General features: G+C 46.4%; 1 long non-coding RNA gene across 1 annotated transcript; it reads right to left on the reverse strand.

The window, feature by feature from the left end:
• Positions 1 to 2,451: 2,451 nt before the first annotated feature.
• LOC140386000 (uncharacterized) lies at positions 2,452 to 26,584 on the reverse strand. Its single transcript, XR_011933522.1, has 3 exons — positions 26,473 to 26,584; positions 4,331 to 4,539; positions 2,452 to 3,271 (listed from the first exon to the last, which is right to left on the reverse strand). It is a non-coding gene; the product is annotated as an uncharacterized lncRNA (long non-coding RNA).
• Between the last annotated feature and the right edge of the window lie 45,505 nt (positions 26,585 to 72,089).

The raw sequence follows: 72,089 nt of genomic DNA on the forward strand, positions 1-72,089 counted from the left end.
ACCTAAGATAGATTGTTTCACCTCATATGTCCCAGATACCTCTTCCGGTCGTGATGCAAACACTTCAGTTGCCCTACCTATCAGCTTTGTTTGAATCAGTAATACCCACATCTCCTGTGGCCATTTAATTTGTTTAGCTACCTTCTTAAATGAAAAGTTAAAGGCTTCCACCTCCTTCTCATCAAACCTTTGCAATGCTTGGACATATTTAAATAGATTCACACCAAGCCTTCGACTATGATGCTCTTTCTCACTATCCTCATCACTATCATCCAACTGTACGTCTGCCTTTACGTCTGTCAATTTTAACTGACTGTCATGTTTCATGGCCATTTTCTGAAGTTCAAACAATCTCTCTTTATCTTGTTCCCTGATCTGTATCTCCCTTTCCCTTTCTTTTTGTTCTGCTAGGGCTATTCTTTCTTTTCTTCTTTCTTCGCTCTCTCTTTCTTTTTCCTCTCTATCACTTTCGTATTCAAACTGCTTTAATTTTTTCTCATGTTCCATTTGTTTAAGTTGCAACTGAATTTTTGCCATTTCCAATGAGTCAAACTGTATCTCAGGCAACTTTAAATGCTTAGCCACCGCCTTAATTACCTCACCTTTTCGCATTTTGCTAGGTAATGTTAACTGCAAAGGTTTTGCCAAATCTAACAGTCTGCTTTTAGTCTCTGTCCGTAAGGTGCCGCGTGTGACTGTCTCCACCCCCAAAAGCTTCAGAGCCTCTGAAAGAGCCATTGTCCACAACACACTCCCTACTTAAACTAGAATACCACACCTGAAAAGCAACCATAATATGCTCACCCTTCACTGCCTGTAAGTTCACTAAGCCAATCCAATAGGTAGATTTTTATCCGGACGAGACCCCAATTTGTTATGGGCCAGGGTTTAGAGAACCCCAAAGTGTATCATGGAGTTCACCTGACTCACAACTTTTAATAAATTGTGGTATGGGGTGCACATAGCCCACTCTACAGGTGTGGTACAGCAGAAATTGAAAAGTATTTTTAAAAACAAAACAATGTTTATTCTATGAACTTAAGTTAACCTTTTTAAAGCATACAGTGAACATCTTAGCAACCATTAATTCAAATACAACCCCCAAAGAATACAACACTAAGTAATCCTTAATAAATTCCCAAACAACATCCAGAAGACAAAAGAAACACCTTTTAACAGAAGCATATCAGGTTTAAATTCACTACTGAAAACAGTTATAATTCTGAATTCACCAAATTATCAAGTGATAGTGTTTTCATGGCAGAGAGAAGAGCAGTACACCTGCTTTGTCTGGCTGCAGCTCCAACACTGAAAAACAAAAACAAAAAAACACACACACCCAAGCTTTTCTGAAAGTGAAACTAAAAAACAGAGCCAGAGCTCAGCTCCACCCACATTCTGACATCTCTGCAGTAACATGAGCAGCCAAACATTTCTTAAAGCGACATTCTCGTGACAATTCACCAAAGCCGGGGATCGAACCTGGGACCCTGAGCTGTGCAGATACAGTGACACAGTACAGTGCTCCCTTTCCATAATCTTCACTCTTATGCTAATGCCAAGGTCGTCCTCCTTTGTGATTAGCATAGTCTTGTTAAAATTTATTTTCAGTCAATGTTCCATTGTTCTATTATTTACTTTTCAATAGTCTTATGTAATTATTCCTTTTTATATTGCAATTGGCATTATATTACTGGTGTGTTTTAAGTTATTTATTAATTGTGCATTGGTCATGAACCAACTTCTAAAAATATTCACACTGCCCGCTATAATAAATTCATTTTATATGTTGAAAAGATAGATAATATAATAATCCTTTGACTCCCTCCTCTTTGATCCATGACGTATTGTTAACTTATCAATGCTCACTGCTGTTTATCATTCCCTGCAGATTTCCAACAAGTCTTAATCATCATTTCCATCTCTTTGTAGGACATCTATTAATCTTGAATGCTTCACCCTGTCAAATGGCTTCTCATAATCTATGATGCATAGACATACTCCTCTTCATTATTAGTTTGACCTGCTCACCGATCATTCTCAAAGCATTCAGCAAAGTACATGTTGCCTCCAGCTGAGAAAACATCTGAAATGAAATTTTAAAAAATGTCTTGTGTCTTAAAGCAAGCGATTCTGGTAAAAAGATCCATCAGGCCAGAGATTGCAGTTTGTGTACTGTTGCTGCTGGGTTTCTGAGTCTTTTGATGAAAATTTTCACCTGTCCGATAACCCCCATGCTGTTTTTTTCAGCTGCATGTGTAAAATGTGTCCTCTTCCAACACAAAGTGGACTGTAAAATGGTGCACCAGGATCAAATAGGCTGACCCCACTTGGATCCAACAGGCATTTAAACCTTGGGTTTTGCACAAGGGAGAGCAGATCAGAGGTTAGCACAATCATATTCCTGGAAAATGAAAGCTGCTCAAGTAAGAGCCAACTAGGTGCAAGGAATCCTTGTTTGGAATATAAGAATAGGAGTAGGCCATTCAGCCCCTCAAAGTTGTTGCGCTATTCAATTAGATCACAGTAGATCTGCTCTTTTCATTTATCCACCCTCATTGAATGTTCTTTAATAGCCTTGCCAAACAAAAAACCATCAATCATAGTTTTCATTGCAAGTAAGAAAGCCAGAATGATATGGAACAGAAGAATACCTTGCTCAAAAAGTTTTTAATCAAGTGTGGGATCAGATCATGTACAGAATAAATGCTGCTGCAGACTCATTGGCCCTGCAGATAGATTGCTTGCCTTTCTTGGATTCTTTATGGAGTTCTTTCGTGCTCGTGATGATATACACAATGTTGAGGTGAGTCCTAGTAGTTATTACTGCATGTTGTACAAAACGACCATTATATATAAACCTTCATACCTCAGGAAGTATACTTCAGGAAGATAAAAGCAAATTACTATGGATGCTGGAATCTGAAACAGGGGAAGTGTCAGGAGAAGGGAGGAGGGGCTGAAGTAATGTTAATTTCAGGAAGGCCTTGGTGTGCATGGTTTGATTGCCACCATTGTTGTCTGACTGTGACTTAGCGACTAGGTTATTTAAAATCTTGGACACAGATCAATGAATCAATCCATTCCAATGAATTCAAACATCCAACGTAAGTGACAATTTATCTGTTTAATACATAACTGAGAGAATAAAGATGCCTTTGGTGTTCTGTATTTCAGCATATTTTCAAAGGATTTTGAACGGTTCTCTGTTGTTGCCTTTAGCAGTCCATCTGAATCCAACAGAGGTACTAAGCTCAATGGTGGTTCTGTCCTGTAGGAAAGTAAAAGCCATATTTGAAGGATGTTTTGAGAGTTTGGTGCAGGGGAGCACCTTGGCTCAATATTTCAAGGATAATAACTGCTGTAAATATAAGTTTTGCACTTAATATGTTAAATATATTTTTCTGTTGGTTTCTGGCCTGAGACACATTGGGTAGAATTTTCCATGTTTTATCCAAGTGCTGGCTGAGTGGTGCGGCCAACATTTCTCACCATACGTTCCAGCATTTTAATTTTTAAATTATTGGCAGCGTGGAAGAGCCCACCTCGTCAACAACATCAGCCTTCCATAAATCAGGGCACCCTTTAAAAAGGGCGCCCTGATTTCTAGCGCTAAAAATAAAAACAAAGACTGCCCATCATGGACATGGAGGACCCCCCGCCAAGCGCAAGATTAATCCCACCCCCATGCACTTGGGAGCCCACGCACACGCTAAAACCACCCCCATGGACCTCTCCAAAGGAAGCCCACCCTGGCATTGTCCCCTGACACTGTGTCAGGGCAGTGCCAGTGTACTGCACAGGCATGACCCTCTCCCTCCTGGGGCTTGGAGATACCTGTGCGCCCCTGACATGGTCTCTTTGCCTGTTTCCCGTTGCTCCTGAACTGTTGTATACCTCGCTGACGTCACGTCGGTTACGGGGGAAAATCCAAATGCGTGGGATGATACAGTGAGGAAGCCCGCTAATGACATTACAATGTACTTAAATAAGGTTCCCAACTTTCCTGGGCATGAGGCACGTTATGTCACTGGTGTGGGACAGGGACGATTATGAAATCTCGCCGGCGTAAGTCACGTTTTTGGCCTCTGGTGAGATTTTGTGTCCACATGGTCATTCACGGGTGAAATAGCACGGCCAGTATTTTTGATTTATATATATTTGCTGGTCACCAGTTTGAGGAGATTACATAGTGTTGCCACACCCTGGGCTAGCGCATGGTCAATTCCAGTCCCACATGCCCCAGAGTGAATTAACCAATAATTCAAAAATTCTATATTTCTTTGTACATTCATTCAGGGTCCCTGTAATTTAGAAATGCAGTACTCACAGGCAGCAGGCATTTTGGAGCGACACATTATTTCTCAATCAAACTGGGCCTTCAGCTCAAGATTTGCATTCAGGTCTCTATCTTTCAGGAGAGAAATGTTATTTCACATCAAACTTTGCTTCCAGATTGTGGTTTGACTTCATGCCTCTCCATTGCAGACTTGCTGGAGAGAGACTCAGCTCTCACAGTGGACATCTGGAGGGAATAAACTGGTTCATTTTGCAGAGAGTTAGTTAGATATTTTCATCAGGTGCCAAGATTAAAACTAAACTGGAACCTCGCGACACTGAAAAGCTTTCTATTGGAATAATACCTAATCACCACATGTTACCGGGCAGAGCACAGCCCTCTGGGCTCATTCATTGGCCACCGGCCAAATTAATCAAACCGAATGCTCATTGATACCAGCCAGCCTGCAATCATGAGTTCAAACCAGTGCAGCCTTCTGTATTCTTCTGTTTGAATTTAAAGATACAAGATTCTTGCCTTAAAGTGACATGTCCAATAATCATTCATAGATCAAAAATGCAATAGCAAAATAAAAGAAAGGGGAAATAGGGAATAAACAACAAACAAATGGGAAGGACCCTTATATATCTCCTACCCCCCCCCCCCCTCTAAAAGAAGGAAATTTCAGGGCACAAACTTTTTGTTATGAGGTATGCAAGACATAGATCACAAACATCTATCCAACGAAATCATCTCCATTATACAATTTCCCTTCCCAGTCTCTGTGTTGGTGATTAGTCAACTCTTAAATGTGTGTCAAAGCACCCAAAATCATATTATCCTTTCTAGGTTTGTGCACTATTTTAACCTCAAACTGTTGTAATAATAAACTTCAATGAAATAATATTACGTGCCAGGTTTTGAACTTCTCCGTAAGCGCAAGTGGATTATGGTCTGTGTAAACCAAGCTTTGTTTATTGTCATGTCGGACATATATTTCAAAATGCTGAAGGGCTAGTAGCTTCCTTTTCAATGGTGGAATTCTTTCTTTGGCATGGAGTTATGAATATCCCTCTGGCCTCTTCATTCTTTTATAATATTGTTGTCTTGTAGCAGCACTGCCCCTACCCCCAGGTCACTGACTCTATGGCCATTTTAAATGGTCTGGAAAAGTCCAGGGTGGCCAGCACTGTTTTTTTCACTAACATGGCTGTCGATCTCTCAAACCTGACTTGGTATTCTGTGGACTTGAGTGGTTTTGCTTGTTTCTGCAACATGTCTAACATGTCCCTAATTGAACCAGTCTACATGATTTCAGCCGAGACGGATGTGGCTTTACTGGTTCAGAGTCTCTTGTAACCACATCATGTTTACCAGAGTTCCCCTGGTATTTCCCTATAAATTAGTCTGTAGTCTTTTGGTATCTTTATTGCAGGGGCTGGTTTAGCACAGTGGGCTATGACAGCTGGCTTGCAATGCAGAACAAGACCAGCAGCGAGGGTTCAATTCCCGTTCCAGCCTCCCTGAACAGACGCTGGAATGTGGCGACTAGGGGCTTTTCACAGTAACTTCATCGAAGCCTACTTGTGACAATAAGCTATTATTATCATTATATTGGCCTCTGGGCTGCTTCACACGACTGAGATCCTGTGTTCGATCCCGGCACCGGGTCACTGTCTGTGTGGAGTTTGCATATTCTCCCCGCATAAGTGTGGCTCTCATCCCCTCAGCCCAAAGGTGTGCAGGGTAGGTGGATTGGCCATGCTAAATTGCCCCTTAATTGGACATTTTAAATTTAAAAATGATTCATTACATCGGTCTCTTTCTGTTTCTATTGTAATGCGGTCAGTCTTTCCTGATTGTCCATTGAATGTTGAACCAAATTTCAAGATTCTCCTTCAACTAAACTACAAATATTATTGTCAATGCTGAGGAAAACATTTGGTTAATTTTTAACCAACAAACACTCCTCAACCCCTCCAGCTTTACATTCGCTCTTGTCCTGCACATGGTTACTTTCAGTGACAAGTGACAGTCATTGTTTTACAGCTTTTACATCTTCATCGGAGCTTCTGTAATCTTTTCTGTAATTCTGTAATGATTTGTGCTATCCAGATTTAAACTGGTCCTCTTTTTCTTCAGGATCAGAGGATGGCACGTTATTGGCTCTCTGAACTTTCTGATTATTAACAGATGCGCTGGCTGAATCACTGTATGGTTGTCCATCCACCATCCCTTAATTTTCAAAAGGAATTGATTACTGATTACTTCATGGCCTTTGCTATTTGCTTCCTTTACCTTGAAGAGATACTGTGGACCTTTACAAGAATGTCAGTTAACCAGCTATTCGCTTGGTATCACTTCACAACCCTACTGTCCTCGTCCTGAATAACTGAAGCCCTGCTATCACATATATTTTCCTTCAAAGCAGGCATGCTCTGGGAAATATTTGCACCTGAAGTGAATGGCAATGGGTTTACTATAAGAGGTTGCAACAAGTTACTTTTAGAAAAGTCCAAGTCACTTTCTTCTTCAGATGTGTTGTCTTCTTTACTAAGCTTTGGAAGAATTACTTGCCATTTGTTCAAAATTAATTAGTGAAAGGCTATTTAATAACAGCTGTTTACCATTACTTCATAATCAGAACAAAACTCGAATTCATTGAATCATAGAATCCCTACTGTGCAGAAGGAGGCCATTCGGCCCATTGAGTCTGCACCAATCCTACAAAAGAACATTCTCCCCAGGCTTACTCCCCCATCCTAACTTGTAACTCTTTGGACAATATGGATCAATTTATCATGGTTAATCCACCTAATGCGCACATCTTTGGACTCAAAAATCTCTGGATTCATAACTCTTGTCTGACTCTTCATCACTGTCATTACTATTAAATTCAGACTCTTCATTCTTATGGTCACCTTCAGTCATCGTATTCTCAGAATCTAGTTCATGACCACTGTCATTCAATATATGATCAACGTCCGTCAGCATATCTTTCTTTGAATGTTAATGTCCAATGAGTTTTGCTAACTCTCACATTCCCTACCATTGGCATCTCATGTACCACCTGCAGTGATTCTCTCAGGCCCTCTGTAACCATGGATGAAGCTACAACCTTCATTGCCCCCAAGTCAATCCCAAAAAGTTAGTTCTAATCCATCTGGGAATTCTTTAACTAGCCCGACAACTACTGGACCTGACACTAAATTACACTCCAATTGTACTTTAGAGAATGGAACTGGGATACAATCTCCACCTATCTCATTCACTAATACCTTATCTTTCAATGAGCTCCCTGGAGGGAAGACCAAATCCTTCTCCAGTAAGAGAGTTTGAGTAAATCATGTGTCCTTCAAGATAGTTATTGGTTTTGTTGTATCAGTTGATGAAAATGGGGTGACGGTCCACTTCGATAAAACTCCAGCACATCTCTCATCTACCTCATTGCTCACACCTGCCCCTGCAGCAGTGTTCAGCTCAGGTCTCCTACGTTTTAATAATAATCATTATTTGTCACAAGTAGCTTTACATTAACACTGCAATGAAGTTACTGTGAAAAGCCCCTAGTCGCTACACTCCGGTGCCGGTTCGGATACACGGAAGGAGAATTCAGAATGTCCAAATTGCCTCACAGCACGTCTTTCGGGAGTGTGGGAGGAAACCGAAGCACCCAGAGGAAACCAAACACAGACACAGGGAGAACGTGTAGACTCCGCACAGACACTGACCGAAGCCGGGAATCAAACCTGAGAGTCTGGCGCTGTGAAGCAACAGTGCTACCCACCTACTATCGTGCTTTAAGTCGAATTAAAGCTACAGTCTGCCATGTAATGTTCTCCACTTTTGTTCCCTGTTCCTCCTTAGGAACTTCCAAAACTCCCATGGGCTTTCCTTGCAACTTTGAGCATGCTGAACGATTATGTCCCATCTTGTTACAACGGCAACACCTTGTCTTTCAACTCCTCCCTCCACCCTCAGTGCCTTCCTTCCTGGTCTGAGGAGGAGATCTTGGACCAGTCCTAGTGAGCCATTCCTTACCTTGGCTACCTGCCTTCCTTTCACTCTCCCACTTACTATCCTTTTCAAAATTATGGGGGTGATGGAACAAAGGTTTAAATTTATGGACTAGCTCATAATCATTAGCCATAATTGCTGTTTGCTTAGCAGTCACCACCCTTTGGTCTTCAGCATGGGTTCATGTCATAGAAGGTAGGGAATTCTTAAATTCCTCGAAGAGAATTCCTCTAAGGCTCGCTCAGAGCCTCATAAGTAGTTTCAACTGCCATTGCTTGTACCCACCTATTAAAATTGTATTGCTTAACCCTTTCGAATTCTGCTTAGGTCTGCCCCGACTGTCTCCTTAAATTCCAAAACCTTTACCTCTATGCTTTGGGAACCAATTCATATGCATTCAGAAGAGCCTCTTTTTACCTCATCATAATATTATACTTCCTCTCTGACAGGGAAGCATAAACTTCCTGGGCGGGATTCTCCATCCGCCCTCACTCATTTTCTAATGCAGTGCGTCCTCGCTGGCAGCAGGATTTTCCATCCCGGCAGCCAGCCAGTGGGGTTTTCCATTGTGGGCACCCCCACACCGTCGGGAAATCCGCGGCCGTGAGTGTACTGCCGGCAAAACGGAGGATCCCACCGATGGAGAATCCAGTCCACTGTGTCCCCCCGCCAATCTGCATGGGTAATGTCCATTTTGCTCTTGGCCACTCCATTTCTTCACCATCTAGCATTCCAAAGATCCCGGACTCAGGCCCTCAAATTATGTTGTGACGCCCTGGGTAGTACATGGTCAATTGTAGCCCCACATGCCCAGAGGCACAACACAAGTGAATTAACCAATAATTCTTATAAAAATACCTAGTTTCGACCTTGGCCTCCCAATAATTACAGACACCAGGTTTGTAAATGTGAACATGATTATTATTTATTTATAACAAGGACTATAATGAAACATGCAGTAAACGCAACTGGTTAACCAAAAGCTAATATCTACTACCCACTTTAACTGTCCCACCCTCTACTCACACACACACACACAATACAGACAAACAAAGAGGAGTGGAAAGGGGTAAAATAATAAAGGTGAATGTCAAAAGGTAAGTATTTTCTTTAGATGGTGGTTCATTAGTGCACTTTCGTCACAGCAAGCTTGCTGATCAAATTCCCTGGTTAACAGCCAGTAACGGTCTTCTTTGTAGAGTTTTTCCTTCAGGGTCCCTGTAGTTTAGAAAATGCAGCACTCACAGGCAGGTGGCTTTCTGGAGAGACACCTTATTTCTCACCAAACTGGGCCTTCAGCTCCAGGTTCACATTCACGCCTTTACCTTTCTTTGTTTACAGCTCGTGGCTTGACTTCAGGCTTCTGCAGTCTCAAGAGAACAGCACCCAGATTAACCGGAGAGAGAGTTGGCCCTCACAGTGGACATCTGGAGAGAATTAGCTGGTTCATTTTGGAGACCGTTAGTTCGATCTCTTCATCGGGATGCCAGAATCAAAACTGAAACCAAATTGGAACATTGGGACTCTGTGTTGGCTGAAACACGTTTGCCCCCGAATTTATATCAATAAAATTAATAATAGGGGCGGCGTGTGGCGCAGTGGATAGCACTGGGACTGCGGCGCCGAGGACCCGGGTTCGGATCCCGGCCCTGGGTCACTGTCCGTGTGGAGTTTGCACATTCTCCCCATGTCGGCGTGGGTTTCGCCCCCACAACCTAAAGATGTGCAGCCCCTTAATTGTAAAAAAATAATAATTGGGTACTCTAAATTTTTTTTTAAATGTAAATAAGATTAATAATCAAAACCCTCGAACAGTCCTTGAGGATCTCCTGACCACCTGCAGGTCGATATTGTCTGTCCTCTGGCCCACCTTCACCGCTCATGCCTTCAGTGCCGTACCCTTTGGTCGAGACCCTTCTGCAATCCCTGCTGAGCACTTATCAACAATTTACATCACATCATTGTTTTTCCACCTTCCATTTAAGAGGCAACCTACCTTTCCGAAAAAAGCAGGCTACCTGAACTACAAGAGCATCAAACAATGCCACTGGCACCATTTGCTATGTATAAAGCTCACCAACAGTGTTCTGATGAGGAGATTAGTGCCAGAAGCTCAGGAACTTGTGCCACATTCCGTGTAGATCAAATACGTAGACCAATTCTGTGTCTTGCTCACGTCTGTTCATATCAATATGGGCAAGACACAAAATTGGTCTACGTATTCGATCACAAATCACAAATAGTCTAAGCTATCTATGTCAAGAATTGTTTAACCTTCCAGTTCATCATCAGTTGTGTATGTATCTTTCATTGTACACAAAATAATGTAGCACTGGAGGGTAAGCAATGTGAACATAATTATTTTTCCAGATATTTTCAAATCAATGCACCTGGATCATGACTAGTTTAGATAAATAATAACAATATTACTGCTCCTTCACTGTCGCTGGTCAAAATCCTGGTACTCCCTCCCCAACAGCACGGTGGGTGTACCTACACCACATGGACTGCAGCAGTTCAAGAGGCGGCTCACCACCACCTTCTCAAGGGCAATTAGGGATGGGTGATTGGTTAACAAATGCTGGCCTAGCCAGCACTGATAGCATCCGATAAAATAATTAATAATTAAATGATGTGACAAGAATAGTACTTTAATGCACATTCAGATTACGCCAGTGTTACGGTTTGAAAATCTGTAGTCGATCATTTTAGGCAAAATAACTTTGATGGATTGCTGACATTACCTTAATTCTTTCTTCTTATTCAGCTGAGTGTTCAGTGATAACTTGGTGAGCAAAATGGTCCATTGTCAAACAGACTTGCATAATTTTAATCTAGCGCTCAGATTAATGTGGAAGAAATGTTTTTTTTCTGGATTGTAAATAAACAACTGCAGAATTGAAAATAAGACTACAAAACATTCATTTTTGTAGCACTCATCATGCTTTGAGAACATCAGTTTTAGAATTTAATGAAACTTGTGAAATATTAGATATATTTATTTCCACGTCAATGGAGATACTCAGGGGACTTGAGTAATAATTATACAAACTGCAAAGGTATACCAGAGTGCCTTGAAACTGGTAATTCATCATGTGCTGCCAACACTTTCAGTGCAAAGCAGAAAATATCATCTGTTTTGTATTATATTGCAAATTTTAATGCACCATAAAGTTCATGAAAGGTTGGAATGGAGTTTATCAGAAAACACCAGAAGAAAATTTAAACGATTGCGGTTGTGTTATTGTATTTCTACACAACTTAAAGTACCCCTGCTGAAATTTGCACAGCGGCTAAAATTTGAATAAAAAACAGACACTGGAAATAGACAGCAGATCAGCCAGCAACTTGGATAGAGTAACAGAGTTGCTGGGCTGGAGTGCTGGGGGTCTCGGCTGATGGCGAGAGAGCAGGTGGGAAACCCATGTCACCTTAGAATTATCATAGAATTATCATAGAATTATCATAGAATTTACAGTGCAGAAGGAGGCCATTCGGCCCATCGAGTCTGCACCGGCTCTTGGATAGAGCACCCTACCCAAGGTCAACACCTCCACCCTATCCCCATAACCCAGTAACCCCACCCAACACTAAGGGCAATTTTGGACACACTAAGGGCAATTTATCATGGCCAATCCACCTAACCTGCACATCTTTGGACTGCGGGAGGAAACCGGAGCACCCGGAGGAAACCCACGCACACACGGGGAGAACGTGCAGACTCCGCACAGACAGCGACCAAGCCGGAATCGAACATGGGACCCTGGAGCTGTGAAGCAATTGTGCTAACCACAATTCTACCGTGCTACCTCTCTTCAGGAAGACTGCGGATGTTGTGGGGAGGGGGCACAATGGTGGAGGTTGCAGTTGAAGTGTAATGGTAGCAATTCCCTATCCTTCACTCTCCTACCTTATTGAATACCACCAACAACCCCCACCCCTCTTCCTCCACTCCGCCAACCAACTCACCATGAGGGACAAACAGTTCTGGTAAAGGTTAAAGAAATCACAGGCTTTCACCAATTACAAAGGCAGAGGAAGGAAAAAGAATAAAAGGGAAGGTCTCTGATTAGGTAGAAGGCAGGAGCAATGAAATGACAAATGGGTGATGGTGAAACACGAAAGGAGATAGTGTTACGACAAGTACAGAAGGAAAAGATAGGTCTGGTATAGGTGTAAAGAATAAGAGCAGGATCATGCTGTTTGATAAAAATGAGGGAAGACATTACAATCTGAAATAGTTGAACTCATTGTTATGTCCAGAAGAATGTGAAGTAGCTAATTGAAAGATGAGGTGCGGTTCCTCCAACTGATGGTGAAATTCATTGGAACGGTGCGGAAGGCTGCCAACCTACAAAACGGAACGCAACACTAGCTGTTGTATGCAGGCAAGCTCTTAAAGTCTCAAGTCTTTCAGAAATTGTGTGGGTTAGTGAATAGATGAGAGGGGAAATGGATCAGTGGGTGGATGGGTGAAATGATGAATAGAAGAGTTAATGAGTGTGTAGTTTGGGTCATGAAGGTAATCGGGTGAAGGGATGTGGGCAGGTGATCGGTGGGGGAGAGAGTTGGATCATTGGGAGAAGTTGGATCAGGTTGGAGGGGTAGTCAAGGTGGGTAATTTGGTGCGGGTAGTTGGGTGGTCATGGGGTTGTCAGGTGTGGGTTAGTTGGGTAGGGTCAGGGGGCAGTTGGATATGGGATCAGTTGAGTCAGGGAGTGTAGTGGGGTTGGGTTCGTGGGGAAGATAGCGGTGTCGGGGATGTGGTGTTAAGTTTTGATGTGCTGGAAAGCCACTGAGTTGGACAATGCAGTAACCAATGTAACATTTCCTGAGTAAGTATCCAGGTAAGCCCGAAATACCTGGCCCAAATCTCTGACAATGAGCGCAATGTCTGAAACATTTGCGGAGGATCCCAGCAGTGCAAAACAGCCCATCAGAAGGTAGACTTCTTGGGACATCTCAGCAACTGTGCATTTCAAGACTTCCACGGATGCAAATGTCCCAACTTGCATCCAAACCCCAATCATCTAGATACCAGAACATTTGGCTAATATCTTGAAAGCTTTGATCAAATCACGATTCACCTTATAATTTCGAGCGAGTGTAAATTTTTCCCTGTAATTTGATCAAAGGTCACGGAACCAATAGAATGGCCTCGCTGCACCCGAAATGCAGCTCACTGCAATGCAGTGTCGCCGATAGAAGCCAAGAGGCCCTGCTCCCAGGATCTACCCAGTTCGGAATGCCTCGCGAAACATTGCACTGTTACTCCCACCCATCACTTTTTGGCAAATCTGCATATTAAAGTGAGACACTTGGGCTGGATTCTTCCGCCCCGCCCGCCACAAGAGCACCACGGCCAAGACACGGACAATGGGAAAGTCCACTGCCCTCGGGCGTGATTCTCCGGTCGCCGGGTGGGCCTGGCCGGAGAATCCCACCCTTAGTCTCACTTTAATATGCAATTTCCAGAGGCACCTGAAGCTTTGCGATCTATCTTATTTGCCTTGTTAAGTACTGGTCTTGACTAATGGGGAACAGATGGAATGGCACTTGTGGAGGTCTCCCGGAAGCGACGGCTTACCATAAGACCATAAGACATAGGAGCGGAAGTAAGGCCATTCGGCCCATCGAGTCCACTCCACCATTCAATCATGGCTGATTTCAACTCCATTTACCCGCTCTCTCTCCATAGCCCTTAATTCCTTGAGAAATCAAGAATTTATCAACTTCTGTCTTAAAGACACTCAACGTCCCGGCCTCCACCGCCCTCTGTGGCAATGAATTCCACAGACCCACCACTCTCTGGCTGAAGAAATTTCTCCTCATCTCTGTTCTAAAGTGACTCCCTTTTATTCTAAGGCTGTGCCCCCGGGTCCTAGTCTCCCCTGCTAATGGAAACAACTTCCCTGTGTCCACTTCCAAGAATTTAGAAATCTCATCCTTAACAATGGATTCTAGAATCTTGCCAACAACCGAGGTTAGGCTAATTGGCCTATAATTTTCCATCTTTTTCCTTGTTCCCTTCTTGAACAGGGGGGTTACAACAGCGATTTTCCAATCCTCTGGGACTTTCCCTGACTCCAGTGACTTTTGAAAGATCATAACTAATGCCTCCACTATTTCTTCAGCTATCTCCTTTAGAACTCTAGGATGTAGCCCATCTGAGCCTGGAGATTTATCAATTTTTAGACCTCTTAGTTTCTCAAGCACTTTCTCCTTTGTGATGGCTACCATATTCAACTCTGCCCCCTGACTCTCCGGAATTGTTGGGATATTACTTCTACTGTGAAGACTGACGCAAAGTACTTATTCAGTTCCTCAGCTATTTCCTCGTCTCCCATCACAAAATTACCAGTGTCATTTTGGAGCGGCCCAATGTCAACTTTTGCCTCCCGTTTGTTTTTAATGTATTTAAAGAAACTTTTACTATCATTCCTAATGTTACTGGCTAGCCTACCTTCAAATTTGATCCTCTCTTTCCTTATCTCTCTCTTTATCCTCTGTTTGTTTTTGTAGCCTTCCCAATCTTCTGACTTCCCACTACTCTTTGCCAAATTATAGGCTTTCTCTTTTGCTTTGATGCATTCCCTGACTTCCTTTGTCAGCCATGGCTGCCTAATCCCCCCTCTGATAACCTTTCTTTTCTTTGGGATGAACCTCTGTACTGTGTCCTCCATTACTCCCAGAAACTCCTGCCATTGCTGTTTTACTGTCTTTCCTACTAGGCTCTGCTCCCAGTCGATTTTCGTCAGTTCTCCCTCATGCCCCTGTAGTTACCTTTATTTAACTGTAACACCTTTACATCTGATTCTACCTTCTTTCTTTCAAATTGGAGATTGAATTCGACCATATTATGATCACTGCCTCCTAAGTGCTCCCTTACTTTAAGATCTTTAATCAAGTCTGGCTCATTACATAACACTAAGTCCAGAATGGCCTGTTGCCTCGTGGGCTCCATCACAAGCTGTTCCAAAAAGCCCTCCTGTAAACATTCAATGAATTCCCTTTCCTTGGGTCCACTGGCAGTATTATTTACCCAGTCCACCTGCATATTAAAGTCCCCCATTATCACTGTGACCTTGCCTTTCTGACATGCACTTTCTATTTTGTGGTGCATTTTGTGCCCCTGGTCCTGACCACTGTTAGGAGGCCTGTACATAACTCCCATTATGTTTTTTTTGCCTTTGTGGTTCCTCAACTCTACCCACACAGACTCCACATCATCTGACCCTATGTCGTTCAGTGCTATTGATTTAATTTCATTCCTAATTAACAAGGCAACCCCGCCCCCTCTGCCCACCTCCCTGTCTTTTCGATAGGTTGTGACTCCCTGGATGTTTAAATGCCAGTCCTGAACCCCCTGCAACCATGTCTCTGTGATGCCTACCACATCATACCTGCCAGTCACAATGTGGGCTACAAGCTCATCTACCTTGTTCCGTACACTGCGCGCATTTAAATATAGCACCTTTAATTCTCTATTGACCGTCCCTTTTTGTTTTCTTAGTGTGGTGGACCTTGGTTTACTGAGCCTTTCCATACACTGTGTCATATTTTGTGGGATTGGGATAATCGTAACCACTCTTGAGTTTTGTCTGTTCGTGTTTTTTTGTATTCCTAAGCAGCTCCCCGCTGATTACTTCACCTCTTGGTTCCCTGACTTTCCCTTCCCCCCCAGTCTTTAGTTTAAAGTTCTATTGACCACCCTATTTATTCTTTTCGCCAGAACACTGGTCCCAGCTCGGTTACTGGTTGAGTTGTATTCGTCTCTGTGGGACTGGATGGGCCCAGACCTGCTGGAAGTGTACGAGAGTATGCTTCTGGAAGGCAGCATGTCAGAGTCCATGAGGAAAGGCATCATCACCCTCATCTACAAGCAGAAGGGGGAAAGGGAAGAAATTCAGAATTGGCGACCCATTTCACTGTTGAATGTGGATTACAAAATTCTAGCCAAGGTCATCGCCAATCGGGTCAGGTCTGCTCTGGAGTCGGTGATCCACCCTGACCAGACCTGTGCTGTACCCGGCAGGAAGATCTTTGATAGCCTCGCGCTACTTAGGGATACGATCGCCTACGTGCAGGATAGGAGGGTGGACACCTGCCTCATCAGCCTTGACCAGGAGAAGGCTTTTGACAGAATATCGCACACCTACATGATGGATGTGCTCTCCAAAATGGGGTTTGGGGAGGGAATTCGCAATTGGATCAAACTGCTCTACACAAACATCTATAGCGCAGTCTCAATCAATGGGTGGGAATCAGAAAAGTTCCAGATCAAATCCGGAGTCAGGCAGGGCTGCCCTCTCTCCTCTGCCCTGTTTGTGTGCTGCATAGAACCTTTTGCCGAGTCCATCAGGAAGGATCCGGGTATAAGAGGAGTGACGATCCCAGGCAGTGGAGGCACACAAGTCAAGGCCTCCCTGTACATGGACGACGTTGCCGTCTTCTGCTCGGATCCTGTGTCTGTACGCAGGCTCTTGACCACCTGCGACCAGTTTGAACTGGCCTCGGGAGCCAAGGTAAACCGTGGCAAGAGCGAGGCCATGTTCTTTGGGAACTGGGCCGACCGGTCCTTTGTCCCCTTCACTGTCAGGTCAGATTACCTGAAGGTGCTGGGGATATGGTTCGGAGCTGCTGGGGCGTGCACCAAAACCTGGGAGGAGCGCATAGCAAAGGCAAGACAGAAACTGGGCTGGCGGGAGCAACATCCATTGCGGGCAAAACCCTGGTCATCAGGTGTGAGGTACTCTCGGTGCTACTGCACGTGGTGAAGGTCTGGCCCATAACCCGACCCTACGCCGCAGCAGTCACCCGAGCCATCTTCAAAATCATCTGGAGATCCAAGATGGACCGTGTCCGAAGGGACACCATGTACAAACCTCTGGAGAAGGGAGGGCGGAACGTACCCAATGGCTCTTTCATCCTGTTGGCCACCTTTGTGTCCAGCTGCATCAAGCTGTGCGTGGACCCCCAGTATGCAAACACCAAGTGTCGCTACATACTGAGGTTCTACCTGTCCCCGGTGTTACGAAGGATGGGCCTGGCCTCATTGCCGCGGAACGCACCAAGTAGTTGGACCGTACCACCTGTCCTTCGTGGAAAAGTTTTTGAAGAAAAACACCTTTGACCACAAGGCAATGAAGCAGTGGTCAGCACGTAATGTCCTCGAAGCCCTCAGGGAAAAGGAGACCTTGGAGGACGTTGGATGGTTCCCTGAGCAGACTGCCAGAGTCATCTGGCAGAACGCCTCATCACCAGAACTTTCAAACAAGCACCAAGACCTAGCTTGGCTGGTGGTGAGAAGGGCCCTCCCTGTCAGATTCTTCAAGCACACCCGAAGGCTCTGCGCCAATGCACGCTGCCCTCGGAGTGGCTGTGGGGGAAATGAGATGGTCACACACCTCCTTGTGGAATGTGCCTTTGCAAAGAAGGTCTGGAGAGAGGTGCAGTGGTATTTGTCAAGGTTTATCCTGAACAGATCTGTGACACAGGACTCTGTGCTCTACGGACTGTTTCCAGGGACACACACTGAGACAAATATCAACTGCTGCTGGAAGGTCATCAACTCGGTGAAAGACGCTCTTTGGTCTGCCCGAAACTTGCTGATCTTCCAGTGCAAAGAATTGTCCTCGACCGAGTGTTGCAGACTGGCACATTCCAAGATCCAGGACTACGTGCTGAGGGACGCACTCAAGCTTGGGGCAGCTGCCGCCAAGGCGCAATGGGGAAAGACCACTGTGTAAGGTCTTTCCAGCAAATGTACACCGAGGGGCGGGTAACAGTGTAAACCCCCCTCGGTCTGGGCCACTAACACTCCAATGTATGAAAGAAACATGACAATGTAAATATTTAAGAAAGAATTGTAATGTAAAGAGTGATATGTGTATAATAATATCAAAATTGAATGGAAGAAAGTCAAGGCAATGTGTAGCTCTGACGGAAATGTACAGTCAAGACAATTTGAAATGCTCTGTAACGCTTATGATAAATTTTATGAATAAAGTATACTTTTTTGAATTAAAAAAAACTTATGGAGGTCTCCCAGGGAATTGGAGGCTCCTAGGGATTCCCTTCTGGGTAGGGTGGTACCCTGGCATAGCTGATGTCACCCTGGCAGTGCCTAGGTGACACTGGCAGGTGTGCTGCCAGTGCATCAGGCTGACATTTTTGTCTGGTGACAATTGGGCTGGGAGTGCCTGTGGGGGAGGGGTAGTCTCGGTGCACTCCTTTGGGGGCTCCAGAGATAATGATGCCATTTAAGGCGAGTGCAACTCCTCAGTACAGAAAATGGAACTCTGCGTGGCCTTGGCTGAGTATTCCCTATCTAACCAGTTTATTACCCATTTATTAGCATTGAGTTTATCGGCACTGCGAGCCCTGGGAAACACATGGATAAACAGACTCGCTATGGGACTTTGTTCCTGTTTAGTTAAATTTCACCCCACATCTAACTGTCGATGTTTTGATTTAAGTTTTGCAAATGCAAGTTTTAATTTGATCTGTACTTTGCCTATGTTATTTTTATTCACTCATGGGATGCGGGTTTTGTTGGCTCGACCAGCATGTGTTGCCCATCCCTAATTGCCCCTTGAGAAGAAGGTGGAAAGTCACCTTCTTGAACTGCTGCAGTCGATATGCTTTAGGTACACCCACAGTGCTGTTAGGGATGGAGTTGAACCAGCGACTGTGAAGGAATGGCAATATAGTACCATGTCAGGATGGTGAGGGGCTCGGAGGGGAATTTCCAAGTGGTGTTGTTCCAAAAAACTGAAAGAACATGCTGTTTCATTCAATTGGCCAATCACTGAGATGTAAACCTACGTACCTGGCATCGCACTGGCACTGAAATTCATACATGACGTTGTTCAGTTATGTGGTAGGCAAACTGCCTTTTTGCAATGATGGCAACATCCTATTGGTGGAAAACACCACTCTTACAGCCACTATATAGTTCCTGCACTGTGTCTACTGTTCAATGAGATTAGCAATTGGGCAACATTTACTGAACAATCCTGAGTTTACTAATAGCTACCCTAACAACTTAAGATAATCAGTTGTATTCGGAATGTTGTTCATTTATACTTGATAGGGACAGTGTACATCCATGCAGAAGAACCCATTTTCTGCAAACAAATGGAATATGTTCAAGCCGTGCACATTTTTTTAATTACCAGGGAGCTTGGGTAGCCCATAGTTCTCTGTGTCTTTCTCAATTGACCTTGGCCAATCAAAGTCAACCAGTCGGAGAATCTGACGCTGGCTGCCATATTCTCCAGTGCCGGTTTTTGGGCGGGGGCGGGGTTTACGCCATGCTGGTCGGGGGCCGTTGGCAGCGGCCCCCCCAGGCAATTCTCCAGGCCCTGATGGGCTGAGCGGCTGTCAGTTCCTGGCCAGTCCTGCCCGCGTGAAATGGACATGGTCCCACACACTTCGGGACCTGGCTGGTAGGCTGTCTAGTGGAGTCCTCGGGGGGGATACAGCCCCGGGGGGGGGGGGCAATGTTGCCTGGCTCGTGATCAGGGCCCACCAATCTGCGGGCGGGCCTGTGCCGTGGGGGCACTCCTTCCTTCTGCGCCAGCCCCTGTAGGGCTCCGCCATGGCCGGCACAGAGAAGAACCCCCCTGCACATGCATAGGAAATACGTCAGCCGGTCTGCGCATGCGCGGAACCACACCGGCGGTTCTGCGCATGCGGCAACTCGCGCTGGCCCTTCGCCGCAGGTTGGCGCGGCACAACCCCTCCGGCGCCGGCCTAACCCCCGGATGTGTGGAGGATTCCGCAACTTCCAGTTGGCCCGACGCCGGAGTAGTTCGCGCTGATCTTGGCGCCGGCATCGGGCCATCCCGCCAATTGCGGGAGAATCCCGCCTGTAAAGTTTCAGCAACATTTTTCAAGTTTCACATTCAAGTTCTTTATTAGCAAGAGACTGCTGTATACCTGAGGGACCTCTTTATACTTTTATGTTTTCATCTACACAGCTTACAATGCCTAAATGTGCCATCAGCGAATTTGGATATGAGGCTTTCTATCTCATCATCTAAGTCATCAGTGAATACCATGAATATTTGGGATATTCTCACAGATTCCTGTGAGACGTTACTCATCACTTAAGATGTTACTCTTAAATTAAGCTTAAGGTTAAAAATGGCAGGAGATCTCAGACCCGTGTTATGTTCCTCTTGCTCAATGTGGGAGCTCAGGGCCATGGCTGATGTCCCTGACTCCTTCACGTGCGGGAAATGTGTCCAGCTGCAGCTCTTGTTAGATAGCATGACGGCTCTGGAGCTGCGGATGGACTCACTTTGGAGCATCCGCGATGCTGAGGCGGTCGTGGATAGCACATTTAGCGAATTGGTCACACCGCAGATTAGGATTGCTGAGGGAGAAAGGGAATGGGTGTCCAAAAGGCAGAGAAAAAGCAGGAAGGCAGTGCAGGTGTCCCCTGCGGCCATTTCCCTCCCAAACAGGTATACCGTTTTGGATACTGTTGGGGGAGATGGCTCACCGGGGGAAGGAAGCAGTAGCCAGGTTCATGGCACCGTGGCTGGCTCTGCTGTACAGAAGGGTGGGAAAAAGAGAGGAAGGGCTATCGTCAAAAGGGATTCAATTGTAAGGGGAGTAGATAGGCGGTTCTGTGGTCGAAAACGAGACTCCCGAATGGTATGTTGCCTCCCAGGTGCACGGGTCAGGGATGTCTCAGATAGGCTGCAGAACATTCTGAAGGGGGAAGGTGAACAGCCAGTTGTCATGGTGCATATAGGTACCAATGATACAGGTAAAAAATGGGATGAGGTCCTACAAGCAGAATTTAGGGAGTGAGGAACCAAGTTAAAAAGTCGGACCTCAGAGGTAGTAACCTCAGGATTGCTAACAGTGCCATGTGGTAGTCAGAGTAGAATTGAAAGAATTGGCAGGATGAATGAGTGGCTTGAGAGATGGTGCTGGAGGGGGGGGTTCAGATTTTTGGGACATTGGGACTGGTTCTGGGGGAGGTGGGACTACTACAAATTGGACGGTCTACACCTGGGCTGAACTGGAAACAATGTCCTTGGGGGTGCTTTTGCTAACGCTGTTGGGGAGGGAAAACTAATGTGGCAGTGGGGTGGGAACCAAATGAGGAGGTTAGTGGACAGTAAGGAGGTATTAACTAAAACCTGTAAGGAACTAGATCATGAAGTCAGAGTGACGAAGGGGAAGAGTAGGTAGGGAGCAGATGATGAACGCAAAGGGTCTGAGGTGCATTTGTTTTAATGCAAGAAGTGTAGTAGGTAAGGCAGATGAACTTAGGGCTTGGATTAGTACCTGGGAGTATGACGTTATTGCTATTACTGAGACTTGGTTGAGGGAAGGGCATGATTGACAACTAAATATCCCAGGATATCGATGCTTCAGGCGGGATAGAGAGGGAGGTAAAAGGAGTGGAGGAGTTGCATTACTGGTCAGAGAGGATATCACAGCTGTGCTGAAGGAGGGCACTATGGAGGACTCGAGCAGTGAGGCGATATGGGCAGAGCTCAGAAACAGGAAGGGTGCGGTAACAATGTTGGGGCTGTACTACAGACTTCCCAACAGCTAGAGGTACAAATATGTGAACAGATTATGGAAAGATGTAGGAGCAACAGGGTGGTGGTGATAGGAGATTTTAATTTTCCCAACATTGACTGGGATACACTTAGTGTCAGAGGTCTAGATGGAGCAGAATTTGTAAGGAGCATACAGGGGGGTTTTCTAGAGCAGTATGTAAATAGTCCAACTCGGGAAGGGGCCATACTGGACCTGGTATTGGGCAATGAGTCCGGCCAGGTGGTTGAAGTTTCAGTCAGGGATTACTTTGGGAATAGTGATCACAATTCCATAAGTTTTAGAATACTCATGGACAAAGACAAGAGTGGTCCTAAAGGAAGAGTGCTAAATTGGGGGAAGGCCAACTATACCAAAATTCGGCAGGAGCTGGGGAATGTGGTTGGGAGCAGCTGTTTGAAGGTAAATCCACATTTGATATGTGGGAGGCTTTTGAAGAGAGGTTGATTAGAGTGCAGGGCAGACATGTCCCTGTGAAAATGAGGGATGGAAATGGCAAGATTAGGGAACCATAGATGACAGGTGAAATTGTGAGACTAGCTAAGATGAAAAAGGAAGCATACATAAGGTCTCGGCGACTGAAAACAGACAAAGCTTTGGAAGAATATCGGGAATGTAGGACCAATCTGAAACGAGGAATCAAGAGGGCTAAAAGGGGTCATGAAATATCTTTAGCAAACAGGGTTAAGGAAAATCCCAAAGCCTTTCATTCATATATAAGGAGCAAGAGGGTAACTAAAGAAAGGATTGGCCCACTCAAGGACAAAGGAGGAAAGATATGCATGGAGTCAGAGAAAATGGGTGAGATTCTTAACGAGTACTTTGCATCGGTATTCACCGAGGAGAGGGACATGACGGATGTTGAGGTTAGGGATAGATGGTTGATTACTCTAGGTCAAGTCAGCGTAAGGAGAGAGGATGTGTTGGGTAATCTAAAAGGCATTAAGGTGGACAAGTCCCCTGGTCCGGATGGGATCCAACCCAGGTTGCTGAGGGAAGTGAGAGAGGAAATAGCTGAGGCCTTAACAGATATCTTTGCAGCATCCTTGATCACGGGTGAGGTACCGGAGGACTGGAGAAATGCTAATGTTGTCCCCTTGTTTAAGAAGGGTAGCAGGGATAATCCAGGTAATTATAGACCGGTGAGCCTGACGTCAGTGGTAGGGAAGCTGCTGGAGAAGATACTGAGGGATAGGATCTATTCCCATTTGGAAGAAAATGGGCTGATCAGTGATAGCAACATGTTTTAGTGCAGGGAAGGTCATGTCTTACCAACTTAATAGAATTCTTTGAGGAAGTGACAAAGTTGGTTGATGAAGGCAGGGCTGTAGATATCATATACATGGACTTCAGTAAGGCATTTGATAAGATTCCCCATGGTAGGCTGATGGCGAAAGTGAAGTCTCATGGGGTCCAGGGTGTACTAGCTAGATGGATAAAGAACTGGCTGGGCAACAGGAGATAGAGTGTAATAGTGGAAGGGAGTTTCTCAAAATGGAGAACTGTGACCAGTGGTGTTCCACAGGGATCCGTGCTGGGAACCACTGTTGTTTGTGATATACATAAATGATCTGGAGGAAGGTATAGGTGGTCTGATTAGCAAGTTTGCAGATGACACTAAGATTGGTGGAGTAGCAGATAGTGAAGGGGACTGTTAGAGAATACAGCAGAGTACAGATAGATTGGAGAGTTGGGCGGAGAAATGGCAGATGGAGTTCAATCCGGGCAAATGCGAGGTGATAAATTTTGGAAGATCCAATTCAAAATCCAATGAAAAAGCCCTGGGGAAATTGATGTACAGAGAGATCTGGGTGTTCAGGCCCATTGTAACCTGAAGGTGGCTGCGCAGGTCGATAGGGTGGTCAAGAAGGCATACAGCATGCTTTCCTTCATCGAAGGGGTATTGAGTACAAGAGTTGGCAGGTCATGTTACAGTTGTATAAGACTTTGGTTCGGCGACATTTGGAATACTGCGTACAGTTCTGGTCGCCACATTACCAAAAGGATGTGGATGCTTTGGAGAAGGTGCAGAGGAGGTTCACTAGGATGTTGCCTGGTATGGAGGGGGCTAGCTACGAAGAGAGGTTGAGTAGATTAGGATTATTTTCATTAGAAAGACGGAGTTTGAGGGGAGACCTCATTGAGGTCTACAAAATCATGAGAGGTATAGACAGGGTGGATAGCAAGAAGCTTTTTCCCAGAGTGGGGGACGCAATTACTAGCGGTCATGAATTCAAGGTGAGAGGGGAAAAGTTTCAGGGAGATATACGTGGAAAGTCTTTAAGCAGAGGGTGGTGGGTGCCTGGAACGCATTGCCGGCGAAGGTGGTAGAGGCGGGCACGATAGCGTCATTTAAGATTTTTCTAGTCAGATACATGAATGGGCAGGGAGCAAACGGATACAGATCCTTAGAAAATAGGCGACAGTTTTAGATAGAGGATCTGGATCAGCGCAGGCTTGAGGGCCGAAGGGCCTGTTCCTGTGCTGTAATTTTTCTTTGTTCTTTGTTCTATCACATCTTGCCTATTATCCCTATTTGTCATGCAACTATTTCAATTCCCCAACCGGTTCAATAATTTGCTTTCAATTCCATGAGCTTTAACTAACAGTCTCTTATGAGGGACTTTAACAAATGCCTTCTGAAAATACAGATAAATAACATCCGCAGACATTCGTCTGTCCATGAATTCAGTCACCTTTTCAAAAAATTCAATTGTGATTGTCAGACATGAGCTCCCCTTTACAAATCCATGCTGGCTCTCTCTGATCAACTAAAAAATGTCAAGGTAAGCAGTGAAATCTCTAGTTAATTATAAACACCAGTAATTTCCTAACAACAAATATTAGGCTAACTAGTCTATAATTTCCTAGTTTCCCACTGTAATTTTTCTTAAATAATGGAGTGAGATGCCTAACTTTCCAAATTAAATAAATGGGCCAGAATTCACTGTTTGGAAGACCCGCCGGGACTGAAGGGTGCACCATTCGCGTTTCCGTTAGGGGTGTGATTTCGTAAACGAGCGGTGGCAGAGACACTCAGAGCTACCAGCCTCACCTGGCAGAGTCAGTTGGCGATCCTGAGGGGTGGGGGCCAGAGAACCATGGTGGGTTCCAAAGGCCACAGTGCAGGTGGCATTGGCTGGGAGGGCTTTGCTAATCTCCTGCTTCCTCTGCAGTGAGACAATGCCTCTGAGGAGTTCCAATATCTGGTGGGCCGATGATTGAGCTTGGCCAGGCCCCTCCCCTTGATGATAGAGTTGGGGTATGAGGGTTTCCAGAGAGCAAGCCTGGGCGGGTTCCCAGATAACCAGAGGCTCTCTGAGCATTCAAAGTCACAGTGGGCAGTCAGCAGTTTGAGTAGCTAAGAATCTGTAAGTAGAACGAAAGGGGTGCATCTAAAACACATATTGCAGTAATGGCGGTCTGGGTCAGGCCACCCCAATCCCCAGGGCTTGGCACCAAGTCATTCCCTGCTACTGCTCCCAGACAGCCACTCCCCAGCAAGCCAGCCAATCTTTGAGGCTTTTTCAGAGATATCTTAGCCTCCCGCTCCCCCTCAGCAGACATGTCACCCAATCCCCCCTGGTAAATATTTGCACCAATGAGACATGAGACTTCCACCTAAGAGGGGCAGAGCATTGTATGAGGTGGAGCATGAAGTATCCAAGCTGAAAATGATCTTTAAATCCATGCATAAGACGGTTTTTGCACGGGGAGCAAACATTGATAACGTTGCCAGCGAGGGAACGGAGCCCGCCGTTGGAAATTGTGGCGGGTGCTGATTTTTTCCATTTTGTGCGATTCTTCGCCTGATCGTGATTCTCGCTGCTGGCATTGTGAAGCAGTGAATTCAGCCCGTGGTTTCAAAGTCAAGAGTGCATTGGTAGATAATGGTTAAGGTGTCTGCAAGGGTCTCACCTACTTCCTTGAAACTGGGGATGGAATCCATTTGGTCCTGAGGGTTTGCCATTCTTTAATGCCATTAATTTCTTTGTTATGATTATTTTGCTGACATTATTTTTGATGAGCCTCTGTCCGTAATTAGTTGTTAGTTTCTTTGGGGAAATCATGTCCTGCCACTATTTTAACTGATGGTCATTAAAACAAACAACAAGGCTAACAAATAGAAATCAGTGATATTCACCAAAAAGCTGCTGTTTCATCAATTCATTGTCATAACCTTTGCTCAGTGGTCTGGGCCGCTGGTTTGTGATGCAGAACTACCCCAACAGCACAGGTTCAATTCTCAACGTTGCCCTTCGCCTGAGGTGTGGTGATCCTCAACTTAAATCAACACCAATCAGCTCTCCCACTCAAATGGGAAAGCAGCCTATGGTCATCTGGACTGTGGTGACTTTTCTTATCGTTTATTATTAATAATAATTGCTTATTGTCACAAGTAGGCTTCAATGAAGTTACTATGAAAAGCCCCTCCTCACCACATTCCGGCGCCTGTTCGGGGAGGCCGGTACGGGAATTGAACCCACGCTGCTGGAATTGTTCTGCATTACAAGCCAGCTGTTTAGCCCACTGTGCGAAAACAATTTCAACAAGCATTTTTAATGTGATGAAAAATTGTTTTCACTTACCTTAGCAGACAAGCGTCTGTTGGTGGTTTGCTTCACATTTAAGTATTGCCTACAATCTTGTGCAGTGAAGTACAGTCTAATTTGTCCAGCAACAAACAAGGTAAATGTCAATATTACACTCATTTATGTTGTCTTAATATGTTATAAAATCACACTGACGACTGGAGCTCTGAATGACTTCTCTGGAGTAGAAAATGCCATGAATTCCATTTTGAAAATGTGTCTTTATTTTTAGAATTTGTTTTGACACTTTTATCTTGAATGGCTATCTGAAATTGTGAGTCATTACCAAGTCGAGCACAATGGAAGAAAAACATCAGATCACAAAGCTGCCATGCAGGAGTATAAGTTAATTTGACTGTCACCGTTGCTGTAGCATTTGGCACATGCTCCCAATTTTATCATGCAATAAGATTAGAAAAATGAAGCATTTCATAATGAAAAAATAATAAAGTTATGTGAGCTGCTAAGTGAAGTAAGAAAGAAAAGTTTGATTAAAATGAGTCCATCATATGGTTACTGCGGGGTGAACAGTTGATAAGATTTATGCGTCAAGCTTAAACACATAACAAGATTAAAGCAACTTTGTTGATTTTTTTGGTTCACTGCATCTGCAGGAATTTATTTCCCGAATTGTTAGCATAGTTTGGAAGCTGGATAAGTCTGCCAGTCCTCAAAAGAGATTTCCAACAATGGATCAGAGATGAAGGTCACAAAGTTAGTTTGCTTAACAACATTTCCAGTGGTGCTATGTAGCCACAAGTGCAGAGCTTTTTTTCAAAAATAAACTTTGAGTACCCAATTCATTTTTTCCCAATGAAGGGGCAATTTAGCGTGGCCAATCCACCTACCCTGCACAGCTTTGGGTTGTGGGGGCGAAAACCACGCAAACACGGAGAGAATGTGCAAACTCCACACAGACAGTGAGCCAGAGCCGGGATTGAACCTGGGACGTCGGCGCCGTGAGGCAGCAGTGCTAACCACTGTGCCACCGTGCTGCCCCTACACAAGAGCAGAGATAGAGTGTGGTAGGCATTGCTGTTGTTTTCCACGCATTCCGCATGGAAATCAGAATGATGCATGTCGGTGCACACCAGAAGGGGTTGAAAGAACACGGTCAACGGGCTGAAGCAACAACGCCTGAGTACTAACATTAGTCAATGATTGTATAAGGAATGCCTTCCTTATTTGCTCCTGAAATAACCAGCATTGACAAACAAGACAGAGATGAGAAGGAATTTCTTCTCTTAGAGTGTGGTGAACTTGTGGAATTCTTTGCTGCAGAGAGCCGTGGAGGCTGGGTTGTCAAGTATACTCAAGGCTGAGATAGACAGATGGTTTAACCTGTAAGGCAATCAAGGATTATGGGGATAAGGCAGGAAACTGCAGTGGAGGATAATTGCATTAGATCAGTCGTGGTCTCATTCAAAGGTGGAAATTTTCTGGAAACACTAAGCTGAATTGCTGGAGGACTTTGTATGATTTTGCTGAACACAAAGTAGGCAGAAAATTACTTTGTCTTACATAAGTATAGGTACAATAGTTGCTGAGTCACTGGCTCTACAATATGAACAGGATATGGAGCAGGACATGGAAAGGAGGAGGCAGAGAGGGGAAGTTCTGCAAGGAGGGAGGAGAAAGTGTCCTCTCCATGGAAGGCCTGACCTTCAAAAGCACTTCCAGGAGTGCCAGTCCTATGTTGGGGTGAGCCAGTTGAGATGGCTCAGGAGGCTTTGCTTTGCCAAAGAGGTAGTGACAGAGTTGTGTCGCCTACTTCTCGAAGATATAGCAACTCAAGCCAGGGTGAAGATTGCTCTCCCAGTGGCTGTGAAGAACTCTGTTGTCGTTTCATTCTTTGCAACCTGCAATTTCCAGGCGTACGCTGGGAACATTAATAATGTGCCACAAATTACCATCCACAGAAGTATCTGAAGAGAGGTGGATGGTCTCTACAGAAGAGGGAATTTCATTCTCCTCTTTCTCCCTGAGGAGTAAAAAAACAAAATGGAAAGGTGCTTGTGTTTGCCAAGATAGTATGCTTCCCAATGTGCAAGGCACAATTTTCTACATGCATGTGGCTCTGTGTCCACCCTCCCCCCCCACCCCCCCCAATGTCAATGGGGGAGCAATACTTCAATTGCAAGAGCGACCACTCAGTCAATGTACAGTTGACGTATGACTACACCAAGAAACATATCTCGATGAATGTCCGCAATCATGACAGCATGACTGAGAAAATCTGCCATCAGTTTCAAGCCTTCAAGATGCTCCAGAGGATGACTGCTTTGCGAACAGGTGCTATCCTGTACACATGGCTCATGACCTCTTTCACCATGCCACCGCAGAGGAACCTTTAATGAAAGCCATGAAACCACACATAGAGCAGGCTATTGGTCTGCTCATACAGACTTTGCCGCTTAGATCACTTGGGGCACCTCTATTGTACACAACAGAGAGATTTGCATGTTTGTAGTATTGTGCTGCGTCCTCTGTAACCTCACAATAACGAGGGTCCAGTACACTACCTCCTGGGATCCGGAGAGGGAGGAGGATGAACAGGAAGCGTTGAGACCATGTGTAACTGGATGGAGTGAGAGGAACCGCACAGTGAGTCTTCACTTCAGTTAAAGGGGAACTTTTTCACCTACAACATGTACTCACCATTCCCTGACAATATATACATTTCAGACTTCCCATCAAAAAATCTCCACAATACCAGTCTACATCAAAAACATTAACATGGCAACTTTCATCCAGCAATACATCAATAACACAAAAAAACAGAACAAATCACTCTAGTGCACCCCCTTAGTGCCCGCTGCATGAATGCCCTTGCCAGACCTAGTGCTCCTCTGCAGTGATACCCCAGTGGTTGCAGTATTACTTGTGCAAGGTTGCTGACTTTCAGAAGGAAGATTGCAGATGGCCTTGGAGGTCACCCTCATGGAGCTTTTGGCCCAGATACCCTGACTGCATTTTGCACCACCTTAGCTGGGTGGCAGCAGACTGTGCTGGCTGGTTGAGAGGCAACAACAAGGACACTAGCAAAGTGGCAGAGGTGTGAGCATAAATGTTGCTATCCTTGGAGAGGACAGTAGCTTTGCCATTTGCATTCTCCCAAGTTAGCATCTCAGTAATCCTATTAATCTGGAGGAGCAAAGAATGATGAATTATCCCTGTTGAGCACTGATATCTGTATCTACAATAGCAATGATCCTGTATCCAGGTCCCTGCCTGAGCTTCTACTGCAAAACAAACGTATCGGGAGCACCCTGCCTGTGCAGGAAACGGAGACAGTGGTCAGCAGACACTCCATCATCTATCAGTGCTCCCATGGAGGTGCTCACCACTTCCAAGATGGAAAGGAATGACCTCAACAGCTCACGTTGTCCTGTGCCATGGTGACGTCAGACTGCTCATGTACTCTTAGCTGTTGACTGAGGCTGCCCAAGTCTCCGTCCGATTTAAATCCTGCTGTATTCTCTATCAGGCCTCATCGCTATCTGCAATTCCACTAACCTCTGTGCCATCCACAAGCTTACTAATCGGACCAGTTACATTTTCCTCCATATCATTTATATACACTACAATCAGCAATGGTCCCAGCACTGATCCCTGCAGAACACCACTAGTCACAGCCCTCCAATCAGCAAAGCACCATTTGTTTAAGGACACTGCTTGTTGGTGGTCCTTCGTTTGTCATCTGCCTTTCCTGCCTGTTGAGGGCCACTTATTCCTGCGAGAGAGAGAAAGAGAGAGAGGGAGACGAATGTCATTGACTGAGTGTCACTGTGTTTGGGTGATGTGCTCACTATTCCTGAATAGCTGGAGGCATATGGAGGCAGTGATGTGTGTGCCCAGTTGGCATGATTGGAAGGTGTTTGTGGGTCAGCTGTAATGGAAGATGTTAGGCAGGTGTCAGGCCGTGCTCCTGGGTGAGTGATAGATTTTATAATGAACTGACCACTGTGAGAAGCATGTGTAGTTGTGTGTGAGATGGGGGGTTGGGATTCTCCATCCAGGGGGGAGAATCACGTTTCAACTGAAAATCGGGGCCGGCACCAGGCGCCCGATGAAATGCCATGCTCCGGTGCCTTGCCAGTGGTGTGAATGCCTCTCATATCACACGTCGGCATGGGCATGCAAATTGTACAGTAAATACCATTGGCATATCATTAACGCTCCCCAGTCGGCAATTTCCGGGCCCCATGATGCTCTGCCTCCGTCAGGAGCAATTACCGATGGGAAGGTTCACTTGTGGTATTTAAAATCAGGAAACAGGCACCGTGGCTGCTGAGGGAGAGAGAGGAGGTACGAAAAGTGTCCAAGAGCGCTATAGTGTGCTGACAGTTGTGCCGCTGGCCGGGACTGCTGCCATGGCTGGGGGGGGGAATAGTGGGAAGCGGCTTGGTGGTGGACCATGGAGTCAGGATGGATGGGCACAGACCACCGTTGAGGCAGCCTGTAAGTCAGCCATGTGGCTGTGCACACCGCTGACTGCCCACTGTGAACTTAGCGCCATGGGTCATATGGATGCCTCCCTGGGCCACCCCTCCCCAGGTAACCTCTGGCTCCAGCACAACCAGTCTTGTTGACTGAGATGAGGGTGTGTGGGGAGTGGAGTGCTAATATGCAGCTGCAGCTTGTCAGGCTCTCGAGTGCTCACCCCGAACCCAGCACTCCAGCATTTGTTGGAATTGCACTAATTCCATGTGGTGCCTGTGCTCGCCCATTAGGATGTCCTGAATCTCCCGGGACCGATGCTGCTTTGGGGGCTGTAGATCTCATGTGATTCAGTCCCGGCATCAGCATTTAGTCTCTGAAACGAAGAATCCTCCCCCTGAAGTGCAGATGCATTCATCCACTTTCACCAACTGAAACTGCTCAGTAAACGTATTTCTGTCATGTTTCCGGTGTCCCGAAATCTGGGAGCCCTCGCTTTCCCTTTGTAAGACACGGCCTCTCCCAAAATGGTAAAAGAACAATGATTCCGCAGTCTGCAATGCATTATCACAGCTTTCATTTCATAGAGACTGAACTTTGAAAAAGGGAAGGCTGCATGGAGCACATTTCTTCAGAATGCTACACAGTCCCCTGAGTGCGCAGAGGGGTGCCTGCACAGCAATGAAATTTGGGGCTGTACCGGAACCATTCATAGATATGCGACAATCATGGACGTTAGATGTGCAGCCACATTTTAGACTTTAACCCACTTTATTATTGTCACATGTATTAGTATACAGTGAAAGGTATTGTTTCTTGCATGCTGTACAAACAATGCATACCGTACATAGGGAAGGAAGGAGAGACTGCAGAATATAATGTTACAGTTATAGCAAGGTGGAGAGAAAAGATCAACTTAATACGAGGTATGTCCATTCAAAAGTCTGATGGCAGTAGGGAAGAAGCTGTTCTTGAGTCGGTTGGTGCGTGACCTCAAACTTTGGTATCTTTTTCCTGACGGAAGAAGGTGGAAGAGAGTATGTCCGGGGTGCGTGGGGTCCTTAATTATGCTGGCTGCCTTTCTGAGGCAGTGGGAATTATAGATAGAGTCAGTGGATGGGAGGCTGCGTGATGGACTGGGCGACATTCACAACCTTTTGTAGTTTCCTGCAGTCTGGTCAGAGCAGGCTCCATACCAAGCTGTGATACAACCAGAAAGAATGCTTTCGATGGTGCATCTGTAGAAATTGGTGAGGGTCGTAGCTGACATGCCAAATTTCCTTAGTCTTCTGAGAAAGTAGAGTCGTTGGTGGGCTTTATGAACTATAGTGTCGGCATGGGGGGGACCAGGATGGGCTGCTGGTGATCTGGACACCTAAAAACCTGAAGCTCTCGACCCTTTCTACTTCATTCCCATTGATGTAGACTGGGGCATGTTCTCCACTACGCTTCCTGAAGTCGCTGACAATCTCCTTTGTTTTGTTGACATTGAGGGAGAGATTATTGTCGTCGCACCAGTTCACCAGATTCTGTCTCATTCCTGTACTCTGTCTCGTCATTGTTTGAAATCCGACCCATTACGGTGGTGTCATCAGCAAATTTGAAAATCGAGTTGATGGGGAATTTGGCTACACAGTCATAAGTGTATAAGGAGTATAGGGGGCTGAGGACACAGCCTTGTGGGACACCGGTGTTGAGGATGACCGTGGAGGACGTGTTGTTGCCTATCCTTACTGATTGTGGCCTGTGGGTTAGAACGTTCAGCATCCAGTCGCAGAGGGTGGAGCCGAGGCCAAGGCCACGGAGTTTGGAGATGAATTTCGTAGGAATGATGGTGTTGAAGGCTGAGCTATAGTCGATAAATAGGAGACTGACATAGGTGTCTTTGTTATCTAGGTGTTCCAGGGTAGAGTGCAGGGCCATGGAGGTGGCGTCTGCTGTGGACCTGTTGCAGCGGTAGGAGAACTGTAGTGGATCAAGGCAATCCGGGAGGCTGGAGTTGATATGTGCCATGACTAACCTTTCGAAGCACTTCATGATGATGGATGTCAGAGCCAGTGGACGATAGTCATTAAGGCACGCTGCTTGACATTTTTTTGGTACAGGGATGATGGTCGCCTTCTTGAAGCAGATAGGGACCTCAGATCATTGTAAAGAGAGTTTGAAGATGTCTGCGAATACCCCGCCAGCTGATCCACGCAAGACCTAAGTGCTCGTCCGGGTACCCCATCCAGTCCAGTGGCTTTCCATGGGTTGGCCTTCGAGATGGCTGCTCTGACATCTGCAGTGGTGATCTCAGATACAAGTTCATCCGCGACTTCTGGGGTGGAGGGCTCGCTCTCGCTGACCTCTTGCTCAAAGCGGGCATAGAATGCGTTGAGCTCATTAGGGAGGGGTGCGTTGGAGTTGACGATTTTACATGACTTCATCTTGTAGCCCGTTATGTCTTGCAGACCTAGCCATAGACGGCGGGGATCAGTGTGGCTAGCCTGGGACTCGAGCTTAGTCCAGTACTGTCTTTTGGCATCTTTGATGGGTTTCTTTAGATCATATCTGGCTTTCTTGTAGAGGTCAGGGTCGCCTGACTTGAACGCCTCAGACCTAGACTTCAGCAAGCAGTGGAAATCCCTGTTCATCCAGGGTTTCCGGTTGGGAAACACGCGGGTTTGCTTCTTTGGCACGCAGTCTTCTACACACTTACTAATGAAGTCAGTTACTGTAGTGGCGTACTCGTTCAGGCTGGTCGCAGAATCTTTAAATACTGACCAGTCCATTGACACTAAGCAGTCCCGTAGGAGATCATCCGATTCCTCAGACCAACAATGCACGACTTTCTTTGACGGATTCTCCCGCTTCAATTTTTGCTTATAAGCCGGGAGCAGGAGAACGGCCTTGTGGTCAGATTTGCCAAAGTATGGGCGGCGATAGAGCGATAAGCATGTTTGATATTTGTGTAGCAGTGGTCCAGGATGTTTGGGCCTCTGGTGGAACAGGTGACGTGTTGGTGGTAACTTGGTAGTACGCTCTTGAGCTTGGCCTGGTTGAAGTCCCCAGCTACAATGAACAAGGCCTCGGGATGTTTCGTTTCAAGGCTATTTGTGGTGGTGAATATTTCATCCAGTCTGATTTTCACGTTCGCATGGGGTGGGATGTAAACTGCCATCAGGATAACGGAGCTGAACTCCCGCGGAAGGTAGTAGGAGCGGCATTTTAGCGTCAGGTACTCTAGGTCCGGGGAGCAGAAACCCGCCAGCGTTGCTACATCTAGGCACGAGGAGATGTTGATTAAGAGGCAGAACATTTAGGACCATTAGGATGCAGGCACTTCATTTCTAATAGGAAATTGATTTTGTGTACAAAATTCTGAACACTTCTCCTGAGCCTAAAAATCTTGCTACCCATTATAGTATGGGGCGGGATTCTCCGCAAACCGGCGAGGCGGGCCACTCTGGCGCCGAGGAGTGGCGTGAACCACTCCGGCGTCGGGCCGCCATGAAGGTGCGGAGTCCTCTGTACCTTCAGGGGCTAGGCCGGCGCCGGAGTGTTTGGCGCCGCTCCAGCCAGTGCGGAAGGGCTTGGCGCCACGCCAACCGGCGTCGAAGGGCCTCCGCCAGCCGGCGCGAGTTGGTGCATGCTCGAGAGAGCCAGCGTGTGCTGGCGTCATCCCAACGCATGTGCAGGGGGGTACATCTCCGCACTGGCCATGGCGGAGGTTAATAGCGGCCGGTGCAGAGGGAAAGTGTGCCCCCACGGCACAGGCCCACCCACGGATTGGTGGGCTCCGATCACAGGCCAGGCCACCGTGGGGGCACCACCCGGGGCCAGATCCCCCGTGCCTCCCCGAGGACTCTGCAGGCCGCCCGTGGAGCCAGGTCCCGCCGGTAAAGACCTGTTGTGATTTACGCTGGCTGGACCCGCCGAAAACGGGTCCATTGCAGGCCGGAGAATCGTTGGGGGGGGGGGGGGCGTTGTCAGCTGCTGCCGACCGTCGCGGCCCGATTCCCGCCCCCGCCAAAACCCCGGCGCCGGAGAATTCAGCAGCCGACGGGGGCGGGATTCACACCGCCCCCTAGCGATACACCGACCCGGCAGGGATTCGGAGAATCCCGCCCATGGTTCATAGCCCTTTTTCACATGTATTACCTTGCCCCTTCAAGGTCTCATTTGTAGTTCTTGATGTGTTGGGTGCTCTGGATCGGTGGAACACATACAGGCCACCAACACTGTTGAAACTGCTGAACATACCTTCACTGTGGATTAACATGTTGTTAGATTAAACTAAAGACCTATGTCTGTCCGAACCAGTCTATGCACTCAGCACATGGTGAAGATCTGTGCTGTAAGCTGTAAGCTCTGTCCTTATAGGAGGCTGCATCCCGAATGAGCGGGAACTCTGACGGCCCCTGTCTTTATAGTGAGTGTGCTCGAACTGGTGATTGGCTGCGGTGTTGTGTGTGTTGATTGGTCTTGCTGTGTGTCCATCAGTGTGTGTGTCTGCACCATGATATACTGGTGGAGATTATGACAGTTCTGAAGGATCTGCTGCATTTCATTCCCCACCCCAATGATCAAAACATCTGCCAGTGCTCAATAAATGCTGGCAGCTTGTCGGAAGTATTATGAAACCATTCAACCATGAAAATTCAACAGACCCCTCACTCTTCTCATTGGGTGGATGGTGTGATGATTGTGCCTCACTGATACTAGTACTGGAACTAGAATTGGCTGCATCTTTCTCTCAGTGAATGATTGCAAATTAAGGGGACGAGACTTTTGTTCAGCTTAGGATCTGTCATTTGAAATATTATGCCTGTTAAAAATGTGGCAAGTGCACTTGAAGGCTTTGATATTTTAGCACTGAGTTTCAGAAAACCACTGAATTTGAAAAGAAAGCCCAGTATACAACTCTGGGTAAATAATCTCAGGCACACTTTCAATTTTGAGGTTAAAATTACCCCCCACTGGTTTTTGAATGAAATGTTAAATTGAGACCCAGTTGTTTCCATGGTATTTTTCTGAAGAGCAATTTTCAGCCAACATCATGAAAACAGATTATCTAGTCACGTCTCATTGCTATTTTGGGGGCCTTGCATTGTGTAAATTGGATCCCTCATTCCCTTTGTTGCACACGTCAAACGTGCTTCACTAGCTGTAAATGTTTTTGAGATGTGGTGAGGTTATGAAAGTCCCTTCTTTCCCTTGAAAAGCCTAAGCTGGATTCTCTGTTCTGGAGACTAAGTGCTGACACCAGTGTAGTATGTGTCGACTTTCACAACAGGAAATTTGGCACCGACCCCTCACCGATTCCGTTACAGGTAAGGGGCTAGAACTGGTGCCAAGTGAAACCCCCGCGGACAGCGCCAAACACGGCCGCTGAATGGCCGACTCCCGGGCCGCGCATGCGTATGGCTGATGGCGTACATGATCCCCAATCCGCCAACAGTGACCCCACAGCCCACCCCCTGGCCAACCCCCACCAGTCCCCCCGCACCCGAGCAGAAGGTCCCCCGGCGGCACGGATCCCGGCCAACTGTGGCAGTGTGGGACACTGTCCGCAGCCGGCATGCCGGGTTCCTGCACGGTTGGGACCACTCGTGACCCACGCTGTTGAGAACTCGGCCCATCGGGGGCGGAGCATCATGGGTGGGCCGGCCGATGAAACGGCAACGGCGTTGTAATGGAGCGCGGCACGTGTCATGATGGTGCCATTTTGGAGGGGGCAGAGCATGACGGACCGGCGTCAAACTGCCGCCGGCCCCGATTTCAATTTGGGAATCCATTCTCCAGCCGATCGCCGTTTACGGTTTTGACGTCGGGCTACTGTAAATCCAGCCCCCTAAATATGACCAGTTCAGGTTAACTTGTGAAGCATTCAGAGCAAATCAAACATCTTTAAATTTGGATATGATGGTCCCTTTAAAAGCAGGACTATTTCTGAAATCGAAGTTGCCGACATGTGGGATATTAATTAGTCCACCAGTAAAATAGCCACTCACTGTGTCAGCGCATATGACTGTAATTTTTTACTTTCAGTCCGCTGCCCTGGATTCAATTAGGTTTTGCATTACAAAAGCTTTCAGTTTATTGGTGTTATATGTCAAAACCTCCACCCATTTAAGCCTTTGTCATTTTCTACCATTTTCTTGATTTCATTTCTTACTTTGCAAGAGAGCTCAAAGAGGGTATATTAGAAAATAAAAATTTCCTGTCCACTGTGTTATCAATTCCAATCTGTCACAATAAGATGAACAGACAGCAGAAAACCTTGTGCCAAATATACAGCCAGGAATAAACACACCACCCAGTGGCTGTGCTGCTTTCGATTTTCCACTATTCCGGCTGCAGCGCTTTCTTTGGTAATGCAGGACCATGAAGAGGAAGTTATCAACAGCGAGATCAGCACGGGAGACAGTTAGTAATCCGTCACATTCACAGCCTTACTTCTGTTACTATGATCGCCATTCTCAAGCTTCGGGCCACGGTGTCACAATTTAGATCTGGAATTTGAGCAATGAGTTTCTTTTTTGTACTATGGTCTTCGTTTGTGATTAATGCCCTTTAAATTACAATAACCACAACCTAAATTTAAAATGTTACTGCCTTGTTCTCTACTGCTACATTTGAGTTTCCTCCTCGAGATTTGAAAGTATCTTCCAAATCAGCTCAAATGAGCTAATCACTACTAACCTGGAGGGAATGCTGTGAAGATTTATAACTTACCCTTGCTGGGTGCGAGGATATATACCCATTGGGTGATTTTGTTTCATTCGTATTGGTGGATTGAATTGGATAGCAGTATTGTATTTTTGGTGTTTGCAGTTAAATGTGTATGCAAAAAAGTTACTTTTCTTCTAATCAAATTAGACGTTAGAAGCAGATCAGCACCATTTACACATCGGCTGTGGGCTTAAAGACAGTTTGCCCCTCTTAACTGGAAGCTGAATTGAATCAAAGGGAGCTACTGCTGACTGCTTTGAACTGGGAAAGGCACAGGAATTCCACAATGTGGCAGAACCAACTGTGGTGCAACTAAATTGGCTGTAGCTTCTTTCCCCTGTGAGGCCATTCCCCTCAACAGTATTATAAATGCTGTATCTGTTTTGCAGAGAATGGTCACAAGAGATTCCTGCTTTGATGCCTAGTCCTCTTACTCTGCTTGGTGGTCACCCATTCCCTTCCTGCCTGTCTTAAGCCAGCGATATGACTTCCTCTCTAGAAGTGCCATCCAGGATACTTTCTGCCTTGTGGATGCTCCACATTGTCCCCAGCCACCACTCCAGGTCCAAAACCCAGGCTTCCAGAAGCTACAGCGAGAGGCACTTCCTGCACACATGCTGACCCCAAGCACTGAAAACATTCCCGCCTTTGAGCTCTCCTGCGAGGACCTACCCCTTTAAATTCAACTTTTTGGAATATTTAAAATCAAATAATATTAATTCCTCTAGGGCTTTTCTTCCCTTGTCGCATTACGACAAAATATAGCCCTTATAGAAATAGACCACAAAATAAAGATCTTACAAACTATAAGCGATAAAAGTAAGAAATACTTACCTGACCGTGCTCACCCAATCAGCAGCTTCCACTTTTAAATCCTGATGCCACCTCAGGAGTCCAACTTCCAAGCTTACACTCCGCTCTCAGACTCGCTTTTTCTTGTCCTCTTTTTTACTCCCAACTCTGCTCACAGCCTTGCTCTTTCTCGCTCTCCTTTCCCCTCCCTGCTCTGTTCTCATTCTCGCTCTTTCTTGCGCCCTTTTATCCTCCCGTCTCCACTCTCAGTCTCGCTCTTTCTTGCGCCCTTTTATTCTCTGGGCTCCGCTCTCAGTCTCACTCTTTTTCACCCTCCTTTATCCCTCCTGGCTCCACGCTCAGTCTCGTTCTTTCTCACACACTTTTTCCTCCTCAGCTCTGCTCTCTAACTTTATCTTGCTTTGTTTATTAAATTACCATATTTTACTTTGACTTGATTGAACTTTACTCCCCTATTGCTTTTGTTCCTTACTGACATTCAAGGAACTACTTCTTTATAAATGATCTGTTTTTCTAGTTCAAGCTATTTGAACACAATTCCTAACAGCAGCTTCTCACCGCCAATTGGTTTATCATTTTCGTGTGATGCCACTCCTGGATTTTTTTCAAGCTCAGTCCCCTGCCCCAGTCGAGGTATTCCTCTCAGGTCGGGCTGCCTCTGCACCCGAAGGGTGGCTAATCTCATCCATGAGGATATTTGAATGCTCCTCATTTACCCTCAACCTCCTCGATTTGAAGGGGGAAAACCACTCATGATTCACATTTCTGATCATTCTCGAGCTGATTCCTGAGGATAACTAGTCTTGTTTTTGAATCATAGAATTTACAGTGCATTAGGAGGCCATGGTAATGTTAATGATAATGATAATCGCTTATTGTCACAAGTAGGCTTCAAATGAAGTTACTGTGAAAAGCTCCCAGTCGCCACGTTCCGGCGCCTGTTCGGGAAGGCCGATATAGGAATTGAACCCACGCTGCTGGCCTTGTTCTGCTTTACAAGCCAGCCATTCAGCCCACTGTGCTAAGAGCACCCTACTTGAGCCCATTCCTCCACCCTATCCCCATAACCCTGCAACCCCACCTAATCTTTGGAACACTAAGGGGCAATTCATCATGGCCAATCCACATCTCTGTGCTCACTGACACCTGAAAAATGGCTGCTTGGCTGAAGCATGTGCTACAGTCTGCTCTATGCTATGGAACTATAATCCACAAAGAACTCAACTGAGTTAGGAGGGGAGGAGAGAAAAGGACAACAACATTATTCTTAAATGTTAGCACTTGTCAAGGCTGTTGTTATGATCTCAATTTCCCATCTTATAATGGTAGTTAAGGGTAACTGCCCTGCTCTTACTTCTTGGTTGGTGAGTTCAGCTATCTTCTAGTTTGAAGTGGATTCCTATGAGATCGAAAACAGCACCATAAAACATGAAAATGGCATTAATAAGACAAACCTTGGGTGGATTTAATCTCTCTTTTAGTCTGAATAAAAATGTATTCAAATAAATGTGATTGTTTACTCTTATAGATATTTAAATATATTTTTGTGATAATTCTGTTGTTTGATTTGTTTGTAGCAGTGCCGAACTGCTACAGCAAATCAATAACCTTCACATTTTCCATCACTTCTCTTCACAGCAGAAACATTCTTTTTCAGAAGCATGCGTTTTTCATTTGTACAGATTGTCCAGAAGTAAAATTAATCACTTCTAAATATTAAATACATCCACTTTAATTGTGAGCTGTTTGTCAATCTGTATACACAATTGAATCATCCATTATTGGATCAACAGCAAAGGAAACCAACAATTTTCAGTTTGGCTACAAAAGTATGTTTTTGGAATACTTCTTCTGAAGAGGGGACGAAAGAAACAAATGCAGAAAATATTGAAATAAGAAAAAATGCTTTGCTGTTGTTTCTTTGACAAACATGTTTACATCTTTTTCAATAGTAATATGGTGAAATATACAACATATCACTTTAATTCTGCTAATCTGTGGTTACATGGTTGGTCAGTGTGCATTATGTGCAGATGCTTGTGTTGGACTGGGGTGAGCACAGTAAGAAGTCTTGCAACACCAGGTTAAAGTCCAACAGGTTTGTTTTGATATCACTAGCTTTCGGAGCGCTGCTCCTTCCTCAGGTGAATGAAGAGGTATGTTCCAGAAACATATATATAGACAAATTCAAAGATGCCAGACAATGCTTGGAATGCGAGCATTAGCAGGTGATTAAATCTTAACAGATCCAGAGATGGGGTAACCCCAGGTTAAAGAGGTGTGAATTGTGTCAAGCCAGGACAGTTGGTAGGATTTCGCAGGTCAGATGAGGTCGCACTCATGTGTGCGGAACTTGGCAATAAGTTTCTGCTCGGCGATTCTGCATGGTCGCACGTCCTGAAGGCAGCACGACAACGCAGGACGCGCGACAACGCAGAATCGCCGAGCAGAAACTTATAGCCAAGTTCCGCACAAGGTCGAGGCTTCCGCAGTGCCGGGCATCGACAGGACCAGGGGTGCGGGGATTTGGTGGGGGGGAGGGGAACATGGGGGGGGGGGGCAACCAGTGCCACCATGTAGTCCTTTGGACCTGTTTGGGCACGAGGGATACGCACCATGTTAACATGTCGGCCTTTCGCCCCCTGCAGACAATGGATATTGGAATTCAACCAGCAATGATGGCCTTCTTCCTACTCGCTGCAGCCCTGGAGGATGCCCTGCAGTTGTACGAGCTGACACTGTTTGATGAGGGGGACACCCACTCCCGATGGCCATTAAGGTGACGGTCACCCTGAAATCTTGCGACTCGGGGTCCTCCTAGGCGCTGAGTGGGGACATGTCAGGGATCTCACAGACCTCATTGCACAGGTGCATCAGCGCCATCATGGAGACCCTATATGCCCAGGCGGCTCAATACATCAACTTCAATGTGGACCGAGCCCACCAGAATGCCCGGGCAACGGAGTTCGTCACCATCGACGGAGGGTGATCACAGGATGCATGTCCCCCTGCGAGCACCTGCATATGGCAGGCTACTCTACACCAACCAAAAGCGGTTCATTCAGGTCTGCATCCGATACCTGGGCAGTGTGCACGACGCCTTCATCTTGGCACACTCGATGATTCCTGACATATTTGAGATGCCCCACCAGCTGTGGGGTTGACTCCTGGGTAACAGGGGCTATCCACTGCAGTCGTGGCTGATGACACCGATCCGGAGGCCACAGACCGACATGGAGACCCACTACAATGGCGCCCATACAGCAACCTGGAGCATGATTGAGTGTTGCTTCAGCCTGCTGAAGATGCGGTTCACGTGCCTGGACCACACTTGAGTGGCCCTCTAGTATGATGCCAAAAGGTTTGCCCGCAATGTGGCAGGCTGCTGCATCCTCCACAACACCGGGCAGCAGAGGGTCGATGTGCTGGTGGAGGAGGAGGATGCCGGGGAGGGCGTAGACGGGCAGGACATGGGGCCCAGGCAGGCAAGTGAGGTCGCACGACATATGCGCCAGAGTCAATGCACACTGGTTGCTCTGATCGTCTTCATGTTCAACAACTGCAGGGGCGGGGGGACGGGCCAAGGACATGGACACCGCATCCCACTCCCACACTTCTTCACTCCTCCACCCTCGCTGCCTACAACTCCCTCCGAGATATATACCTGTCGGCTCTGGTTTGGCAGTATCAGCGGGTATAGTGTAGTGATCTGTATATATACAAGGGGTCAATGTAGATGCAATACAACATGCATGAACAAGACCATGAAGGTCTACCCACCGGATCTGAGCAACGAGAAGCAGACTATGAAAGTCTACCAAGCTCACATAATCAACAAGAAGACAATGTAAGGCTACCCACTGTATGTAAAAACAGTGACAATGTGATCACAATCGACATACAGGATGTGAAGGATCACAGCAAGACAGACAGAACTCAGCTTGTCTGTACAGAAGCCCTCAACAATCAGAGTAGGGCTACCCAAGAGTCCAGAGAGACCATGACAATTGTAATCTTGAAAATTTTGACTCCAGAAGAGGAACACCAAGAGTCCAGAGAGACCACATCAATTGCAATCTTGAAGATTTTGACTCCAGAAGAGGAGCACCAAGACCCACAAGAGAATGAAATTGTGAAGATTTTGACTCCAGAAGAGGAGCACCAAGACCAGCAAGAAAATGGAATTGTGAAGATTTTGACTCCAGAAGAAGAGCACCAAGGAAGCAAAAAGAGGAATCAAATCCACCACAAATGACTGATGTCACCAACATCAATGCAACATCAGATCATTCTCACCATTCTCTAGAATAAACGCTCAATGTAACAGGTACTACAAAGGACACCCACACCAATAATTGTGACAATGATTCAAATTATCCACACGGAACACTCATTGAGCGCAACAAGAACAACAAAAACCACAAGAAGCACAGCAGAAACAATAACAACAACAGCAACAACAAAAACAACATGAAGTGCAACAAGGACAACAAAAACCACAAGAAGCACTGCAGAAACAAGAACAACAACAGCAACAACAAAAACAACAAGCACAACAACAAAAACTACAAGAACAACAACAAAAACAACAAGAAGCATAACAAAGACAACAACAAGCACGACAAAAATAACCCGAAAACAACAAAAACAGAAACAACAAGCATAACAAAAACAACAACAAGAATGACAACAACAAGAACGACAATGAAAACAACAAAGACAGAAACGACAGAAACACCAACAATAAACAACGACCTGTACAACAAGGGACAACTTTGCACATGAAGGACAATGCCATAGCACACTGCAAAACAATGACAAAACTACAAACATGCCACGGATTGACAAAGAATCTCACGGATTCACATCTGCTCCAGAACAAGCAAGCACACCAGCTTTCAAGGCAGATGACACACTAAATTGATACCACAAACCCCCCCAAAAAGTACACGTCAGTCAGCATCAGTGGTTCGACCATTCAAACACCTTGGTTCACCACTCAATCATGCTCGGGTAACCTTGTTGGTCACTTAAGACACAAGAACACTGACGACATTCACAAAGGAGTTGCAATATCAATATCACCATGTCAACAACAAAACAAAAAGAAAAAAATTCACCGAACAAATTCATAACGTTTGGACTCATAAATGTTTTTCTTCAGGTTGGACTCATAAATATCAATTTACTTTGTAAAGTAACCAATATCATCACCACTTGTACAAATATACATATCATAAGTAATCAAACTGTTTTGTACAATTTTCTTTACCACTGTACAGAAAATATGTAAAAGAAAAAGAGGGGGATGTACTGATTTGTATATATACAAGGGGTCAATGTAAATGCAATACAACTGAGCAAGCACTAGAGGAAGCATGGGAGAGATATAAATAGAGACAGATGGGAAGACAGAGGGCACTTCACAGGAACGGCAGCTGGGAGCAGGACACGGACAGGCAGCACAGATGTAACATAGTTTAAGCGCTGGAGATAGAACAAACTCAAAATAAAGCATCTACTTCAACTGTAAGACTATCAGCTTTATTCAGACACAAGGAACAACACACAGCAGGTATAGTTCATGGGATGGAGGACGATGAAAACCTGATCCACGATGATCTCTGCTGCTCCGCGTCATATGACAATGTCTGATTCCTGCCCATGGTGGCACATTCCACCGTCCACCTGGGTGATCCCTGCATGTGAGCTGGACATTCCATCACACAGTCCCATCGGATCCCTGCGGTGACGGTGTTGGGGACATCGGGGTGGGGACGGGGTGCATAAGTCACCCACAACATCTGCCCATCCCCTCTCTGCACCCCTCTCTGTCCAGCCCAGACCAGACCACCCCTCACACCCATCTGACAGAGCACCGAGACAGGTTGTAACAGTGGTAACGGGTGTTTAATGTGCATAAATATATACATATATGTTCCCTAGCCCCTAGAACTAAATTGTGCATTGCACCTGTACTAACTTAACTGGTGTCTCACTTTCTAGCCTTACGCACCCTAATGCTATGTCTAGGTGGGTCCCCAGATGGTACAGCAGCAGTGGAGGCGGCCTCCTGTGATTTCCGTCATGTGAGCTTGGTCCCCGTTGGTGTGAGTCTTCTGGGTGACCGGGCCTTGATCGGCCTTGCTGCAGCTTGGGTATTCCAGGTAGCTCGGTGCCGCCTGTTCCGGCCGATGCCCACCAGATGCACCAGGGACAGGAGGTGGGGGGTGGGGGGGGGGGAGTACCTGCCCTGCGTGAGTCACCAGCACAGGCTGGGGTGCCCGATGCGAGTGGAGTTATCCCCTATAGCTCCCCCGCCACCTGGCCCTGCCAATCCCGGAGGCCCACTCTGGTCTCGGCCACTGTCCTCACACTTGCAGCCATGGAGCACCATGGAGTGGACCATCTCTGTCTGGGACTGCGCCGCGTCACCCATTGACTGTGCCACCACCTTCTGGCTTTGTGTCACATCAGCCAGTAAATGCACCATTTCCCTCTGGGACTGGGCCACGTCCCTCTGCATTTGCGCCACATTGGCCAGCGCCTGGGCAATGCCGTCGACGTTCTCAGCGGTGGCCTGCTGTGACTGGGCCACGTTCAGAATCACCGCTGCAATTTCCAGGTGGTTCTGGTACATGGTTGCCTGTGAGGCGGCAATCTAGTCTTGGGCCTCGGCCAACGCCTGCACAGAATGTTCAGGCCTTGAACATGCTGATCCATAGCTAAAGCCATTGCCCCCCAATGCCTCCACTGCTGGATGCGCGCCGACAGCCCCTCATGTAATCTCTGGTTCTGCGACTGCACCTCCACGATTGATGGGACTGTCCGTTCCAGAAGGCCAAAACCCGACTGGATGGCAGCTAGTTCATGGGGTCGGCTTGCCGGCTTGCCACCCGTCAGTTCGCCCCCTCGGGAGTTCCTACCTCCACTTGCTGTACCGGATCAGCTGTGTGGTGCGCACTGGAGAATGTCACATGAGCCTCTTCACTTAAGTACCCAACCGAGGTGAAAGTCTCTGGGATGATGGAGAGTGTTGGAGACAGCTGTGACGGGAAATCTGTGTCATCTTCCGACTCGCGCTCTGGGGTCTCCTAAGTGTCAGGCGGAGGGCTGCCATCCGAGCTGCTCTCATCACTGCTTGGCTCACAGGGGAGCTCCGACTGTGGCACTGGCTGGAGGCAGGGGGCGGCAGATGGACCCGTACCATCTCAAGGAGGTCCTGCAAGACATGAGACAAGATGCATAATTAGACCGTAGGCCAGGGGATGGTGGGAGTGAGCATGTGGGTGGAGGTGGGGGGGATTGAGGGTGGGGGTGGTGTAAGGTGAAGGGGTAGTTGTAGTGTACGGTGATGGTGGTTTTCGGGTGGTGTGGGGATGAGGGTGGTATGGGGGTGAGTGTAATGTGGGGGTGGCATTGAGATACGTGTCACGTGGTGCCGCCATTAAACGGGGCCTCACTTCCTCGCCCATGGCCGAACTCCACCTCGGCGACCTCCCTTTCCTCCAGGCTGCCTACCACATCCAGGACCCTCTGCTCTGCCATGGTTAGGGGCCACAGGTCCGGCGGTGCCCCTCCTATCTTTGCCTGCTCCCGGTGTTTGTGGGCGGCCTTCTCTTTTCCTGGGGAGAAGCGGGGGGAGGAGGGTTACCAGAAAATGTCAGTGTTAGTCAGTCTGATGCATGGGGTGGTTACCTGGTGGCCTAGGTGGCCAGGAAACCTGGCCATGGCGACCAGTATGGGTGCCGGCATGTGGTACAGGGTGGGGGTTCTACCGACCTCAGGGTGGGTGGGTGTTGGGTTAAGGGTGTGTGGGGTGGGTATTCTTGCCAGGGGCAGAGTGCTGCATACTCACCCTGGCTGCCCTGAGGAGGTTGTGAAGTTTTTTTTAGCACTGCTGGACATTTTGGACAGTGTTGTCCATGGCGCTAACCGCATCTGCCACCTGTGCCCAGACGCAGTGAATGGCGGTGGCTGGCAGCCTCCGTCCCGGGCCGGGGTACAGGATCATCCTCCTCCCCTCCACCGCATCCAGGAGGGTCTCCAGCTCTGTGTCGTTGAATCTTGGGGCCACCCAACTTGCTGCCATCTTGTTGTCTGGGATGGTATGTGTGGGGAGTGAAGTGTGTATATGTGACTGCAGCTTGCCAGCCTCCTGAGTGTCAATCGTAAAACTGGCAAGTCCGGCACTGTTTGTCATTAGAATCGATGTTTTTCCACGTGGCATTAGTGCGAGGCCCTTAACAGTAGCGGAATCGGTCCTTGTGTGGCGCCAGTTTTGCTGTCGTGGAACTCCACAAATTCTGCATTGGTGTCAACACAGTCTCAGAAACGGAGAATCCTGCCCTGAGTGTTGACGCTGGGACTGAATCGTTAGATTTTTACGACAGCTAAATTGGGGCTAATCCCGGAGCAATTCAACAACCATTTTCATAGAATCATAGAATTTACAGTGCATAAGGAGGCCATTCGGCCCATCAAGTCTGCACTGGCCATTGGAAAGAGCATCCTATTTAAGTCCACACCTCCACCCTATCCCCGTAACCCAGTAACCCCACCTAACCATTTTGGACACTAAGAGGCAATTTAGCATGGCCAATCCACCTAACCTGCACATCTTTGGACTCTGGGAGGAAACCGGAGGAAACCCATGCAGACACGGGGAGAACGTGCAGATTCTGAACAGAAAGTGACCCAAGCTGGGAATCGAACCTGGGACCTTGGAGTTGTGAAGCAACTGTGCTAACCACTGTGCTACCATGCCGCCCAGAAAGCAGCCTGTACCATTTAAAGGCAGTCTCGAAAATTAAACAGCCCGGGATTGGGGTTGGAATCAGAACCCGTCCGCCATTTTCAAAGACCACCTGAGTCGCCCTGACTCGGTGAAATTCCAGAACTTAATATTGAATCGGCAAAACATCCAAAAGGCATAAATGTGCAGAATAACATGAATGCAGATAGACTTAGAATGAGACTGGGAAGTGACAAGAATGCTTTTAATGTCTAAACAAGTTATAAAATGAACATAATGATGTGTGATAGAGCTCGGATAATATAATTAATATCCACAGGGTTATACTCTATGGTTTACAATGCATAGGTCAGACCACATTTAGAGTATAATTCTGGGTGTCACATTGCAAAAAGAAAATCACAAGCAAATAGTTGTAAATCATAAGCATTAAACAGGTAGAGGCGGAAAAGATGAGCAAATATGATCCAAGTGCAAAAGAATGAGTTGTGGACAATGTGGAGAAATTTAATATTTAGAAGGAGACAGTTCATAAAAGATTAAATAAAATCTGAAATATTTATTGGCATTGTTAAGGTTAATCCAGAATACTCATATAAAATTAATGAAAAGTTTAGAACAGATAATTCAACAAACTTCTTATTCCAAGGGTGATAAATGTTTGAAATAATGTGCTAAGCAGGGCATTAGAGACAAACACATTGGGGAAAATCAAATGGATTTGGATAATGTGAAAGAAGAGTCAAAGTACTCAGCGAATGAGTTTTGATCGACTGGATGTCTGGACCCATTCTGAACTCTCAAGTAAAGTACTCTATTATCTGCCTTGCAACTCTTTCACTGGCATTATCACATCAGCAGGTTCTTCCAGCCAATTTAAACATTTTCCTTGTTGCTAAGTTTATTTCTGCTAAGTTAAACAGTGCACTAATAAATAAAGGCACATCAGAGCACCTCAGCCTCATTGGATGCACACCCTGTGCTATGTGGGAACTCCAGGATGCTTCTCATATCCTGGACAACCACATGTCACCAGCTGGGGCTCTGAGCTTGGGAGCTTGAGCAGCAGCTAGTGTCACTGTAATGCATCTACAAGGCCAATAGGTATGTGTGCAGGCAGAGAGGACATGAGCATTACCAAATAGACAAGGAGATCCTGACAAATAGTATAAGAGCCTCCAACTGTATCTTACTTTCTGGACACCAATGCTGATGACCCCTCTGGGAAGTATAACTAGAGCTAAGACCATGACACCCTAGCTCAGCTGTACAAAGAAGAGAGAAAATCAAAAAAGTAATACCAACAGAATATTTGATAAATTGGAGTGTTTCTGAATCCAGGATGGTGTTTTGCCTCCCTGGTGCCAGGGTGAAAAATATCACTGAGAGGTTGCAGAGCATTCTGAGGGAAGAGGGTGAACAGTCAGATGTTGTGGCTTCTATTGTTACCAATGATATAGGTAGTATTCGCCTTTGAACAGATTTTTGGGAGCTATGAAGGAAATAAAAAATTGGGACCTCAAAGGTGATAATCTCGGATTGATCCTAGTGCCACTTGCTGTGAATACAGAAAAGGGAGAATAGTGTTGATGAATGCATGGTTAGAGAAATGGTGCAGGAGGGAGGGCTTTAGCAGCATTAGGACTGGCTTGGGAACCAATTGGATTCTTTGAACTGCTTGAATATTGCAGTTCAACAGGGCTGGAACTATATCTTGGCAGACAGGTTTGCTAGTATCTATGCACTCTGCTTTCCTATGTTTTTGTTATGCACTGCCATTGGAAAGGTTTGAAACTAGTTTGGCAAGCAGATGGAAATCTGAGCTGAGCGGCAGAAGGGAAAGAAGCTACCCTGGTAATAGAAGGTAGAAAATTGGTAAGAGGAAAAGGCAGAGGAAACAAAGCCTAAAAAATTAACAACAAAGGAGCTGTGCAGTGATTCATGGTTTATACTTCAATGCAAGGAGCCTAGCGAATAAGACAGCTGCGTTGAGAGCACAGACATTTCTATTTTGTTTTTGCATGACCGTTGATGACACCCAGCTCTACCACACCATCACCTCTCTCTTGACTCCTCCACTGTTGCTAAATTATCAGAATTCTCATTCGGCATCCAGCACTGGATGAGTAGAAATTTCTCCTGATTAACTATTGGGGAGACGGAAGCCATTGTATTCACTTCCTGCTCCAAATTCCATTCCCCAGCTATCAAATCAAATCCTCTCCCTGGTGGCAGTCTGAGATTAAGCCACTCTGTTTGCAATCTTGGTGTCATATCTAACCTCGAGGTGAGCTTCCAACCTTACAATTGCTCCACCTCTAAGACTGCTTATTTTCACTTCTGTAACATTGCTTGACTTTGAACCTGAAACATTCAACCATGCCTTTGTCATCTCTGGACACAACTATTTGCTGGTCTTCCAGATTCTATCCTCTAATCCTGAGGTCAACTAAAATTCTGCTGCCTGAGCATTAATTCATAGTAAGTCATGCCCTTGTTGACCTACATGTCACATCTTGATTTTAAAATTCTCGTCCTTTTAGTCAATCCCTCCATGGCTTCGCTGTTCTCTATCTCTGGAATCTCCTCCAACTCCACAATCCTCCGAGATACCTGTGCTCCTCTAATTCCGGCCTCTGGTGCATTGCCAATAATAATTGCTCCACCACTGGTGACTGCCTTCAGTTGTCTAGGCCTCAAATTATGGAACTCCCTCGCTACACCTTTCTGCCTCTCTACCTTATTTCGTCCTTTAGGACACTTCTTAAAACCTTTGATCAAGCTTCTGATCATCTAAACGAATGGGTAGGATTTTTCGTATCTCCTTTCACAGCGCTGGAGGCTGCCTGCCATTGGCTGGCAGCGAGATTGCCTGGTTCCATGGCTGTCAATGGGGTTTCCGGCAGAAACAGCTGGGAAATTCTGGCCAATATCTCCATATCATGATGGGTGTTATACTTTGGTTTTCAATCAAACTGTGAAGCACCTTGGACTGTTTCATTATGGTAAAGACACCACATTGATATAAATTATTTTTTGCTGTTGTCGTTGAAGTATGATGCCGCAAATATTACTGGAACAAGGCTCCAAGAAGGGAGGAATTAGCAGCTCAATACTCCATGTTAGCGGACTTTCAGATGACTACATCTTGAACGTTGCCATTGTCTCAATTTCAATCCTTAACTCCAGTATTGCATTCTATAATCTTAGAACCATAGGACTCCTACAGTTCAGAAGGAGATCATTCGGCCCATCGAGTCTTCACCGACCCTCTGAAAGAGCACCCCATCTAGGCCCACTCCTCCGCCCAATCCCCACAACCTAAACTACATATCTGGGGCGGGATTCTCCGACCCCCCGCCGGGTCTGAGAATTGCCGGGGGGTGGCACGAATCCCGCCCCCGCCGGCTGCCAAATTCTCCGGCGCCGGGGTTTTGGCGGGGGCGGGAATCGCAGTGTGCCGGTCGGCGGCTGCTGGCAGCAGCCCACCCCGTGATTCTCCAACCCGCGATGAGCCGAGTTGCCGCCCGTTTCCTGCGTGTCCTGCTGCCGTAAATCACAATAGGTCCTTACCGGCGGGACCTGGCTCCACGGGCGGCCTGCAGAGTCCTCGGGAGGGGGGGGGGGGCACGGGGGGATCTGGCCCCGGGGGGTGCCCCCACGGTGGTCTGGCCTGTGATCGGGGCCCACTGTGCCGCTGAGGCACTCTTTCCCTCCACACCGGCGTCTGTCAACCGGTGCGGAGAAGAAACCCCCTGCACATGTGCTGGGATGATGCCAGCACACGTTGGCGCTCCTGCGCATGTGCCAACTCACGCCAGCCGGCGGAGACCCTTCGGCGCCGGTTCGTGTGGCGCAAAGCCCTTCAGCGTCGGCCGGCGCGGTGCCAAACACTCCGGCACCGGCCTAGCCCCTGAAGGTGCAGAGGATTCCGCACCTTCGGGGCAGCCCAACGCCGGAGCGGTTCACGCCACTCCTCAGCGCCGGAGTGGCCCATCTCGCTGGTTCGCAGAGAATATCGCCCCTGGATACTAAGTGGTAATTTAGCATGGCCAATCCACCTAACTTCACATCTTTGGAATATGGGAGGAAATCAGAGGAAACCCACGCAGACACAGGGAGAAAGTGCAAACTCCACATAGTCACCTAAGGCTTGGATTGAACCCGAGTCCCTGGCGCTGTGAGGCAGCAGTGCAAACCACTGCTTGTAAAACCTCACAGAGATGAATTCTTTCTGTGTGCAGATAGAAAGTTTCAATCTCTTAAAATGCTTTGGAATTAAGTTGATTAATGGTATCCTCGAGAATGTTTGCTTATTTCAACTAACTCATTTTCCTCTTGCCTCAAGTATCCACCTTACATTTAACAATTCTCATTTTACTGATATATATTGAAAAATGACCCTTTTAGTACTTTTTGAAAATCCTTTCTCTATACTCCCTCCTTATTTTCCCTGTCTCTTTTATAACCGCTTTATTTATTTTCTCCTATTCTCTCTTATGTTTACCGCTTGCTATACCTGCATGCATACCTTCAGTGATTGGTGTATGAGGACACCCCTGTCTCTTTGCACATTCTCCTTTCCTAATTTATTGCCATTCAGATAATAGTCTGCCTTTCCGGTTTTTCTACCAAAGCGAATAACCTTGCATTTATCCAAATTATACTGCATCTGCCATTCATTTTCCCACTCATTCAACTTGTCCAAATGAGACTGAAGGATCTCTGCATCCTCCTCACAGCTCACCCTCCCATCCAACTTTATGTCATCTGAAAGCTTTTGTTCCCTCATCTAAAGCATTAATGTACATTGTGAATAACTGGGATCCAAGCACCAATCCCTGCAGTACCCCACTAGTCACTGCCTGCCAACTTGACAAAGACCTGTTAATTCCTGTTCTTTGTTTCCTGACTGCCAATCAGTTTTTTATCCAGCTCAATACACTACCCCTCATCCCATGCGCTTTAATTTTGCATGTGAATCTCTGATGTGGGATTTTGTCAAAAGCCTTCTGAAAGTCCAAGTAAACCACATCCACTAGCTCCCCCTCATCAGCTCAGTGAGTTACATCTTCAAAGAATTCCAGTAGGTTTGTTAATCATGATTTTCCCTTGATAAATCCATACTGACTCTGCCCGATCCCACCTTTTCTAAGTGCTGCACTCAAAAATTTACACTCTGGATTCTAGAATTTTTCCAATTACCGACATCAGGCTTACTGGTTTGGGAGGCATGGTGGCACAATGGTTGGCACTGCTGACTCACAGCGCCAGGGACCCAGGTTCAATTCCGGCCTTGGGTGACTGTGTGGAGTTTGTACATTCTCCCTGTGTCTGCATGGCTTTCCTCCGAGTGCTCCGGTTTCCTCCCGCAGTCCAAAGATGTGCCGGTTAGGTGGATTGGCCCTTCGTGTAGTTTAGGTTCGGGGGTCATTGGGATAGGGTGAGGAAGTGGGCTTCGGTGGAGTGCTCTGTCAGAGGGTTGGTGCAGACACAATGAGTGATTCTATGAATATACATCCAAAGTTCCCTGTTTTCTCTCTCCCTTCTTTTTTAAATAGTGGAGTTACATTAGCTACTCTCTAATCTGTAGGAACTGTTCGAGAGTCTATAGAATCCTGGAAAATTACACCAATGTATCCATTATTCCTGCAGCCACTTCCTTAAGTACTCTGCGGTGTAGATTATCAGGCCTTATAGGGATTTATCGGCCTTCAATCCTATCAATTTTCAAACACCATTTCTCTACTAATATTGATTTCCTTCAGTCCCCCCTCACTAAACCCTGCGCTCCTCAACATTCTGGTATCTTATTCGTGTCATCATTTGTCTAGACAGAACCAATCTGTGTTTAATTACTCAGCCATTTCTTTGTCCGCCATTATAAATTCCCCTGTTCTGACTGTAAAGGTCCTGGGCTGGATTTTCTGATTCTGGGGCTGGGCCCCCATGCCGGTGAGGGAACAATGGCATTTTACGCCAGACAAAATGGTGCAAAACGGCCACAATTCCGTGTTTTACTAGGGCTAGCAGCAAGGCAGCGTAGAGCACCCGGCTCTAGCTGTCAATACGCCCTGGAGAATTGCCAGGTCCATGGTCGCACACGCGGACAGTGGCGGCGTGCAGCAGCTGCGCCGTGATACATGCCGGAGGCCGCTTGCGGACCCGGTCCGCTAAATAGTGCCCCCTTTTGGCCGGCTCGCGCGCCCCGGACCAGCTCCACAGTGCCCCAAGCCCCTAATAAAGTCCCCCCCTGCCCGCGGATCGGCCCTCTCCCAACTGTGGTGGCGCTGGACTGAGTCCATAGCCGCCACACTGAGCTCCCAACTGATGAGACCATGAGAGACCCACACCGTCGGGAACTCGGCTGGTCGGGGGCGGAGCATCGGGTGGAGGGCCTCAGGCAATGCCCTGAGGCCGTCAATACATGGTGCGGCATATTCACCGAGTACGCTGCTTTGGAGGGGGCGGAGCATCGCGAAAGTGGCACCGCCCCCTATTTGGTCGAGAACTCGGATTCTTCGGCCGGTTGCTGAATGCGATTTTGGTATCAGCGACCGGAGAATTCAGCCCCTATATTTGTCCTCACCAATGTTTTTCTCTTCACATACCTGTAGAAATTTTTACAGTTGGTATTAATGCTTCCTGAAAGCTTCTTAATCAATCCTTTGGTTCTTCTTTGCTGAATTCTGAACTGCTCCCAATTCTCAGATCTGTTGTTTTTCTTGGCCAATTTGTGTGCATCTTCCTTGGATTGAACACTATTTCTAAATTCCCTTGAAAACTATTTCTAAATTCCCTTGTAAGCCATGGATTGGCCACCTTTCCCATTTTACTGTTGTACTCGACAGGAGTAAACAGTTTTTTGAGAAAGAGTCATCCAGCCTGTTCTCTAGATGGTTCCTCACTGTATCGGCCTAGAAAACTATCCCATATACACTCCAGGAATTCCTCCTCTACGGTATTGTGGCTAATTTGATTTTCCCAATCAATATGCAAATTAAAATCAGGCATAATGTTCCTTTATTGCATGTTTCTCTAATGTCCTGTTTAATGCCATTCACAACATCACCAGTACAGTTTGTGGTCTATATACAATGCCCACTCATGTTTTTTGTCCCATGATATTGTTATATTACTGAATTGTAAAAAAATATTACACTTTTGTCTTGCCGAGTTGTGTTGAATTCTGATGACAAATAGTTGAAGTCTTCCAGATGGTGACAAAATATTTATTGAGGAATAAATATCACTGGTTTAGCACAGGGCTAAAGAGATGGCTTTTAAAGCAGACCAAGGCAGGCCAGCAGCATGGTTCAATTCCCCTACCAGCCTCCCTGAACAGGCGCCGGAATGTGGCGACCAGGGGCTTTTCACAGTAACTTCATTTGAAGCCTACTTGTGACAATAAGCGATTTTCATTTTTCATTTCACTTCAAATAATATGCTTGTGAGTTCATTTACTTTAATACTTTGACTAGTAAAACAAGTAAGTAAATTTAGATTAAACTAACAATAATGATAATACACTACACTGATCTGCTCACGTCTTCACTCTGGCTGTTCTCCACACACACTAACGAAAGAAGAGCAGGAAATTCCTTATATAGCTCCTGTTAGTGCTGCCATCTAGTGATCATCTGTCTGTACTTACAGTGATCATCTGTCTGTACTTACTTTACATTAACTAAACATGTATTAACACATACAGAGATCACTACAGGTATTTCTCAGCTCGACCCTACAGATTCTGCATTGTCGGAGCTAATACCCTTCCTCACTGTTGTGTTCATTTCTTCTTTAATGTTCCATCTCCTTAATTTCTGTTTGTTTCTAACCTCTTCTCTTATGCTTACTGGTCAGAAACCAGAAGCAATCCCCTCCTGGAATATATTTATGCCGAAAACTTGTACTTCATTTTTCAAAAGGTTTAATTGTGTACAAGTGCCAAAGTGGAAAAGAATAATAAACAGGGTGAATAATGGGCAGTCAATCAGCAACTGCTGATTTTCAGCTGATGCCCGAAGTAAAACTTACCCACCCAACCCCATATATTTATTTACTAACCTTTTGGCAGTGAATATGTCTGAAAGTTTAATGGAATGCTACCCTTTTCTGTTGATGAATTGCACGAGAGCAGTGGACCATGCATGTGAACCTGGAATGCTGTACTTTTCATTGAACTTCATCTGTCTTTCTCACTGCCACTACATCCTGAGGCTCAGTGTAGCGGTGTCACGGGCTAGTTGGGAAAGTGCCTCTGTGTGATTTGGGCATCACTGTGCTCAGTTGCAAAATGACTGATCTTTGAAAGGTCACCAGCCACTAATTTAGCAGAATCTGTGACATTCAATTTGAATCAACCTTTCTAAGTTTTACCGTTCCTAGCAATAAGGTGCTGTCTTGCTGCAGGGTCAAGTTCTGGAAATGGCATGGTTCTTGAATGGTGATTATGGTTGGGTGAAGATTCTGAACATTGTATTTCTCAGTTATTTTGAAAACATAATATTGTTTGAGATAAAACCAAACCCGATGGGCCTATTCATGCAAATTAAGACCCTCACTTTCATTTACCCTTCCTCCTAAGTTTCCCTCATCTCTTCCTCTCTCTCATCCAATATGTTCAACATGTTGGGATATGATATTGCACATTAATGTTGTGTACACTCTAAATTTTGTGTAGCTCTTTTTGACATCTTTACCTCTGTTTTTTGCTGGGCCCCTGCCAGTTTGTCTCCCTGCTTGATTGACGGCTTTCAATAGGGCATCATTAATACAAAGTTAGATTGAAGTCAAACCTGTGTGATAATGCACCAATCCATTTAATTACTGCTTAACAAGCCTTTAACAAGTAAATAAACAAATTAATGCTGGGTCAATGCATTGAGATACAGAGTCATGGTTTCTTCATTCCCAGGAACAGTTTTCTGAGCATGAGGAAAGTTAGCAACTCCTTGATTAAAACTAACATATGTTAGACAAACTGGTGCTGATTGTTATGACATTGGAAATAAGTTGGTGGTGATATTTTCTTTTTCCATGCAGGATTTCTGGCAAGGTCATGGAATGTTTTTCGAAGTAACAAATTAAGCAAATCTACACTAATTACGAATGGTATCATAATGTAACCAGGAACACTGGCCCGGATTCTCTGATCCGAGTTTGCCCCGCTGCAAGTAAGAACGGAGAATTTAACGCTCAGACAAAACTCCTTTCACTACAACAGGTTCGGAGAATTCCCTCCGGCATGAAGGAATGGAGAATTCTGGCATTATCCCCGTGATTATTCCAACTCTAGCGTACATTTCGCACATGCATCAGCTCTAATGCACGTAACAAATCAAACCCCTAGTTTCTTTACTTAGCTTTTTATGTTTGTCCAACTATATTTCAGATTTGTCTATTCAGGCTTCTGTGAAATGTTCAAGTTACCAAAATAGTGTGAATTCTTGAGATGCTAGTCAGTTTAACAAGTTGAGGTAAGAATGATTATTGTTGACATCAAGGCACGATTTGATCAATGTTGGCAGCGAGGAGGCTGAGCAAATTGAAATCAATGGGACTCAGAGGAAAAGCTCTTAAGTGGCTGGATTCATGCATAGCAGAAAAGTAGATATTTGGGAATGTTGTGTGACTCTTTTTGACATCTTTACCTCTGTTTTTTGCTGGGTCCCTGCCAGTTTCTCTCCTTGCTTGACTGACGGCTTTCATTAGGGCATCATTAATACAAAGTTAGATTGAAGTCAAACCTGTGTGATATTGCACCAATCCATTTTATTACTGCTTAACAAGCCTTTAACAAGTAAATAAACAAATTAATGCTGGGTCAATGCGTTGAGATACAGAGCCATGTTTTCGCGCAAGCTGCAGACGGCACGGCTTTCGGCGAAGTATGGCAGTGCTGGACACTGTCTGTATGCCCTCTCTCTCTCTCTCTCTCCGTAGCCGCCACGACAGTTTCACGACTGTTCAGACCACACATGGCCCGCGCCATCGCTAACTCGGCCCATCGGAGGCGGAGCATCGCGCGTGGGCCCGATAATGATATGAAAACGTGGTTGCGACTGCACGTGGCATGTGTTTTGATGACACTAATTTGGAGGGGGCGGAGCATCACGGCCCAGTGTCAAACCGGTACCTGCCGCGATTTCGGCATCGGGATCCATTCTCTGCTCGATCGCCGTTCCCGATTTCGGAGTCGGGCAACGGAGAATCCCACCAGTTGTCTTTGCCAGCGACACTCACATCCTGTGAAAGAACTAAAAGTTCCCTTCTTTCGACCAGCACAGATCATTTGTTTTTGTCATTGTAGATTATAGAAATATCGAGCACATAAAGAAGCTGGTCAGCCCACCATGCCTAAGCAAGAGACAACTCTGTTTTTGCCTTTTTGTATGAAGTTTTACTGTCGCCTTCAATGGCTGCTTTTACTTTATACCTTTAGTCATCCATCCAATGTTTGTTTACTTATTTTGATATTGTAATCTTTTATTTATCTTTAATGAATTCCATTGTTTGTTTTCCCTTCAGCAAGTTTCTTTCCAACTTTAATTTGAAGTGCTTTTGCTTCATTGATCGGTTGTCATGCTCCATCAGTAAACCATCCACACTTATTGATTTGCTGTAATACATTTCTCATGGCTTCAGTGTTCAATCAGCAAATATTGACTCTGGTAATTTTTCTCTTTTACACAACCATTGCCTTTTGGAACCTTATATCTATTTCACTGCAGTTCATTCTGCAGCACTCAACTTATCACAAAACAGCATTTCACTTTTATCTATTTCTCATTGACACAGCCCTCCTAAAATTGTTCTTTTCTCGCAGTCAATTTGATAGTAATTGGGCACGAGCTTTAATTGTTCAGTGCAATCTTAGTGATGGGATAAGGTGCGTTGAAGCTGAGCTGCAAATGAGAAAAAAAACACATCCAGGAGACAGGGGGAAATGAGATAAAAGAAGCATAGTTGACATGGGAAAAGTCTTAAAGTATTTCCAGTGAGGTGTAGTTCTGTTGCTCTACATAAATTCCATATAAGAACACTAAGGCACCCATCAAAACATTCCTCATGCAAATCAGCTGTAACTATGGCAACTATTGGTCATTTGTTGTTCACTCAAACACAATTGTCTGCCACTGTGGACTTGAGCTCCTTTACTTTTTTCAGTCTGGTTGTTTTTAAGTTTACTTTGTTCTTCAATCGTTCTGCTCATCTCCCAAGGTTCAGATTCACACTCTGCATCCCTGTTCCCCAACTCACTGCAGCATGATTTGTTAATCCCCCATCAGTTACTACTGCTCTGCTGAGCGTTTCTGCTTCTGCCATTGCAGGCTTTGGTCTCTATTGGGTTCATTGTCACCTTCTTTCTGCTCTAATTGGTTTATGCACACAGCGCCGGTAGCTTACTGTAAGCTGTTATGTGATATCAATTGATTTCCTCTGTTATAACCACAGCAGATGTTATTTGCTGAGAAAACCAAAACCCAGAGGGAAACATGTCTTACTGATCATAACCACTTTTTAAAATTCTGAAAACAATGAAAAAATTACTGATCCCCGAAGCAGAAAATTCCAGTAACACCTATGGGATGTTAAAAATTAAAAGATTTATTAGCAAGAAGAAAATACTCTGTAGCACACAAGATTCTCAGTTGAAGAACCCGAAAAACCCATCACAATTCCAGTAATATTACTCAAGGCAAAACTTCTGTCACTTTACTTAATGTATGCCAGACAACTTCTCAAACTTATTCCGCTCTGCTCTGGAAATCAAAAAAATTTCAGAAAACAAGTTGCTTTCTGAAACAAAGACTTTCCTAGTTTTTGGATAACTCGTTCAGATTTTGCATCTTCTCTCAGCTCACACGTGGTCACATGACATCTCCCCCACATAGCCAACACAATTCAGCTCAACATTTTCCCGAAATATTCCTTTTCCCTTTCATCTTCGATGCCATTATCCTCAGCACCACTTTGAACTTAATATTTCCAAAATATAAACATATTTAACATTTTCCTATTGACTTCCCTTTCAGGGCAAATGAAATTTAATAACTTTCCTTTGCTTTGTAAGTCACTAAGTTGTAAAAGTCCCTTACTCCCCATTTAATTGTAACAGTTGAAAATCCAAGTTTATCTCCTAATGCAAATGTTTAAACCCAACTAATTTACTTAGAAAGCCATTTCACCATGGTCTCTTATTACAAATGCATGCACTTTGCACCATTTTAACTCTTTCCCATTTTAACTCTTAACTCTCACAGGAATTCTGGGCAGGGATTCTCCATTCACCACCGCTAAGATAGGGGGCTAGATTCTCCGGTCGCCGACACCAAAATCGTGTTCGTCGAGCGGCTGGAGAATCCGAGCTCCCGACCAAATCAGGGGAAGCGCGCTTTTGCGATGTTCCGCTGCCTTCAAAGTGGCATACTCTACACGCCATGTATCGATGGCCTCAGGACATTGCCTGAGGCCCGTCCCCCGATGCTCCGCCCCCAACACGTGTGGTCTCACCCATCGGGAACTCGGCGTGACAGCTGCATATTCAGTCGGGGGAGGGACGATCTGTGGGCAGGAGAGGACATTATTCATGGTTGGGGGGCACTGTGTGGGGGGGGGGGGGGGCCGGGTGCACGAGCCGGCCGAACGGGGGAACTGTTTTGCGGGATGGGTCCGCGAGCGGCCGGCACCATGTAGCAAGGCACGGCTGCTGCAGGCCGCTGCCTTGCTCATGTGCGGCCACAGACACGGCAATTCTCCGGGTTGTATCGGCAGCTGGAGCCGGGTGCTCTGTGCTGCCGTCCTGCTAGCCCCCAGCAAAATGGGGAATCGGTGGCCCTTTTGTGCTATTTATTCTGGCGTAAAACGCCACTGTTCCCATGCCAGCATGGGGACATAGTGCCAGAATCAGAGAATCCAGCCTAGGGAATCCCTATCAGGTGAAGAATTTCACATCTGGCCAAGCGGGATTGGTACCAAGCGGCAGATCCACCTTCAGTCTCTGCTCCTGGCCCGCTAGCCAGTGTGGGCTTCCTGTCTTACACTGGTGGGAACATGCAAGCATCTAATTTGCTTTGATTTGGTTACAATTAACAGACTGAAAGCCCAAATCTACCCCCCACCCCACCCCCGCAAGCCATGTTATGCTCTGACTCTCACAGCGGAATCTCCACCGGGCAAGCTTTGTTCTAAGTATTGTCAAGCGTAGTCCTGCCGTGATGGACTCTGAGGTGGGTCAATGGAGTCAGCCCATTGCTTATGTGTCCCTCTGCCATTGCCAGGCTGCAGAGGGAGGGACACCCAAGGCTTTTGGGGTTACATGGGCTCAGGCTATGGGTCACAGGTTAAATCTGGGACCCTCCTCCAGGATGGGAGTTCCCGTGTCTTGATTGCCCCTTTCGAACCTGGGCAACTTGAAGATCATACTTGGCACAGTGATCTTACACAGCCCTATGTTCAGCCCTAGGTCTTCATCCTGGTCTGACCTATTCAAATGTTGAAGTGGTCCTCTCACTCCGAACTGCTTTGCCAGACAGCTGATGAGCAGACCAGGCAGTTTCAGTGAAGAATCAGGCCAGGAACACTTTCCCTTTCCTCACATCTGCTCCCTCAGCCCTATGATTTTGAAATTGAAGTGTCAGAGCCTTCACAGAAAACCCACAACCCATGAAAAGGCTTGAAATGTAAGCATTCATTCAATTGCACAGTGCAGTACCTTTACCTTGCCTTTGATTGCAAGCTTCATAGTTTAAATACAGCTCCCAGGAGGTTTGTTTATTTATCTTTTCCTTCACACTTGAATGCATCTGAGGTTCTTCCCATTGATCATAGCCCCAATGATTATAAACATTCTTGTTATGATTGTCAGCTGCTAACCACTTCAAATCAGCTGAGTAGTTCCCCTTCCTTTGTTCTAACTACAGAAAGCACTTAGCATTGTTGAACTGGTCAGCATCTTTCAATCATAACAAGAATGTTTATAAACAGTGTGGTTAGGATTAAGGCTGAGGGGGTCAGCCTCATGTGTGCATGCTGTGGGAAGGGAATATGACCTGTTATTCTTGTTGTGAGGAGGGATGCCTCTCCTTCATGAGGGGTTGGGGGTGCTCCCCTTGTCAGTGGGGGTGGGGGCATCAGCATTTGCATTGTTGCAGGGGCTACTTGTTCCTGGATATGGGGATCGGGACGCCCATTCAAAATGGTGGCCAAAACCAGTAATTGCAAGGACACCAGCATGTTCGGTGCATATTTTTTTCAGTCAACCCATGAGAATCCCTTCCCAGCGATGCCCCTAGCATCAGTGGGTTAGAGTCCCAACTCTTCGTTGGCGGGAGCACTGAGACTCTAGAATGGAGATTCCCAGCCTTTATGTCTATTGATCTTTTGCCAGATTAATTACATAATTTACACTCGCGCACACACGCATAGATATGCACATAGAGAATAACCAAAAAATTCTTCAAAAGTTTTGAAAAAAAAATAACATCCAGCCTCACACCTCTCTTAATATTTACATATTTGCTGACCTGCTTATCGAACACCTTTTCTAATCTCCATTCTATGTGAACCCAGCAGTGCATATTCAAATGTACCTCTTCATTCTTCCGCAAATTTTAAACTCCCTATCTTGACTGTGTTACCTTACAAAATGTCCACATTCTCAAGAGCAATCTCCCACTCATAAATTAATCCTGAATAGACAAGCAAACATTTCATGTTTGATCAAAGCACAGTCCATACATGGGGAATATTTTCTACTCACTGATAAGTGAGTGACAAGCGACACCATCTTCAATATTATTCTCCCAAATATAACTTTGGTAGCCACCTGGGTTGGCCATTTCCTGACTTAAAATGGAGGTCCGCAAAGACTACAGGGAAATTCAGCCAACACAGGCAAAAACTAACAAGTGCAAAAATCCTGTGTATTAGAACTTGCAAAAGCCCAGACAGCACTGAAACTCACAGCCATCTGCATACTCATGAGCGATCCCGGGAACAATTGAAACATGTAAGGTGAATAAGGCCAACTCAGACTCCTCGGCGCCAGCAGGAGCCAAGACATAGGAAGGCCAACGGACACTCAGGGACCGCCCAGCGATCAGGGAACAACTCCAGTATTGGAGAAATCGATCCAAGTGATCAGAACGTAGTCCAATCACTTGGAACCAGATACGGGGTCCGCCCCGAACGGTGCGAGGCCCCTGGGGACTATAAAGTAGAGCCCCCAAGTTCAAATCGGTCTTCTTGGCAGGGTCACTCAGCAACGCGAATCAACCCTTGACAGTGAACTGCCTAGCTGCCGCAACAACCAAGTAAGTCTCCAGTCAACGCTCGCTACGAGATAGGCACTCCTAGATACCAGTGTATACCAGCTTTGAATCCTGCAGACTCAGATCGAACGAAAGGCCATTTGTTCCCCTGACCTGGTGGGCCAGTTCTGAAGCTACGTATAGGCCTTTTAGTGTTAGAGATAGTCTAGTAAGTAGAGTTTTATGCATGAGTAGTGATTGCCTGTGTATAATAAATGTGTTTTGATTTGAATCTTACTAATTTGTGTGTTGAGTTATTGATCAGTACTTGAACTTGAACCTCGTGGTGGTATAAAGAAACCTGGCGACTCGAGAGCAAAGGTTATAGATGTTGTGTTGGGTGTTTTGATATACAAACGAACTAACACGGTTGTAGATGGTACAACTCTGTTTTATTATTCTGTATAATAACAACTGTTAACTTCTGGCTGTGGTACGTGCTTCACCAGCTAACCTGTGGACCCAGCCTTTGTACTATCTTGGTGAGGCACTCAGCACATGGACTATGTCTGAGTGGCACGCTGTGAGCTCTGTGCTCGGAGCTATCTCCTGGTGGAATGAGCGGGAACTGTGGTGTTCCCTGTTTTATAGTGCGTGTGCTCTCACTGGTGATTAGCTGTGATGTTGCATGTGTGTTGATTGGTCCGTCGACCTGTCCATCAGTGTGTGTGTGTGATTGCACCATGATATGTTAATATGGATATCATGACATCCCCCCTTTTCACAAGAATATGTGCCTACATGGTAATAAATATTGGTGCGTACTGAGTGCGGCTGAGTATGTGTGTGCAATATTTACAACATGCACATGAGGCTAAACTATATACATAGGAAGGTGTCAGGTGCAACATAGCAACGAGGTTGTACCACAAACAAAACAAGTGCAATCATCAAATATCGAAAGAGAACTCCTGGAACGGCAAAAAGAGAAACACGTTAATATTGTTGCACAACAATTCAGTGAGTCCAATGTGCAAACAAGCTCATAAGTCCAGCCTAGTAGGTGGGCAACGAATTTGGGTTGACCGTTAGGGTGGCACACCATTCATCGCCTGGATTAACGCTGTGCACTGGCATCGGCTGGTGGGTCCTACTTGGGGACATCCGATTTCTGTCTATTACCGCAAAGCGGAAGGCTTCCCGGTCGTCTGAATCACTGGTCTGTGCATCGTCAAGGTATGACTCGGTGTATGGAGGCTGAAAGGCCCGCATGTCCCTACGAGGCTGGCGGAATTGCGGAGCGTTGGCAGGTTGAGCTGCTCGACAGCAGGCAGCGTAGTGGCCCATCTTGCCACAGCAGAGGCATTGTTGAGTTTTGGCTGGACATTGCCGCTTTAAGTGTGCGGATGCACAGTTGCCGCACGTCGTGATGTCATGGCGTTCGTTGCGCCAACCCGCATGCACAGTTCGGTCCTGCGTAGAGCGTGCCTGCACGACACGTCCCTCGACATCCCCTCTTTTGGCGCGTACAAGCGCGGGAGGCCTCGGAATGCACGCGAAATGGCCGCCCTCGTCCGAGCCGCGGGCCGGGAGGAACTCGATCGACTGGACCCACTCGGCCTCGGAGTACATCTGCCATGCCGATTCGGCCGCCTGGAATTGGGAGTACCGGCTGGTCACGTTTTCGTGGAGGACGCAGGTTTCGATGGCGGTGGCTAGGGTGAAGCACTTTATTTTGAGGAGCTGCTGGCGTAGGGCGTCCGAGGTGACCCCAAAAACTATCTGGTCGTGAATCATGGAATCGGAGGTGGCCTCATAGCCGCAGGACTGCGCGAGGATACAGAGGTGTGTCAAAAATGGTTGAAAAGGCTCATCCTTACCCTGCAGGCGTGCTGGAAGAGGTACCTCTCGAAGCTCTCATTCACTTCGACGCTGAAGTGTTCAAGTTTTAGAAGGACAGTCTTGTACTTTGTCTTGTCCTCGCCTTCCGCGAATGCCAGGGAGTTGTAGATGTGGATGGCGTGTTGCCCTGCCGTGGAGAGGAGGAGGGCGATCTTCCTGGTGTCCGATGCATTCTCCCTGCCTGGGCTTCTAGGAAGAGCTGGAAGCGCTGTTTAAACAGCTTCCAGTTTACGCCAAGATTACCAGCGATTCGGAGCGGCTGCGGCGGGCTGATGGTGTCCATGGCGCAGGATGGCGGATCTCTGAAGATGTGCAGGTAGGTCTCACAGTTGCTGGGGAGTTTCCAAACCTGGTATCATGTCGTGTTGGGTGTTCCGATATACAAACGAACCAACACGGTTGTAGATGGTACAACTCTGTTGTATTATTCTGTATAATAACAACTGTTAACTTCTGGCTGTGGTTCGTACTTCACCAGTTAACCTGTGGACCCAGCCCTAGCACTATCTTAGAGAGGTACTCAGCACATTGTGTATGTCTGAGTGGCACGCTGTGAGCTCTGTGCTCGGAGCTATCTCCTGGTGGAATGAGCGGAAACTGTGGTGTTCCCTGTTTTATAGTGCGTGTGCTCTCACTGGTGATTGGCTGTGATGTTGCGTGTGTGTTGATTGGCCCGTCGACCTGTCCATCAGTGTGTGTTTGTGATTGCACCATGATATGTTAATATGGATATCATGACAATAGAAACAGAGCAAATTAAGTAAAGACACAATGAGCAACGAATTAAGAGCCAACGAAAGTTAGCAACACTTTGAAGTGGGAGTTAGCATGCCATTACACATAACATCTGCAGGTGAATTTTTTCAGGCCATCTTTTGCTCCACTAATATAACTTTGATGAAGATTTGGTCGAAATGTTGTTTTACATGTCGATGCAACTTAATACGAAAGAAATGTGAGTTGATGCACTTTGGCAGAAGGAATAGGGACAGGCCCCCAAGCAAACCTGTTTCGCTCCTCCTGATAAGAGCCTACAATTAGACCATATCTTGCAATAAGATAATCCACCTCCTGCCAAATCAACCTGCCTACCCCTGCGATACCATCGACTGGATGAGATGCAACCTTTTGATGTCTGGTGTAGGTCGATGCTGGGTGGCCCATTCAGTATTATTCTTATTATACTTTTCTCTGGCAGTCTGACACAACAGAGTAACTTGCTGGACCATTACCAGAGGCAGTCAGCTGTCAATCACATTTCTGTAAGTCTGGAGTCATATTCAGGTCAGACCAGATAAGAACAGCATGTTTCCTTTCTTAAAGGACACAGTGAATCAAATGGGTTTTTATAACCATCTAATAGTTCCACAGCCACCATTTACTAGCTTTTCAAAATTTATTTTAATGACTAAATTTAAATTCCTCAGCTGCCACGATGACATTTGATCTCTTGCTTCCAAATGGGGTGGGCACGGTAGCACTGAGGTTAGCACAGTTGCTTCACAGCTCCAGGGTGCCAGGTTTGATTCCCAGCTTGGATCATTGTCTGTGAGGAGTTTACACTGTCTCCCGTGTCTGTGTGGATTTCCTCCGGATGCTCTGATTTCCTCCCACAGTCCAAAGGTGTGCAGGTTAGCCATAGTTGATTGGCCATGCTAAATTGCTCTTAGTGTCCAAAAAAGGTTAGGGGGGGTTACTGGGTTACGGGGATAGGGTGGAGGTGTGGACTTAGGTAGGGTGCTCTTTCCAAGGGCCGGTGCAGACACGATGGGCCGAATGGCCTCCTTCTGCCCTGTAAATTTCATGATTCTATGATTAATCCAGGCCTATACAATACACTCCAGAACCATAACTACTATACTACTGATCCCTATCAGTGCAGCATCAAACCTCAACAATCAAAATTGAAAGCCGAAGCAGATTTTATCATCTCACCTACCTCTATCAGGTTCACTCATTGCTGAAGATTTGACATTCAAAAAATGTTTTACTATTTGTGGAATCTAAACAATGGACTGAAGGTTAGAATGTAGGTGGTAACCACAGAAAGAGAGCAGTCTGTTTCCCTTTTACAAATCTGGGTAGACCACTTCATGTTGTACACTTTTCTCTATCTATCCTCAAAACCTCCTATTATTTCAGAATCATCCGAGAGAACAAAGGAAAGCAAAAAAAAATATTTGTTTCACCAAAAAGAAATGTCCTTCCTGCTTCATCTGTCTTCATCTGTGACACTTGTTTTGAAGACTCAGTGCTTCTCAGTTTCAGAAATGAAAATAATCTACTCAGTGCCTGGCCTCTTCAACCCTTTATTCTTTTTCTCTTTCTTTTATTTAAGTTAATTCTAAATGTATCTAATCTCTTGCCTACTCTCACTCTTCTCACCTTTCCTCATGCCTGGTCTAAACTCTATAGCATCTTAAGACCATAAGACCATAAGACATAGGAGCGGAAGTAAGGCCATTCGGCCCATCGAGTCCACTCCACCATTCAATCATGGCTGATTTCAACTCCATTTACCCGCTCTCTCTCCATAGCCCTTAATTCCTCCAGAAATAAAGAATTTATCAACTTCTGTCTTAAAGACACTCAACGTCCTGGCCTCCACCGCCCTCTGTGGCAATGAATTCCACAGACCCACCACTCTCTGGCTGAAGAAATTTCTCCTCATCTCTGTTCTAAAGTGACTCCCTTTTATTCTAAGGCTGTGCCCCCGGGTCCTAGTCTCCCCTGCTAATGGAAACAACTTCCCTACGTCCATCCTATCTAAGCCATTCATTATCTTGTAAGTTTCTATTAGATCTCCCCTCAACCTCCTAAACTCCAATGAATATAATCCCAGGATCCTCAGACGTTCATCGTATGTTAGGCCTACCATTCCTGGGATCATCCGTGTGAATCTCCGCTGGACCCGCTCCAGTGCCAGTATGTCCTTCCTGAGGTGTGGGGCCCAAAATTGCTCACAGTATTCTAAATGGGGCCTAACTAGTGCTTTATAAAGCTTCAGAAGTACATCCCTGCTTTTATATTCCAAGCCTCTTCGAAGAATCTTCCTAATTTCTTCTCCAGCCATCGCAAATCAAATTTCCTCATGAATCTCTTGATCCCTTAACTCCCTGCTGATCCATTTTCGAACAATTTCCTATCCTTTGACATTGTTCCCACCACTTCAAATATAGCCTCGCCTTAAAACATCCACCTCAATCATTTTATATTCACAAAGAATGATTTTACCTCAAAGGTAGACTTTCTCCTCAGGGCCATTGAGCCATTACCACTCAACCAAGTACTCACCTCTCTCATCACCTGTTAAAGTGTCTCCGATCCCTAATCTAGAGGACTAGGTCCATCGTTCTGATAGTTACCAGTGCCAGTGGTTCAATATCCTGCAACAGTCCCCTGATTTGCTCAGTTTGATACTACTGGCTTTTCCATTCTCATCCACTATCTCACATTTCTGCTCCATCTTTTAGCATCATTCTCTGCCACTCTGTCCACTTGTGCCTAAGGTGGTAGCACTGACATAGTTGAAAAAAACTGTGGGTTTGGGTTTAAGATCATAATCTAAAACCCCCAGTCTGGTACTGAGGAAAGGCTGCTTTGTTGGAGGAGCTATGATTCAGGTATTAAACCAGGGTCCTGTTGGTTGCTCTGGTGGTTGAGGAGAAAGCTAGTGATCCAAGAAGCATAATTCAAGGAAATACAGGAAGTTCTCCTGATGGGAAGTGCATGATTGATAAGGAGAAATTTCCAGGACGAAGGGCAAAGAGCTGGGGTGTGGGACTATTTTGATGATAATTGAATAATTCTTTCAGAGTTGGCACAGCATAATGGGCTGAATGATCACCTTTGGTGCTCTATAGTTTAATAGAATCATAGAATCCGCACAATACAGAAGGAGGCCATTCAGCCCACCGAGTCAAGACTGACCCTCCAAAAGAGCACTCTTCCCAGGTCCACTCCCCATTTACTCCACTCTATTCCCGTAACCCCGTAACATAACTTGCACATCCCTGGACACTAAGGGGTGGTTCAGCATGGCCAAACCACCTAACCATGTGGGAAGAAACCGGAGCGCCCACAGGAAGCCCACATAGACACGGGGTGAACATGCAAACACCCACACAGATTGTCACCCGAAGTCAGAATTAAATGCAGGACCCTGGCACTGTGAGGCAGCAGTATTAACCACTGTACCACAATGCCGCCCCAATAATTCTATGCCTTAACTAAATTGCTTCCTTATGGAACATCAAGAAATGAATGGATTATTTGTCTGATTGGTGTTTGTTACGCTGGCTCTGGGATGTTTTTGTTCTTTTGTGGAAGGTGAGCATCGCTGGCAAGGCCAGCATTTGTTGTTCGTCCCTAATTGTTTTGAAAAGGTGGCGGACTGCTGCAGTCCACGTGGTGTAGGTACATTCACAGCCAGAGGTGAGGTGAGAGTGACTGCCCTTGACTTCAAGCAGCATTTAACTGAGTATGGCATCAAGGAGCCAGAGCTAAACTGGAGTCAATGGGAATCAGGGGAAAAACGCTCCACTGGTTGGAGTCATACCTGGCACAAAGGAAAGTGGTTCTGGTGGTTGGAGGTCAATCATCCCAGCTCCAGGACATCACTGCAGGAGTTCCTCAAGATACTGTCCGAGGCCCAACCAGCTTCAGCTGCTTCATTAGTGTCCTCCTTTCCATCCTAAGGTCAGAAGTGGGTGATGCACGATCAATGACCACTAAAGCGAGGTTGTAGTCCAACTGAAGGCTTTAATAAGCTAGATGTTTCCCCCAGCTGCTCAGGTACAGAATGAAGGCTGCTGGGGTGGCACGGGCTCTAATACCCCGCCTTGCAGGGTGGAGCTACCATACAACTTGACCAATAGGAAACATACAATATCTACCAATGGTGTTCCAGCATTATCAGGTACCGTAATACCTCTACACAAACTATCACATTCACCCCCTGTTACAAAGAGTCGGGCGGGGGTGGTGGCCTGATATTACAACATGGTAACGTGGTAGAGATTATAGTTATGGAGGTACCGTAATACCTCCGTACAGCGTTTTGTAACTATTTACAATTCTATTTACTATTTACAATTTATGATTCATAATTAACTATACACTTTAAAATGAAGCAATCAGTCAATTGGGGGCCCTGGACGTCCTGTGTGATCGTCGAAGCTTTGGTGGTGACTCCGGTGGAGGCTCGGGCATCTGTGACTCCAGGAGCATGGCCTCGATTTCTGTGGCAGCTTCGACACCCCTAGATGGCGCTGGTGGGGAAAACGGTTGACCTGGGAAGGGAGCATCTGCGGGGTGCGTCGGTGGGTGGGGGGGCCTAGACGGGGCCGGCGGAGGGACCGATCCTCCTGTAAGGTGCACTGGTGGGAGGGAGGGTGGGACTGGTGGCTGGGGTGTGCGTGGGGCTCCGGCGGGCGCCAGGTCTCGTAGGGAGACCGTATCTTGTTGGCCGTCGGGGTACACCACGTAGGCGTACTGGGGGTTAGCGTGGAGAAGATGGACCCTCTCGACCAACGGGTCCGACTTGTACGCCCGCACATGTTTTCGGAGCAGGATGGGTCCGGGACCTGCCAGCCAGGTCGGGAGCGATGTTCCAAAGGAGGACTTCCTGGGAAAGACAAGGAGAAGCTTGTGAGGTGTTTGGTTGGTTGTGGTACAAAGCATTAACTGGATGGAGTGGAGGGCATCCGGGAGGACTTCCTGCCAGCAGGAGACTGGGAGACTCCTGGACCGTAGGGCCAGTAGGACGGTCTTCCAGACCGTTCCGTTCTCCCTCTGTACCTGTCCGTTACCCCGGGGGTTGTAACTGGTCGTCCTGCTCGAGGCGATGCCCTTGCTGAGCAGGAATTGACGCAGTTCGTCGCTCATAAAGGAGGACCCTTTATCACTATGTATGTAAGTGAGGAACCCGAACAGTGCAAAGATGCTATGGAGGACCTTGATGACGGTGGTTGTGGTCATGTCGGGGCAGAGGCTGGCGAATGGAATCCGGGAGTACTCGTCAATCACATTCAGGAAGTACATGTTGCGGTCGGTGGAGGGGAGGGAGCCTTTGAAGTCCATGCTGAGGCATTCAAAAGGACGGTAAGCCTTTATCAGGTGCGCTTTCTCTGGCCGGTAGAAGTGCGGTTTGCACTCCGCGCAGATTTGGCAGTCCCTGGTGGCTGTCCTGACCTCCTCGATGGAGTACGGCAGGTTGCGGGTCTTGATAAAGTGGAAAAAGCGAGTGACCCCAGGGTGGCAGAGGTCCTCTTGGAAGGCTCGGAGGCGGTCCACTTGTGCGTTGGCACATGTGCCGCGGGACAGGGCATCAGGAGGCTCATTTAGCTTCCTGGAACGATACAAGATCTCATAGTTGTAGTTGGAGAGTTCAATCCTCCACCGCAAGATCTTATCGTTTTTTATCTTGCCCCACTGTACATTATTGAACATGAAAGCAACCGATCGTTGGTCAGTGAGGAGAGTGAATCTCCTGCCGGCCAGGTAATGCCTCCAATGTCGAACAGCTTCTACTATAGCCTGGGCCTCCTTTTCGACTGAGGAGTGGCGGATTTCGGAAGCATGGAGGGTACGTGAGAAGAAGGCCACGGGTCTGTCCGCTTGGTTGAGGGTGGTTGCCAGAGCTCTCGACCTGGAAGGGCAGGGACTCATCGATGGCGTGCATTGTGGCCTTTGCAATGTCTGCTTTGATGCTGCTAAAAGCCTGGCGGGCCTCTATCGACAGGGGTAAAGCTGTGGATTGAATCAGGGGACGGGCCTTGTCCGCATAGTTGGGGACCCACTGGGCATTTTGAGAGAAAAACCCTAGGCAGCGCTTCAGGGCCTTGGAGCAGTGAGGGAGGGGGAACTCCATAAGGGGGGGCATGTGTTCAGGGTCAGGGCCTATATCTCCATTTCGCACTACGTAGCCGAGGATGGCTAGGCGGTCGGTGCTAAACACGCATTTATCCTTGTTGTATGTCAGGTTAAGGATCTTTGCGGTCTGGAGGAATTTTCAGAGGTTGGTGTCGTGGTCCTGCTGGTCGTGGCCGCAGATGGTGACATTATCGAGATACGGGAATGTTGCCCGTAAACCATACAGGTCAACCATTCGGTCCATCTCGCGCTGGAAGACCGAGACCCCACTGGTGACACCGAAGGAAATCCTTAAGAAGTGATAGAGCCGCCCGTCTGCCTCGAAGGCAGTGTATTTGCGGTCACTAGTGCGGATGGGGAGCTGGTGGTAGGTGGACTTAAGATCCACCGTGGAGAAGACCTTGTAATGCGCAATCCTGTTTACCAGGTCGGATATGGGGGGGAGAGGGTAAGCGTCCAGCTGCGTAAACCTGTTGATGGTCTGACTGTAGTCGATGACCATCCTATGCTTCTCCCCGGTCTTTATCACCACTACTTGAGCTCTCCAGGGACTGTTGCTAGCTTCAATGACTCCTTCCCTCAGTAGCCTTTGGACCTCTGACCTAATAAAGATCCGATCCTGGGAACTGTACCGTCTGCTCCTGGTGGCGACGGGTTTGCAATCCGGGGTGAGGTACGCAAACAGGGAAGGCGGATCGACCTTGAGGGTCGCGAGGCCGCAGACAATGAGGGGGGATATAGGGCTGCCGAATTTGAAAGTTAGACTTTGGAGATTACACTGGAAGTCTAAACCTAGGAGTGTGGCCGCGCTGAGGTGGGGCCGGTAATTTTTAAACTCCCTTCCCTAGTCTGTGAGGTTT

This window comes from Scyliorhinus torazame, chromosome 11 (genome assembly GCF_047496885.1).
Source record: "Scyliorhinus torazame isolate Kashiwa2021f chromosome 11, sScyTor2.1, whole genome shotgun sequence".
In the NCBI taxonomy this organism is placed as follows: Eukaryota; Metazoa; Chordata; class Chondrichthyes; order Carcharhiniformes; family Scyliorhinidae; genus Scyliorhinus; species Scyliorhinus torazame.